General features: G+C 48.0%; 2 protein-coding genes across 2 annotated transcripts in view; both read left to right on the top strand.

The window, feature by feature from the left end:
- Window positions 1-12,652: 12,652 nt before the first annotated feature.
- On the top strand, window positions 12,653-45,345 carry LOC127921965 (uncharacterized). Its single transcript, XM_052505583.1, has 4 exons — window positions 12,653-12,717; window positions 29,599-34,325; window positions 41,089-41,163; window positions 44,913-45,345. Exons 1-3 carry the CDS (start codon window positions 12,653-12,655, stop codon window positions 41,148-41,150), a joined length of 4,854 nt encoding a protein of 1,617 aa, XP_052361543.1. The 3' UTR covers window positions 41,151-41,163; window positions 44,913-45,345.
- Window positions 45,346-53,888: 8,543 nt separating this feature from the next.
- The window catches only part of LOC127921964 (B-cell CLL/lymphoma 9-like protein), a 21,649-nt gene continuing 3,448 nt past the window's right edge, over window positions 53,889-72,089 (top strand). The window contains exons 1-2 of the mRNA XM_052505582.1: window positions 53,889-54,059; window positions 71,642-71,816. Coding sequence (XP_052361542.1) covers window positions 53,921-54,059; window positions 71,642-71,816 — 314 coding nt within the window. The 5' untranslated portion in view covers window positions 53,889-53,920. The remainder of the gene's footprint in view (window positions 54,060-71,641; window positions 71,817-72,089) is intronic.

Genomic DNA, 72,089 nt, shown 5'->3' with positions numbered 1-72,089 from the left:
TTAACAATTTATTATTATTATTATTATTTTAATTTAACCTTTATTTAACCAGGCAAGTCAGTTAAGAACAAATTCTTATTTTCAATGACGGCCTAGGAACAGTGGGTTAACTGGTCTAGGAACAGTGGGTTAACTGGTCTAGGAACAGTGGGTTAACTGGTCTAGGAACAGTGGGTTAACTGGTCTAGGAACAGTGGGTTAACTGGTCTAGGAACAGTGGGTTAACTGGTCTAGGAACAGTGGGTTAACTGGTCTAGGAACAGTGGGTTAACTGGTCTAGGAACAGGGGGTTAACTGGTCTAGGAACAGTGGGGTTAACTGGTCTAGGAACAGTGGGTTAACTGGTCTAGGAACAGTGGGGTTAACTGGTCTAGGAACAGTGGGGTTAACTGGTCTAGGAACAGTGGGTTAACTGGTCTAGGAACAGTGGGTTAACTGGTCTAGGAACAGTGGGTTAACTGGTCTAGGAACAGTGGGTTAACTGGTCTAGGAACAGTGGGTTAACTGGTCTAGGAACAGTGGGTTAACTGGTCTAGGAACAGTGGGTTAACTGGTCTAGGAACAGTGGGTTAACTGGTCTAGGAACAGTGGGTTAACTGGTCTAGGAACAGTGGGTTAACTGGTCTAGGAACAGTGGGTTAACTGGTCTAGGAACAGTGGGTTAACTGGTCTAGGAACAGTGGGTTAACTGGTCTAGGAACAGTGGGTTAACTGGTCTAGGAACAGTGGGTTAACTGGCCTAGGAACAGTGGGTTAACTGGTCTAGGAACAGTGGGTTAACTGGTCTAGGAACAGTGGGTTAACTGGCCTAGGAACAGTGGGTTAACTGGCCTAGGAACAGTGGGTTAACTGGTCTAGGAACAGTGGGTTAACTGGTCTAGGAACAGTGGGTTAACTGGTCTAGGAACAGTGGGTTAACTGGTCTAGGAACAGTGGGTTAACTGGTCTAGGAACAGTGGGTTAACTGGTCTAGGAACAGTGGGTTAACTGGCCTAGGAACAGTGGGTTAGCTGGTCTAGGAACAGTGGGTTAACTGGTCTAGGAACAGTGGGTTAACTGGTCTAGGAACAGTGGGTTAACTGGTCTAGGAACAGTGGGTTAACTGGTCTAGGAACAGTGGGTTAACTGGTCTAGGAACAGTGGGTTAACTGCCTGTTCAGGGGCAGAACGACAGATTTGTACCTTGTCAGCTCGGGGATTCGAACTTGCAACCTTTCGGTTACTAGTCCAACGCTCTAACCACTAGGCTACCCTGCATTGACCAAACTCCTCCACAACGTTTTCCCCAACTTTGCTACCAAATGTATTCATAAACCCTTCTTACATCAGCTGATATCTCAAAGTGCTGTACAGAAACCCAGCCTAAAACCCCAAACATAAAGCAATGCAGGTGTAGAAGCACGGTGGCTAGGAAAAACTCCCTAGAAAGGCCAAAACCTAAGAAGAAACCGAGAGTGGCCAGTCCTCTTCTGGCTGTGCCGGGTAGAGAGGAACCAGGCTATGAGGGGTGGCCAGTCCTCTTCTGGCTGTGCTGGATGGAGATTATAACAGAATATGGCCAAGATGTTCAAATGTTTGTAGATGACCAGCATGGTCACACTTCCTTCCTCTTTCATTATGGCCTCAGTGATATGCATGCGTTTTACCAACCAGATTAACAGTCACAAATGTTATGTCACATGCTTCGTTAAACAACAGGTGTAGACAAATGCTTAATTACAGGTCATTTTCCAACAATGCACATTTAAAGATGTACTGTTAACTACTAACTAGTGTTGACTGGCATAATACAGGTGTAATGTTAACTACTAACTAGTGTTGACTGGCATGGCTAACACAGGTGTAATGTTAACTACTAATTAGTGTTGACTGGCACGGCTAATACAGGTGTAATGTTAACTACTAACTAGTGTTGACTGGCATAATACAGGTGTAATGTTAACTACTAACTAGTGTTGACTGGCATGGCTAACACAGGTGTAATGTTAACTACTAACTAGTGTTGACTGGCACGGCTAATACAGGTGTAATGTTAACTACTAACTAGTGTTGACTGGCATAATACAGGTGTAATGTTAACTACTAACTAGTGTTGACTGGCACGGCTAATACAGGTGTAATGTTAACTACTAACTAGTGTTGACTGGCATAATACAGGTGTAATGTTAACTACTAACTAGTGTTGACTGGCATAATACAGGTGTAATGTTAACTACTAACTAGTGTTGACTGGCATGGCTAATACAGGTGTAATGTTAACTACTAACTAGTGTTGACTGGCATGGCTAATACAGGTGTAATGTTAACTACTAACTAGTGTTGACTGGCATGGCTAATACAGGTGTAATGTTAACTACTAACTAGTGTTGACTGGCATGGCTAATGTTAACTACTAACTAGTAACACAGTTGACTGGCATGGCTAATACAGGTGTAATGTTAACTACTAACTAGTGTTGACTGGCACGGCTAATACAGGTGTAATGTTAACTACTAACTAGTGTTGACTGGCATGGCTAACACAGGTGTAATGTTAACTACTAACTAGTGTTGACTGGCATGGCTAACACAGGTGTAATGTTAACTACTAACTAGTGTTGACTGGCATGGCTAACACAGGTGTAATGTTAACTACTAACTAGTGTTGACTGGCATGGCTAACACAGGTGTAATGTTAACTACTAACTAGTGTTGACTGGCATGGCTAATACAGGTGTAATGTTAACTACTAACTAGTGTTGACTGGCACGGCTAATACAGGTGTAATGTTAACTACTAACTAGTGTTGACTGGCATAATACAGGTGTAATGTTAACTACTAACTAGTGTTGACTGGCATGGCTAATACAGGTGTAATGTTAACTACTAACTAGTGTTGACTGGCATGGCTAATGTTAACTACTAACTAGTGTTGACTGGCATGGCTAATACAGGTGTAATGTTAACTACTAACTAGTGTTGACTGGCATGGCTAATACAGGTGTAATGTTAACTACTAATACAGGTGTAATGTTAACTACTAACTAGTTGACTGGCATAATACAGGTGTAATGTTAACTAACACAGGTGGTAATGTTAACTACTAACTAGTGTTGACTGGCATGTAATGTTAACTACTAACTAGTGTTGACTGGCATAATACAGGTGTAATGTTAACTAACAGTGCACTGGTGTAATGTTAACTACTAACTAGTGTTGACTGGCATGGCTAATACAGGTGTAATGTTAACTACTAACTAGTGTTGACTGGCATAATACAGGTGTAATGTTAACTACTAACTAGTGTTGACTGGCATGGCTAATACAGGTAATGTTAACTAATAACTAGTGTTGACTGGCAATACAGGTGTAACTACTAACTAGTGTTGACTGGCATGGCTAACACAGGTGTAATGTTAACTACTAACTAGTGTTGACTGGCATGGCTAACACAGGTGTAATGTTAACTACTAACTAGTGTTGACTGGCAACACAGGTGTAATGTTAACTACTAACTAGTGTTGACTGGCATGGCTAACACAGGTGTAATATCGTAGTAACATCGGTACTATGTAGTAATAACAAAGTAGTGCTCAGCACTACAGTAAATATGGTGTGATTTGGGACACATCATATGTGGCTAGTCAAGTGCATTGGTGTGCCCCCAGTCTTTGTTGTGACCACTGACCCAGTCAGTTTTGTCCATATTAAGCCTAAAAAAGGAGACGTTAAGTATGGTGTGATAGCAGGCGGCTGCACTGTGAGCCTGTGGTACTGTAGCAGTCTTTCCGTCACTCGGTCTGTGCAGTGCGATATCCGAGACCTATATTTAGCCGAACGTAGCCTGTAACCTGATCTGAATTGTCTTTGAGGGCTATAGAGCAGGCAAAGCAGACCCATCACATCTTTTGGCGTTTTTAAAAATAGCCTCACTAACCCACGCCGTGTCCAACTGAGTTGTCCTCTTGAGGATCCCTATCTAATCTATCGAATTCAATCAAATGTATTTTATGAAGCACCTTTTTTTTTTGTGTGTGCTAGTTGTCACAAAGTGCTTTACAGATACCGGATACCTGAACCATAAAGAGCAAGCAATGCAGAGGCACAGTGGATAGGAAACAATCATTATGCATAAAACACACAGATAATCTGACTGCAGACAAGATACCTATCACAGTAGGAGGATGTTCCTTCTCTTGCTAGAACAAAAGACGTACCTGCTGCGTACCGACGAGCCTGCGGTTTCTACTTGCTCCTCAGTGGCGGACAACTTGACTTAGAGCCAATCGGAGCGCACGAACCTCCACGTGGGGGAGCCGGCAGGAGTGACAACAAAAAAGGAACAAATATTTTGTTCTAGCTATCGAATTACATGCTAACGTTAACTAGCTAGCTAAAAACAAAATGGCTAAGGGCTGACACTGGCAGTAGGGGATTATGGAGAGTAAATTTAATTTAAAAGAAATTGTATTCTTGCTAACTGGCCATCTGGCATGTAGCAACATGGGCGTTCTACAACAATAGCAACATTAGCGCAGCTAGCTAGTTAGCAAACATTGGATACCTACAAAGCAAAATACACAGGGACGAGCATTGCCAAACCAGTCTTAAGAATGCAACGCTACTACCACCTTCTAGTTCGGAGTATTTTGAACTAGACTGACGGCTTCAAAATCTGTGAGGTGTCAACAGAAAAGAGAGACTCTGTTTAGAGGTGCTAAGTACTCTTGGTAAGTAAACGTTTGACAATCCTACTGATGTGTGGAACCCATTAGAAGGAACCTACAGAGAAACCAGGCGTGGCCAGTTCACTGTAAAGGGAAGACAGAAGGAACCGACAGAGAAACCAGGTGTGGCCAGTTCACTGTAAAGGGAAGACAGAAGGAACCGACAGAGAAACCAGGCGTGGCCAGTTCACTGTAAAGGGAAGACAGAAGGAACCTACAGAGAAACCAGGTGTGGCCAGTTCACTGTAAAGGGAAGACAGAAGGAACCGACAGAGAAACCAGGCGTGGCCAGTTCACTGTAAAGGGAACAGGATTAGACAGAAGGAACCTACAGAGAAACCAGGCGTGGCCAGTTCACTGTAAAGGGAAGACAGAAGGAACCGACAGAGAAACCAGGCGTGGCCAGTTCACTGTAAAGGGAAGACAGAAGGAACCGACAGAGAAACCAGGTGTGGCCAGTTCACTGTAAAGGGAAGACAGAAGGAACCGACAGAGAAACCAGGTGTGGCCAGTTCACTGTAAAGGGAAGACAGAAGGAACCGACAGAGAAACCAGGCGTGGCCAGTTCACTGTAAAGGGAAGACAGAAGGAACCGACAGAGAAACCAGGTGTGGCCAGTTCACTGTAAATGGAAGACAGAAGGAACCGACAGAGAAACCAGGTGTGGCCAGTTCACTGTAAAGGGAAGACAGAAGGAACCTACAGAGAAACCAGGCGTGGCCAGTTCACTGTAAAGGGTAGACAGAAGGAACCTACAGAGAAACCAGGTGTGGCCAGTTCACTGTAAAGGGATGAACAGGAGTTTTGTACTGTGAAGTAGCTGCTAGTAGCACGCCGACACAGTCTCCCTCCCTCCAGGCACGGGCAGATTTGTTGTGTGTCCCCAATAATATTTTTTCTCTCGGTGTCTAATTGTTCACTTCTCTTGACTGACTGGTATAACAATAAGGTGGAAACCCTCCGATGCTTTTATGTTTGTGGGACGACCAATCCAATGCTTTTATGTTTGTGGGACGACCAATCCAATGCTTTTAGGTTTGTGGGACGACCAATCCAATGCTTTTATGTTTGTGGGACGACCAATCCAATGCTTTTATGTTTGTGGGACGACCAATCCAATGCTTTTAGGTTTGTGGGACGACCAATCCAATGCTTTTAGGTTTGTGGGACGACCAATCCAATGCTTTTAGGTTTGTGGGACGACCAATCCAATGCTTTTAGGTTTGTGGGACGACCAATCCAATGCTTTTATGTTTGTGGGACGACCAATCCAATGCTTTTATGTTTGTGGGACGACCAATCCAATGCTTTTAGGTTTGTGGGACGACCAATCCAATGCTTTTAGGTTTGTGGGACGACCAATCTAATGCTTTTAGGTTTGTGGGACGACCAATCCAATGCTTTTAGGTTTGTGGGACGACCAATCCAATGCTTTTAGGTTTGTGGGACGACCAATCCAATGCTTTTAGGTTTGTGGGACGACCAATCCAATGCTTTTAGGTTTGTGGGAAGACCAATCCAATGCTTTTAGGTTTGTGGGACGACCAATCCAATGCTTTTAGGTTTGTGGCAATTAGTGAACAAGTGTACACTTCATGAGACAGGAGGGATTATTGGTATGTTGTTGCTGACAAAGTGTTGCTTATCTGGCTTGGTGATCTGAGACTGGCGTTGGGATGAGTTACAAGCAGCACAGTCAAGGTGAAGCTATGAAAGAATAATGTGATATTGAGAAGGCAGAGGGAGACACCACAGTACATGGTTGTAACAGCAGACTTGGATCTATAGGCAAGGCCTTCATCTGCAGTAAACTGGGTTGTTATGAACTCAGAAGGACTTACTGTATGTAAACACATATTAGCCTATCAGGGTAGGCCTCTTTTAGTTTTACTTTAGGAGCACCTATCAGGGTAGGCCTCTTAGCCTGCCCTTCGCATCATTCCACACCATGGTTCTGTATAGGGTTGCAACATTTCCCAGGTTTTCCAGAAATCCTGGCAGGACGATTCCACATTTTCTGCCAATTCCCTCCTGATTCAAGGAAGCTTCCAACTTAGTTATCTGGAAAACCTTGGTCATTTGGGAAAGTTACCTGCATTTTGCAACCCTAGTTCTGTAGGTTACACGCCATCCTATGCCACACCACATTCACAATTTCTCTCCCTCTCTTCTCCCTCTCCTGTCTTCTCCCTCTCTTCTCCCTCTCCTGTCTTCTCCCTCTCCTGTCTTCTCCCTCTCCTCTCTTCTCCCTCTCCTGTCTTCTCCCTCTCCTCTCTTACATTTACATTTACATTTAAGTCATTTAGCAGACGCTCTTATCCAGAGCGACTTACAAATTGGTGCATTCACCTTATGACATCCAGTGGAACAGCCACTTTACAATAGTGCATCTAAATCTTTTAAATCTCTTCTCCCTCTCCTCTCTTCTCCCTCTCCTCTCTTCTCCCTCTCCTCTCTTCTCCCTCTCCTCTCTTCTCCCTCTCCTCTCATCTGCCTCTCCTCTCTTCTCCCTCTCCTCTCATCTGCCTCTTCTCTCTTCTCCCTCTCCTCTCTTCTCCCTCTCCTCTCTTCTGCCTCTTCTCTCTTCTCCCTCTCCTCTCTTCTCCCTCTTCTCTCTTCTCCCTCTTCTCTCTTCTCCCTCTTCTCTCTTCTCTCTCTCTTCTCTTCCCTCTCTTCTCCCTCTCCTGTCTTCTCCCTCTCCTGTCTTCTCCCTCTCCTGTCTTCTCCCTCTCCTGTCTTCTCCCTCTCCTGTCTTCTCCCTCTCCTGTCTTCTCTCTCTCCTGTCTTCTCTCTCTCCTCTCTTCTCCCTCTCCTCTCTTCTCCCTCTCCTCTCTTCCCTCTCATCTGCCTCTTCTCTCTTCTCCCTCTTCTCTCTTCTCCCTCTCCTGTCTTCTCCCTCTCTTCTCCCTCTTCTCTCTTCTCCCTCTTCTCTCTTCTCCCTCTCCTGTCTTCTCCCTCTCTTATCCCTCTTCTCTCTCTTCTCCCTCTCCTCTCTTCCCTCTCTTCTTCTCACTCCTCCTTTTTGGCTTTTGCTAATATGAATAGTTAGTTTAGTTCTTACTCACAGAAGGGCCTCTTTCCCTCTCTCTTTTCTCCATTTCTTCTATTTAGAACGGTCCTCCCTACTGTCTGTACTGTGGCTGCTGTGTGTTATTTTTCCTTCTTGCTCTAGTCTAGTTGGCTCTGTTCCCAGACTGTGTCGGAAGAAATACAACCCAAGACCCTCCCAGCAAACTGAACCCAGAGAGTCGCTTCTCTTCCTGGTCCTGAGAGGAGGGGAAAACCTGGGGGAGAGAGAGACAGAAAGGGAGGGAGGGAGAGAGAGACAGAAAGGGAGGGAGAGAGAGACAGAAAGGGAGGGAGAGAGAGACAGAAAGGGAGGGAGGGGGAGAGAGAGACAGAAAGGGAGGGAGAGAGAGAGAGAGAGGGAAACCTGGGGGAGAGAGAGACAGAAAGGGAGGGAGAGAGAGACAGAAAGGGAGGGAGAGAGACAGAAAGGGAGGGAGAGAGCGAGAGAGAGAGAGAACCTGGGGGAGAGAGGGACAGAAAGGGAGGGAGAGAGAGACAGAAAGGGAGGGAGAGAGAGAGAGAGGGAACCTGGGGGAGAGAGAGACAGAAAGGGAGGGAGGGGGAGAGCGAGACATCCTAAACCGACTCATGAAGTCTTTTTACCTCTCTCTCTCCCCCTCTCTGTCCACCTCTCTGTCCCTCTCTCTCTCCCCCTCTCTGTCCACCTCTCTGTCCCTCTGTCCCCCCCTCTCTCTCTCTCTCCCCCCTCTCTCTGTCCACCTCTCTGTCCCTCTGGCCCCCCTCTCTCTGTCGCTCTCGTATTCTGTTAGTCAGTGCCATAAACCCAAGAAGTAGCCTACTGTACCCCCCACGTGCACACATAGAATAGCCAGCCAAATAGAGAAAGTTGCCAGCCATGATCCCCTGGGCCGAGGTTAAGAATATTTTGCCAAACCAGCTCTATTTTGGAGTCTTCTGGTACATTCTAATGCCTTGATATCATCTGAAATACGCTGCTATTGAGTTCACTGCCCATATTGGACAAATGTGTTGTGTTATATACATTTACATTTACATTTTTTAAAGAAGTTTACTCAAAATCCAGAAACCCCCAAGTGATGCCATACATTTAAAGTAGTTTGGTGGAATTGGCCCTCCTCTCTCTCTGTAGTGCTGTACTGAAACCGAAATGGGTCCCGTGACTCGTGACGTTGCTGGGTGCCTCACTCTGCTCCGTTGTCAAGTGAATTCACCATTCAGAAATCTGTTGAAATGTGGACAAGTGAGTGCTTTTATTGAAAGCGTATGGCCGACCGAGGAAATGTGGACAAATGAGTGCTTTTATTGAAAGCGTATGGCCGACCGAGGAAATGTGGACTTTTCCACCTAAAACATCTGAGTGGATTTTCTCTAATTGATTTAATGTAGCTGCCTGCCACAGCAGTGGAGCTGGGTAAGACCTGCGGATGTGCTCCCTTCGATTATCAATTAAAAACAGATATTTCACCTTTATTTAACCAGGTAGACCAGATCACCTTTATTTAACCAGGTAGACCAGATCACTTTTATTTAACCAGGTAGACCAGATCACCTGTATTTAACCAGGTAGACCAGATCACCTGTATTTAACCAGGTAGACCAGATCACCTTTATTTAACCAGGTAGACCAGATCACCTTTATTTAACCAGGTAGGTGCCAGATCACCTTTATTTAACCAGGTAGACCAGATCACCTTTATTTAACCAGGTAGACCAGATCACCTTTATTTAACCAGGTAGGTGCCAGATCACCTTTATTTAACCAGGTAGACCAGATCACCTTTATTTAACCAGGTAGACCAGATCACCTTTATTGAACCAGGTAGGACAGATCACCTTTATTGAACCAGGTAGACCAGATCACCTTTATTGAACCAGGTAGACCAGATCACCTTTATTGAACCAGGTAGACGCCAGATCACCTTTATTGAACCAGGTAGACCAGATCACCTTTATTTAACCAGGTAGGACAGATCACCTTTATTGAACCAGGTAGACCAAATCACCTTTATTTAACCAGGTAGGCCAGATCACCTTTATTTAACCAGGTAGGTGCCAGATCACCTTTATTTAACCAGGTAGGCCAGATCACCTTTATTGAACCAGGTAGGCCAGATCACCTTTATTTAACCAGGTAGACTCCAGATCACCTTTATTTAACCAGGTAGACCAAATCACCTTTATTTAACCAGGTAGGTCAGATCACCTTTATTTAACCAGGTAGGTCAGATCACCTTTATTTAACCAGGTAGGTCAGATCACCTTTATTGAACCAGGTAGGCCAGATCACCTTTATTTAACCAGGTAGACCAGATCACCTTTATTTAACCAGGTAGATGCCAGATCACCTTTATTTAACCAGGTAGATGCCAGATCACCTTTATTTAACCAGGTAGACCAGATCACCTTTATTTAACCAGGTAGACCTGATCACCTTTATTTAACCAGGTAGACCAGATCACCTTTATTTAACCAGGTAGACCAGATCACCTTTATTTAACCAGGTAGACCTGATCACCTTTACGTAACCAGGTAGGCTAGTTGAAAACAAGTTCTCATTTAAAACTGCGACCTGGCCAAGATAAAGCAAAGCAGTTTGACACCAACAACAACACAGAGTTACACATGGAGTGGGTGGAGGAGACTGGAGTGGGTGGAGGAGACTGGAGTGGGTGGAGGAGACTGGAGTGGTGGAGGAGACTGGAGTGGTGGAGGAGACGAGTGGTGGAGACTGGAGTGGTGGAGGAGACTGGAGTGGTGGAGACTGGAGTAGTGGAGGAGACTGGAGTGGTGGAGGAGACTGGAGGAGACTGGAGTGGTGGAGGGGTGGAGGAGACTGGAGTGGTGGAGGAGACTGAAGTGGGTGGAGGAGACTGGAGGAGACTGGAGGGGTGGAGACTGGAGGGGTGGAGGAGACTGGAGTGGGTGGAGGAGACTGGAGTGGGTGGAGGAGACTGGAGTGGGTGGAGGAGACTGGAGTGGGTGGAGGAGACTGGAGTGGTGGAGACTGGAGTAGTGGAGGAGACTGGAGTAGTGGTGGTGGTGGAGACTGGAGGAGTGGTGGTGGAGACTGTGGTGGTGGAGACTGGAGTGATAGATGTGCAGAAGGTTAAAGGTCTACTTCTGGATGTGGGTAATGAGGCCCCGTTATCTACTTCTGGATGTCGGTATGAGGCCCCGTTATCTACTTCTGGATGTCGGTAATGAGGCCCCGTTATCTACTTCTGGATGTCGGTAATGAGGCCCCGTTATCTACTTCTGGATGTCGGTATGAGGCCCCGTTATCTACTTCTGGATGTCGGTAATGAGGCCCCGTTATCTACTTCTGGATGTCGGTATGAGGCCCCGTTATCTACTTCTGGATGTCGGTAATGAGGCCCCGTTATCTACTTCTGGATGTCGGTAATGAGGCCCCGTTATCTACTTCTGGATGTCGGTATGAGGCCCCGTTATCTACTTCTGGATGTGGGTAATGAGGCCCCGTTATCTACTTCTGGATGTCAGTAATGAGGCCCCGTTATCTACTTCTGGATGTCAGTAATGAGGCCCAGTTATCTACTTCTGGATGTCAGTAATGAGGCCCAGTTATCTACTTCTGGATGTCAGTAATGAGGCCCCGTTATCTACTTCTGGATGTCGGTATGAGGCCCCGTTATCTACTTCTGGATGTCGGTAATGAGGCCCCGTTATCTACTTCTGGATGTTAGTAATGAGGCCCCGTTATCTAATTCTGGATGTCAGTAATGAGGCCCCGTTATCTACTTCTGGATGTCAGTAATGAGGCCCCGTTATCTACTTCTGGATGTCAGTAATGAGGCCCAGTTATCTACTTCTGGATGTGGGTAATGAGGCCCCGTTATCTACTTCTGGATGTCAGTAATGAGGCCCCGTTATCTACTTCTGGATGTGGGTAATGAGGCCCCGTTATCTACTTCTGGATGTGGGTAATGAGGCCCCGTTATCTACTTCTGGATGTCGGTAATGAGGCCCAGTTATCTACTTCTGGATGTCAGTAATGAGGCCCTGTTATCTACTTCTGGATGTCGGTAATGAGGCCCCGTTATCTACTTCTGGATGTCGGTAATGAGGCCCCGTTATCTACTTCTGGATGTCGGTAATGAGGCCCCGTTATCTACTTCTGGATGTGGGTAATGAGGCCCCGTTATCTAATTCTGGATGTCAGTAATGAGGCCCCGTTATCTACTTCTGGATGTCAGTAATGAGGCCCCGTTATCTACTTCTGGATGTTAGTAATGAGGCCCCGTTATCTACTTCTGGATGTCAGTAATGAGGCCCCGTTATCTACTTCTGGATGTCAGTAATGAGACCCCGTTATCTACTTCTGGATGTCGGTAATGAGGCCCCGTTATCTACTTCTGGATGTCGGTAATTTGGCCCCGTTATCTACTTCTGGATGTCGGTAATGAGGCCCCGTTATCTACTTCTGGATGTCAGTAATGAGGCCCCGTTATCTACTTCTGGATGTCAGTAATGAGGCCCCGTTATCTACTTCTGGATGTCGGTAATTTGGCCCCGTTATCTACTTCTGGATGTCAGTAATGAGACCCCGTTATCTACTTCTGGATGTGGGTAATGAGGCCCTGTGGTCTACTTCTGGATGTCAGTAATGAGGCCCCGTTATCTACTTCTGCATGTCGGTAATGAGGCCCTGTGGTCTACTTCTGGATGTCGGTAATGAGGCCCCGTTATCTACTTCTGGATGTCGGTAATGAGGCCCCGTTATCTACTTCTGGATGTTAGTACTGAGGCCCTGTGGTCTACTTCTGGATGTCGGTAATGAGGCCCCGTTATCTACTTCTGGATGTCGGTAATGAGGCCCTGTGGTCTACTTCTGGATGTCGGTAATGAGGCCCCGTTATCTACTTCTGGATGTCGGTAATGAGGCCCTGTGGTCTACTTCTGGATGTGGGTAATGAGGCCCTGTGGTCTACTTCTGGATGTCGGTAATGAGGCCCCGTTATCTACTTCTGGATGTCGGTAATGAGGCCCTGTGGTCTACTTCTGGATGTCGGTAATGAGGCCCCGTTATCTACTTCTGGATGTCAGTAATGAGGCCCCGTTATCTACTTCTGGATGTCAGTAATGAGGCCCCTTTATCTACTTCTGGATGTCGGTAATGAGGCCCCGTTATCTACTTCTGGATGTCGGTAATGAGGCCCCGTTATCTACTTCTGGATGTCGGTAATGAGGCCCTGTGGTCTACTTCTGGATGTCGGTATGAGGCCCCGTTATCTACTTCTGGATGTCAGTAATGAGGCCCCATTATCTACTTCTGGATGTGGGTAATGAGGCCCCGTTATCTACTTCTGGATGTCGGTAATGAGGCCCCGTTATCTACTTCTGGATGTCAGTAATGAGGCCCCGTTATCTATTTCTGGATGTCGGTAATGAGGCCCCGTTATCTACTTCTGGATGTCAGTAATGAGGCCCCGTTATCTACTTCTGGATGTCGGTAATGAGGCCCTGTGGTCTACTTCTGGATGTCAGTAATGAGGCCCCGTTATCTACTTCTGGATGTCGGTATGAGGCCCCGTTATCTACTTCTGGATGTCAGTAATGAGACCCCGTTATCTACTTCTGGATGTGGGTAATGAGACCCCGTTATCTACTTCTGGATGTCGGTAAAGAGGCCCCGTTATCTACTTCTGGATGTGGGTAATGAGACCCCGTTATCTACTTCTGGATGTCGGTAATGAGGCCCCGTTATCTACTTCTGGATGTCGGTAAAGAGGCCCCGTTATCTACTTCTGGATGTCGGTAATGAGGCCCCGTTATCTACTTCTGGATGTCAGTAATGAGGCCCCATTATCTACTTCTGGATGTGGGTAATGAGGCCCCGTTATCTACTTCTGGATGTCGGTAATGAGGCACCGTTATCTACTTCTGGATGTCAGTAATGAGGCCCCATTATCTACTTCTGGATGTCGGTAATGAGGCCCCGTTATCTACTTCTGGATGTCAGTAATGAGGCCCTGTTATCTACTTCTGGATGTGGGTAATGAGGCCCTGTGGTCTACTTCTGGATGTCAGTAATGAGGCCCCGTTATCTACTTCTGGATGTCGGTAATGAGGCCCTGTGGTCTACTTCCCAGGAGTCACATGAACACCTGGATAATATTGTCTCTGCATCAGTGTGTCCAGTATGAAGGAAGTTTATAGGTAGTTTCGCAAGCCCATTCTAATTAGCGTTAGCGCAATGACTGGAAGTCTATGCTAACGTGCTAGCTCTTCCCATAGACTTCCTGTCAATGCGCTAACACTAGTTAGCAACTTCCTTCAAAACGGAACGCAGAAACATAAAAATGGTTAGTTCATCTGAAGAATGGGAAGTAGATAAAGGGGCAAACTATCCTTTTAATGCTGTGGACTCGTCCTTTTGGTGGGAGTGGGGTAAGTTGAGCAGAATAAAGAATGAATCATTTGACCAAATATTTGGGAAGGGGTCATCATTTCATGGAGACCGTGAAGGAAAAAACCACATGGAAAAAGTGGTTAGCAAGTTAGCGAGTGGTTAGCGAGTCCCAAAACACTGGTATTCACCAAGACAAATACATTTATTGTGTTAAGAGGTTTCATGATGCTTGTATCTAAATTAAAGTAGATCATCGCTAACCTCTCGCTAACTTGTGGTCCTTCTGTGGCTCAGTTGGTAGAGCATGGCGCTTGTAACGCCAGGGGAGTGGGTTCGATTCCCGGGACCACCCATACGTAGAATGTATGCACACATGACTGTAAGTCGCTTTGGATAAAAGCGTCAGCTAAATGGCATATATTATTATTATTATTATTATATTATCATTTCAAGATTGTTTTATACATCAGTTCTGACCTCCTATAAGCTTCAATGTGAGGTTATAAACCTGGCATGGAAGTACATCCTTGTAGCTGTATGGACTAATAAAGTCAACATGTTTGCCTTTGGGTACTTTGAGCCAATGGTTGAACCAATAGCAAGTAAGAGCTAATTGAAGTGCTTTCTCACCAGGCATAATGCAAGGCATATGAGGTAACAACAGGGCCTGGCCTATGTTAAGAGAGGCTTAAAATGATTAAAATACCGTTGTCAACATGCTTGTAGCTGTGTGGGCTATAGTCAACATGCTTGTAGCTGTGTGGGCTATAGTCAACGTGCTTGTAGCTGTATGGGCTATAGTCAACATGCTTGTAGCTGTGTGGGCTATAGTCAATATGCTTGTAGCTGTGTGGGCTATAGTCAACGTGCTTGTAGCTGTATGGGCTATAGTCCACATGCTTGTAGCTGTATGGGCTATAGTCAATATGCTTGTAGCTGTGTGGGCTATAGTCAACATGCTTGTAGCTATATGGGCTATAGTCAATATGCTTGTAACTGTGTGGGCTATAGTCAATATGCTTGTAGCTGTGTGGGCTATAGTCAACATGCTTGTAGCTGTGTGGGCTATAGTCAATATGCTTGTAGCTGTATGGGCTATAGTCAACATGCTTGTAGCTGTATGGGCTATAGTCCACATGCTTGTAGCTGTGTGGGCTATAGTCAATATGCTTGTAGCTGTATGGGCTATAGTCAATATGCTTGTAGCTGTATGGGCTATAGTCAACATGCTTGTAGCTGTATGGGCTATAGTCCACATGCTTGTAGCTGTATGGGCTATAGTCAATATGCTTGTAGCTGTGTGGGCTATAGTCAATATGCTTGTAGCTGTGTGGGCTATAGTCAACATGCTTGTAGCTGTATGGGCTATAGTCAACGTGCTTGTAGCTATATGGGCTATAGTCAATATGCTTGTAGCTGTGTGGGCTATAGTCAACATGCTTGTAGCTGTGTGGGCTATAGTCAATATGCTTGTAGCTGTATGGGCTATAGTCAACGTGCTTGTAGCTGTGTGGGCTATAGTCAACGTGCTTGTAGCTGTGTGGGCTATAGTCAACGTGCTTGTAGCTGTGTGGGCTATAGTCAACAATTTACAGGCATCCTGCTGGAGACTAAACAGAGCTACAGAGAGCTGCTGCTGTATGAAGCAGAGAGACAGGCAGAGAGACAGACAGAGAGACAGGCAGAGAGACAGGCAGAGAGAGGCAGGCAGGCAGAGAGAGGCAGGCAGGCAGGCAGAGAGAGGCAGGCAGGCAGGCAGAGAGAGGCAGGCAGGCAGGCAGAGGGGGCAGGCAGGCAGAGAGAGGCAGGCAGGCAGAGAGGGGCAGGCAGGCAGAGAGGGGCAGGCAGGCAGAGAGAGGGGCAGGCAGGCAGAGAGAGAGGCAGGCAGGCAGAGAGAGAGGCAGGCAGGCAGAGAGAGAGAGGCAGGCAGGCAGGCAGGCAGTAAAACCAGGGCTGAGCGGATTTGTCACTTTGCAGAATACACACACATACTGCCTTACGTCAAGTCGAATTGTCTGTGGCTCATGTCTTGAACACAGAGGCTGGTGACCTGCAGTGACCTTTTGTTCTACTGGTAGCATCTTCACACACACACTCCTCCCACGACTACTCACTGCAGAACACACACACACACACTCCTCCCATGACTACACACTGCAGAACACACACACTCCTCCCACGACTACACACTGCAGAACACACAGACTCCTCCCACGACAACACAATGCAGAACACACACACACTCCTCCCACGACAACACACTGCAGAACACACACACACTCCTCCCACGACTACACACTGCAGAACACACAGACTCCTCCCACGACAACACACTGCAGAATACACACAGACTCCTCCCACGACTACACACTGCAGAATACACACAGACTCCTCCCACGACAACACACTGCAGAACACACACAGACTCCTCCCACGACTACACACTGCAGAACACACACAGACTCCTCCCACGACAACACACTGCAGAACACACAGACTTCTCCCACGACTACACACTGCAGAACACACACAGACTCCTCCCACGACAACACACTGCAGAACACACACACACTCCTCCCACGACTACACACTGCAGAACACACAGACTCCTCCCACGACTACACACTGCAGAACACACAGACTCCTCCCACGACAACACACTGCAGAACACACACACACTCCTCCCACGACAACACACTGCAGAACACACACACACTCCTCCCACGACAACACACTGCAGAACACACACAGACTCCTCCCACGACTACACACTGCAGAATACACACAGACTACTCCCACGACAACACACTGCAGAACACACACAGACTCCTCCCACGACTACACACTGCAGAATACACAGACTCCTCCCACGACAACACACTGCAGAACACACACAGACTCCTCCCACGACAACACACTGCAGAACAACAAACAGAAGACCTGTTAGGGAGGAAGAGGCAAAGTACAGAGCCTTCAGAAAGTATTCAGACCCCTTGACTTTTTACGTTACAGCCTTATTCTAAAATGTATGAAAATTATTTTACATTTCTGTGTGCAAATGTATTAAAAATAATTGTTGAAGCACCTTTTGCAGCGATTACAGCCTCGTATCTTCTTGGGTATGATGCTACAAGCTTGGCACACCTGTATTTGGGGAGTTTCTCACAGCACAGTCAGGTGGACTGGGGACAGCAAGGAGTCATCATGTCAGGTCGTCCTGGGGCACGGTCCTTGGGCTCAGGTCCTCCGAGAGAGAGAAAGAAAGAGAGAATTAGAGAGAGCATATGTGGGGTGGCCAGTCCTGTTCTGGCTGTGCCGGGTGGAGATTATAACAGAACATGGCCAAGATGTTCAAATGTTCATAAATGACCAGCATGGTCAAATAATAGTAAGGCAGAACAGTTGAAACTGGAGCAGCAGCATGGCCAGGTGGACTGGGGACAGCAAGGAGTCATCATGTCAGGTAGTCCTGGGGCATGGTCCTAGGGCTCAGGTCCTCCGAGAGAGAGAAAGAAAGAAAGAGAGAATTAGAGAATGCACACTTAGATTCACACAGGACACCGAATAGGACAGGAGAAGTACTCCAGATATAACAAACTGACCCTAGCCCCCCGACACATAAACTACTGCAGCATAAATACTGGAGGCTGAGACAGGAGGGGTCAGGAGACACTGTGGCCCCATCCGAGGACACCCCGGACAGGGCCAAACAGGAAGGATATAACCCCACCCACTTTGCCAAAGCACAGCCCCCACACCACTAGAGGGATATCTTCAACCACCAACTTACCATCCTGAGACAAGGCCGAGTATAGCCCACAAAGATCTCCGCCACGGCACAACCCAAGGGGGGGCGCCAACCCAGACAGGATGACCACAACAGTGAATCAACCCACTCAGGTGACGCACCCCCTCCAGGGACGGCATGAGAGAGCCCCAGTAAGCCAATGACTCAGCCCCTGTAATAGGGTTAGAGGCAGAGAATCCCAGTGACAACATGATGCTGCCACCACCATGCTTCACTGTAGGGATGGTGCCATGTTTCCTCCAGACGTGATGCTTGGCATTCAAGCCAAAGTGTTCAATATTGTTTTCATCAGACCAGAGAATCTTGTTTCTCATGGTCTGAGAGTCTTTAGGTGCCTTTTGGCAAACTTCAAGTGGGCTGTCATGTGCCTTTTACTGAGTAGTGGCTTCTGTCTGGCCACTCTAACGTAAAGGCCTGATTGGTGGAATGCTGCAGAGATGGTTGTCCTTCTGAAAGGTTCTCCCATCTCCACAGAGTCACTCTAGAGCTCTGTCAGAGTGACCATCAGGCTGTTGTTCACCGCCCTGACCAAGACCCTTCTCCCACGATTGCTTAATTTGAGCTCTAGGAAGAGTCTTGGTGGTTCCAAACTTGTTCCATGGAAGAATGGTGGAGGCCACTGTGTTCTTGATGACCTTCAATGCTGCAGCAATGTTTTGGTACCCATCTCCAGATCTGTACCTCGACACAATCCTCAATCCTGTCTCAGAGCTCCACGGACAATAATTTTGACCTCATGGCTTGGTTTTTGCTCTGACATGCACTGTCAACTGTGGGACCTTATATAGACAGGTGTGTGCCTTTCCAAGTCATGTCCAATCAATTGAATTTACCACAGGTGGACTCCAATCAAGTTTTAGAAACATCTCAAGGATGATCAATGGAAACAGGATGCACCTGAGATCAATTTAGAGTCTCATAGCAAAGGGTCTGAATAATTATGTAAATATTTGTTTTTATTTTTAATAGATTTACAAACATTTAATTATGGGTTTTGTGTGTAGATTGAGGCAAAACATAATTTTAGAATAAGACTAAGGTAAGAAAATGTGGATAAAGTCTAGGGGTCTGAAAAATAACATATATTAAGGATGTAACATGTATTAAGGCTATAACATATGTTAATAACATGTATTAAGGCTGTAACATGTATTAATAACATGTATTAAGGCTGTAACATGTATTAATAACATGTATTAAGGCTGTGACATGTATTAATAACATGTATTAAGGCTGTAACATGTATTAATAACATGTATTAAGGCTGTGACATGTATTAATAACATGTATTAAGGCTGTAACATGTATTGATAACATGTATTAAGGCTATAACATATGTTAATAACATGTATTAAGGCTGTGACATGTATTAAGGCTGTAACATGTATTAAGACTGTGACATGTATTAATAACATGTATTAAGGCTGTGACATGTATTAAGGCTGTACCATATGTTAATAACATGTATTAAGGCTGTGACATGTATTATTAATAACATGTATTAAGGCTGTGACATGTATTAAGACTGTAACATGTATTAATAACATGTATTAAGGCTGTGACATGTATTAAGGCTGTGACATGTATTAATAACATGTATTAAGGCTGTGACATGTATTAAGGCTGTGACATGTATTAAGGCTGTGACATGTATTAAGACTGTAACATGTATTAAGGCTGTGACATGTATTAAGGCTGTGACATGTATTAATAACATGTATTAAGACTGTAACATGTATTAATAACATGTATTACGGCTGTGACATGTATTAATAACATGTATTAAGGCTGTGACATGTATTAATAACATGTATTAAGACTGTGACATGTATTAATAACATGTATTAAGACTGTAACATGTATTAAGACTGTAACATGTATTAAGACTGTGACATGTATTAATAACATGTATTACGGCTGTACCATATGTTAATAACATGTATTAAGGCTGTGACATGTATTATTAATAACATGTATTAAGGCTGTGACATGTATTATTAATAACATGTATTAAGGCTGTGACATGTATTAAGACTGTGACATGTATTAAGGCTGTAACATGTATTATTAATAACATGTATTAAAACTGTAACATGTATTAAGACTGTAACATGTATTAAGGCTGTGACATGTATTAAGGCTGTGACATGTATTAATAACATGTATTAAGACTGTAACATGTATTAAGACTGTAACATGTATTAAGACTGTAACATGTATTAAGGCTGTGACATGTATTAAGGCTGTGACATGTATTAAGGCTGTGACATGTATTAATAACATGTATCAAGGCTGTGACATGTATTAATAACATGTATTAAGGCTGTAACATGTATTAAGGCTGTAACATGTATTAAGGCTGTGACATATTAAGGCTGTGACATGTATTAAGGCTGTGATATGTATTAAGGCTGTGACATGTATTAATAACATGTATTAAGGCTGTAACATGTATTAAGGCTGTGACATGTATTAAGGCTGTAACATGTATTAAGGCTGTAACATGTATTAATAACATGTATTAAGGCTGTAACATATGTTAATAACATGTATTAAGGCTGTAACATGTATTAAGGCTGTGACATGTATTAAGGCTGTAACATGTATTAAGGCTGTAACATATGTTAATAACCTATATTAAGGCTGTGACATGTATTAATAACATGTATTAAGACTGTGACATGTATTAAGGCTGTGACATGTATTAAGGCTGTAACATATGTTAATAACCTGTATTAAGGCTGTGACATGTATTAATAACATGTATTAAGGCTGTGACATATGTTAATAACCTGTATTAAGGCTGTGACATGTATTAATAACATGTATTAAGGCTGTAACATGTATTAATAACATGTATTAAGGCTGTGACATGTATTAAGGCTGTAACCTGTATTAAGGCTGTGACATGTATTAATAACATGTATTAAGGCTGTGACATGTATTAAGGCTGTAACATGTATTAATAACATGTATTAAGGCTGTGACATGTATTAATAACATGTATTAAGGCTGTAACATGTATTAAGGCTGTAACATGTATTAAGGCTGTGACATGTATTAAGGCTGTAACATGTATTAATAACCTGTATTAAGGCTGTGACATGTATTAATAACATGTATTAAGGCTGTGACATGTATTAAGGCTGTAACATATGTTAATAACCTGTATTAAGGCTGTGACATGTATTAATGACATGTATTAATAACATGTATTAAGGCTGTGACATGTATTAACCTCTGGTACAAGTGGGACGCTAGCACCTCGACAACAGCCAGTGAAAGTGCAGGGCGCCAAATTCAAAACAACAAAAATCTCATAATTAAAATTCCTCAAGCATACAAGTATTTTAAAGATAAAATTATCGTTAATCCAGCCACAGTGTCTGATTTCAGAAAGGATTTACAGCGAAAGCACCACAAACTATTATGTTAGGTCACCACCAAGCCACAGAAAAACACAGCCATTTTTCCAGCCAAAGAGAGGAGTCACAAAAAACAGAAATAGAGAGAAAATTAATCACTAACCTTTGATGATCTTCATCAGATGACACTCATTTGACTTCATGTTACACAATACATGTATGTTTTGTTTGATAAAGTTCATATTTATATAAAAAAAATCAGTTTACATTGGCGTGTTACGTTCAGTAGTTCTAAAACATGTGGTGATATTGCAGAGACATCAATTTACAGAAATACTCATAATAAACATTGATAAAGATATGACTATTATACATGGAACTTTAGATTAACTTCTCCTTAATGCAACCGCTGTGTCAGATTAAAAAAAAGTTTTGTTACAGCCCGTAGAAACATGCCAAACTAAGTATGGAATCAATCTTTAGGATGTTTTTAATATAAAACTTCCTTAATGTTCCAACCGGACAATTCCTTTGTCTGTACAAATGAAGTGGAACGCAGCTACCTTTCACGTGAGCGCGCCAGACCGAGGCTGTGGCACTCTGCCAGACCCAGGCTGTGGCACTCTGCCAGACCCAGGCTGTGGCACTCTGCCAGACCCAGGCTGTGGCACTCTGCCAGACCCAGGCTGTGGCACTCTGCCAGACCGAGGCTGTGGCACTCTGCCAGACCCAGGCTGTGGCACTCTGCCAGACCCAGGCTGTGGCACTCTGCCAGACCCAGGCTGTGGCACTCTGCCAGACCCAGGCTGTGGCACTCTGCCAGACCACTCACTCAAAGAGCCCTTATGAGCCCGTCCTTTAGAGTAGAATCTTCAAAACAGTTTCTAAATACTGTTGACATCTAGTGGAAGCCTTGGGAAGTGAAACTTAACTAATATCACCCTGTATCTTCAATGGGGGCTGAGTTGAAAAACTACAAACCTCAGATTTCCCACTTCCTGTTTTGGATTTTTTTCTCAGGTTTTTGCCTGCCATATGAGTTCTGTTATACTCACAGACATCATTCAAAAAGTTTTAGAAAATTCCGGGTGTTTTCTATCCAAATGTACTAATTATATGCATATTCTAGCTTTTACGGCTGAGTAGCAGGCAGCTTAATTTGGGCACATTTTTCATCCAAGCCACCCAATACATTGTCAAAATTAGATTGGAGTCTTTTGTTAAGACATATAGCTAGCTAGATGAACAATGGACCATAATCACAACTCATGACGTTACTACCCTGCATGAATCTGCAGGTAGCTAACCAACCAGGTTCTATGGCTATAACTAGTCAAGCAAATGTGTCTGAGATACGAAGAATAAGATCACACACATAATGTTAGCTAGCAACCCAGCCAGCTAACGTTAGCTACCCAGCCAGCCAGCTAACGTTACCCACCCAGCCAGCTAACGTTAGCTACGTTAGCCACCCAGCCAGCTAACGTTAGCTACCAACCCACCCAGCCAGCTAACGTTAGCTACTCCCAGCCAGCTAACGTTAGCCAGCCAGCTAACGTTAGCTACCAACCCAGCCAGCTGGTACCCAGCCAGCTAACGTTAGCTAGCCTAACGTTAGCCACCCAGCCAGCTAACGTTAGCTACCCCAGCCAGCCAGCTAACGTTAGCTACCCAAGCCAGCTAACGTTAGCTAGCTACCCAGCCAGCCAGCTAACGTTGGCTACCCAGCTACCCAGCCAGCTAACGTTGGCTAGCTACCCAGCCAGCTAACGTTAGCTAGCTACCCAGCCAGCTAACGTTAGCCAGCTACCCAGCCAGCTAACGTTAGCTAGCCCAACCAGCCAGCTAACGTTAGCTACCAACCCACCCAGCCAGCTAACGTTAGCTACCCCCACCCAGCCAGCTAACGTTAGCAACCCACCCAGCCAGCTAACGTTAGCTACCCACCAACCCAGCCAGCTAACGTTAGCTGGCTAACAGTACACTTGAAATTAAACCACTTTCTGTCAAAATTAGAAACATGTAATATCTGAGAATCTTAACCAGTATACATCTTGGCCAATCATGGCTAGCGGGAAGGTTGCTCACATTGTCTGTGGCTAAACCAACTAGGCTCATCATTTAACAATTGTATTCATATTTACAGATGGTTATACACATTTGTTATTGAGGCACATGAAAGTTCACATGTTCCAGGAGGCATTTCTGCCAAAAAAACACATTTTGATAAAAAACGATGTTTACATTCAAACAGGTCTCCTGTGAAGTCGTGACTTTGCACCATACACCCAGTTTCCTGAATCGGGTCATATCTGACAGGCTGGTTATTCATCTGTCGTTCCAACACACGTACTGACACCCCAACACACGTACTGACACCCCAACACACGTACTGACACCCCAACACACGTCCTGACACCCCAACACACGTCCTGACACCCCAACACACGTCCTGACACCCAACACACGTCCTGACACCCCAACACACGTCCTGACACCCCAACACACGTCCTGACACCCCAACACACGTCCTGACACCCCAACACACGTCCTGACACCCCAACACGTCCTGACACCCCAACACACGTCCTGACACCCCAACACACGTCCTGACACCCCAACACACGTCCTGACACCCCAACACACGTCCTGACACCCCAACACACGTCCTGACACCCCAACACACGTCCTGACACCCCAACACACGTACTGACACCCCAACACACGTCCTGACACCCCAACACACGTCCTGACACCCCAACACACGTCCTGACACCCCAACACACGTACTGACACCCCAACACACGTACTGACACCCCAACACACGTACTGACACCCACACACACGTACTGACACCCCAACACAAATAATACATACGCCCACCTCAATTACCTCGTACCCCTGCACATTGACTCAGTACTGGTACTTCCTGTATATATCCATGTTATTACCTGGTACTTCCTGTATATATAACCATGTTATTACCTGGTACTTCCTGTATATAGCCATTTATTACCTGGTACCACTGCACATCAACTCAGTACTGGTACTTCCTGTATATAGCCATGTTATTACCTGGTACTTCCTGTATATAGCCATGTTATTACCTAGTACTTCCTGTATATAGCCATGTTATTACCGGGTACTTCCTGTATATAGCCATGTTATTACCTGGTACCACTGCACATCAACTCAGTACTGGTACTTCCTGTATATAGCCATGTTATTACCGGGTACTTCCTGTATATAGCCATGTTATTACCTGGTACTTCCTGTATATAGCCATGTTATTACCTGGTACTTCCTGTATATAACCATGTTATTACCTGGTACTTCCTGTATATAGCCATGTTATTACCTGGTACCACTGCACATCAACTCAGTACTGGTACTTCCTGTATATAGCCATGTTATTACCTGGTACTTCCTGTATATAGCCATGTTATTACCTGGTACCACTGCACATCAACTCAGTACTGGTACTTCCTGTATATAGCCATGTTATTTTTTACTCATTATTGTCGCTATTTCAATGTATTATTTTATATCTATATGTTTAAAGCTGCAATATGTAACTTTGAGCGACCTAATTCACATAGAAATATGGGTCATAGATCTGTCATTCTCATTGAATGCAAGTCTGAGACACATTTGACAGAAGTTTTGAAAGTCCATTTTTTTCTCTCTCTCTCCATGTTTTCGTATCCAAACCGTTTTTCATGTTCTAGTAAAAAGAACAGAAGTTGTGTGTGTGTGTGCCCGACCCTTGGACCGTGCCTCCAGCCATTCAGAGAAGGGAAACGGAATATATCAGCATCAGCAGGGTTCACTGTGTCACAGGGTTCACTGGCAGCCTTGTGTCTGTGGTGTGTGTGTCTGTGGTGTGTGTGTGTGTCTGTGGTGTGTGTCTGTGGTGTGTGTGTGTGTCTCTGTGGTGTGTGTGTCTCTGTGGTGTGTGTGTCTCTGTGGTGTGTGTGTGTGTGTGTGTGTGTGTGTGTGTCTGTGTGTGTGTGTGTGTGTGTGTGTGTCTCTGTTGTGTGTGTGTGTGTGTGTGTCTGTTGTGTGTGTGTGTGTCTCTGTTGTGTGTGTGTGTGTGTCTGTGTGTGTGTGTCTCTGTGGTGTGTGTGTGTGTCTCTGTGGTGTGTGTGTGTGTGTCTCTGTGGTGTGTGTGTGTCTCTGTGGTGTGTGTGTGTGTGTCTCTGTGGTGTGTGTGTGTGTGTGTCTCTGTGGTGTGTGTGTGTGTGTCTCTGTGGTGTGTGTGTGTGTGTCTCTGTGGTGTGTATGTGTCTCTGTGGTGTGTGTGTGTGTATGTGTCTCTGTGGTGTGTGTGTGTCTCTGTGGTGTGTGTGTGTCTCTGTGGTGTGTGTGTGTGTATGTCTCTGTGGTGTGTGTGTCTCTGTGGTGTGTGTGTGTCTCTGTGGTGTGTGTGTGTGTGTCTCTGTGGTGTGTGTGTGTGTGTGTGTGTGTGTGTGTGTGTGTGTGTGTGTGTGTGTGTGTGTGTGTGTGTGTGTGTGTGTGTCTCTGTGGTGTGTGTGTGTGTGTCTCTGTGGTGTGTGTGTGTCTCTGTGGTGTGTGTGTGTCTCTGTGGTGTGTGTGTGTGTGTGTCTGTGGTGTGTGTGTGTTTCTGTGGTGTGTGTGTTTCTGTGGTGTGTGTGTGTCTCTGTGGTGTGTGTGTGTCTCTGTGGTGTGTGTGTCTCTGTGGTGTGTGTGTGTGTCTCTGTGGTGTGTGTGAATGGTTATTTGTTCCATATTATTTACTGCCTAGCTAGTTGGGGAAATGTTGGCGTATGACTCAATATGTTTCCCTAATTAGGTAAATATACTATCTTACTGTGTGAGAGCACAAGAGTCAGAGGGAGAGAGGTGGGCTAATGATAGAGAGAGAGATATTGCTGGAGAGTGTTTATTATCTACTTCACTAGAGAGAGCGAGACATGGCTTTGACTATGTACAGACTTAGTGAGCATAGCCTTGCTATTGAGAAAGGCCGCCTTAGACAGACCTGGCTCTCAAGAGAAGACAGGCTATGTGCTCACTGCCCACAAAATGAGGTGGGAACTGAGCTGCACTTCCTAACCTCCTGCCAAATGTATGACCATATTAGAGATGCATATTTCCCTCAGATTACACAGATCCACAAAGAACACAATTTTGATAAACTCCCATATCTTCTGGGTTAAATACCACAGTGTGCCATCACAGCAACAAGATTTGTGACCTGTTGCCACAAGAAAAGGTCAACCATTTCTGTTAATTTATTTTCCCTTTTGTACTTGAACTATTTGCACATCATTACAACACTGTATATAGACATAATATGACATTTGAAATGTAAAGATATGTTTCCCATGCCAATACAGCCCAATGAATTGAGAGGTGGAGGGAGAGAGCACTGTAGATAGTGGAGTGGAGTGTTTGTGATTAGCAGACTGTGGTTAGCAGACTGTGGTTAGCAGACTGTGCTGTGGAGTGTTTGTGGTTAGCAGACTGTGGAGTGTTTGTGGTTAGCAGACTGTGGTTAGCAGACTGTGGTTAGCAGACTGTGGAGTGTTTGTGGTTAGCAGACTGTGGTTAGCAGACTGTGGTTAGCAGACTGTGGTTAGCAGACTGTGTGGTGGAGTGTTTGTGGTTAGCAGACTGTGGAGTGTTTGTGGTTAGCAGACTGTGGAGTGTTTGTGGTTAGCAGACTGTGGAGTGTTTGTGGTTAGCAGACTGTGGTTAGCAGACTGTGGTTAGCAGACTGTGGTTAGCAGACTGTGGTTAGCAGACTGTGTGGTGGAGTGTTTGTGGTTAGCAGACTGTGGAGTGTTTGTGGTTAGCAGACTGTGGTTAGCAGACTGTGGTTAGCAGACTGTGGTTAGCAGACTGTGTGGTGGAGTGTTTGTGGTTAGCAGACTGTGTGGTGGAGTGTTTGTGGTTAGCAGACTGTGGAGTGTTTGTGGTTAGCAGACTGTGTGGTGGAGTGTTTGTGGTTAGCAGACTGTGGTTAGCAGACTGTGTGGTGGAGTGTTTGTGGTTAGCAGACTGTGGTTAGCAGACTGTGTGGTGGAGTGTTTGTGGTTAGCAGACTGTGGTTAGCAGACTGTGGTTAGCAGACTGTGGTTAGCAGACTGTGGTTAGCAGACTGTGTGGTGGAGTGTTTGTGGTTAGCAGACTGTGGAGTGTTTGTGGTTAGCAGACTGTGGTTAGCAGACTGTGGTTAGCAGACTGTGGTTAGCAGACTGTGGTTAGCAGACTGTGGTTAGCAGACTGTGTGGTGGAGTGTTTGTGGTTAGCAGACTGTGTGGTGGAGTGTTTGTGGTTAGCAGACTGTGGAGTGTTTGTGGTTAGCAGACTGTGTGATGGAGTGTTTGTGGTTAGCAGACTGTGGTTAGCAGACTGTGTGGTGGAGTGTTTGTGGTTAGCAGACTGTGGTTAGCAGACTGTGTGGTGGAGTGTTTGTGGTTAGCAGACTGTGGTTAGCAGACTGTGGTTAGCAGACTGTGTGGTGGAGTGTTTGTGGTTAGCAGACTGTGTGGTGGAGTGTTTGTGGTTAGCAGACTGTGGTTAGCAGACTGTGGTTAGCAGACTGTGGTTAGCAGACTGTGTGGTGGAGTGTTTGTGGTTAGCAGACTGTGTGGTGGAGTGTTTGTGGTTAGCAGACTGTGGTTAGCAGACTGTGGTTAGCAGACTGTGGTTAGCAGACTGTGGTTAGCAGACTGTGCTGTGGAGTGTTTGTGGTTAGCAGACTGTGGTTAGCAGACTGTGGTTAGCAGACTGTGTGGTGGAGTGTTTGTGGTTAGCAGACTGTGTGGTGGAGTGTTTGTGGTTAGCAGACTGTGGTTAGCAGACTGTGGTTAGCAGACTGTGGTTAGCAGACTGTGTGGTGGAGTGTTTGTGGTTAGCAGACTGTGCTGTGGAGTGTTTGTGGTTAGCAGACTGTGGTTAGCAGACTGTGTGGTGGAGTGTTTGTGGTTAGCAGACTGTGGTTAGCAGACTGTGGTTAGCAGACTGTGGTTAGCAGACTGTGTGGTGGAGTGTTTGTGGTTAGCAGACTGTGGTTAGCAGACTGTGGTTAGCAGACTGTGGTTAGCAGACTGTGGTTAGCAGACTGTGTGGTGGAGTGTTTGTGGTTAGCAGACTGTGCTGTGGAGTGTTTGTGGTTAGCAGACTGTGGTTAGCAGACTGTGGTTAGCAGACTGTGGTTAGCAGAGTGCTGTGGAGTGTTTGTGGTCAGCAGACGGTGTGGACTAGAGAACACTGCTGGCCCCTCCCACCAGCCAAACCCCTCTCACTCTCTCCCTTAACCCGCTAAGGTCGATGTCCGCACCCCGTTGAAATCTACTTAGCTAGAAAATCTTCTGTAGTGTCCAAACGGTTTGGCCTCCAAGGTTTTATGACACCTCTATGGAAAGATGAGACTTTCACGAACACGATGGTGTTCTTGGGACTCGTACTCGTCTGAAATCGGTACAGCTGATCTGCCAATTTCTGTCTGTAGCATCGGAACAGTTTGGGCTGCACCATCTGTGGAAAGGTAAAACTCCCACAAACTCGTACGTATCGGTTGTTTTGCTTTAGGACACCCACAGGCCTCACGAGCGGACGATCTGTAGTGAATCTGTTATTCAATGTGTTTCTATGGGCTAATAGCAGTAAGGACTGTCTGTTGGTCAATGTGTTTCTATTGGCTAATAGAAGTAAGGACTGTCTGTTATTTAATGTGTTTCTATGGGCTAATAGCAGTAAGGACTATCTGTTATTCAGTGTGTTTCTATTGGCTAATAGCAGTAAGGACTATCTGTTATTCAATGTGTTTCTATGGGCTAATAGCAGTAAGGACTGTCTGTTATTCAATGTGTTTCTATTGGCTAATAGCAGTAAGGACTGTCTGTTATTCAATGTGTTTCTATGGGCTAATAGCAGTACGGACTATCTGTTATTCAATGTGTTTCTATGGGCTAATAGAAGTTAGGGCAAATACACATTTTCATCAAATAATTGTTTAATATTTTAGTTTGATATTTATTTAGAGCTAACTTTTAATTAGGAGATCAAATGTTTTATCGGAGGTGACAATGCAGAATGTCACCTTTTTATTTGAGGGTATTCTAGTGAAGGGGGTAAAAATCAATACTGTTACATATCACCATTTTATTTTGGAACGATATTATACCGATAATAAATCCAATTATCGATTTTTGTAAAATACATACATATAAAAGTATAAATATAAATATATACAGTGCCTTTGGAAAGTAATTCAGAGCCTTTTTGACTTTTTCCACATTTTGTTACTTATGTGCTTGTAATCGTTAAGGACTGGAGAGTTTTTCAGGAAAGAAAATGCAGTGAAGTTAAACACAGGAAAAATCCTAGAGGCAAACCTGGTTCAGTCTGCTTTCCACAAGACACTGGGAGATGAATTCAGCTTTCAGCAGGACAATAACCTGGTTCAGTCTGCTTTCCACCAGACACTGGGAGATGAATTCAGCTTTCAGCAGGACAATAACCTGGTTCAGTCTGCTTCCCACAAGACACTGGGAGATGAATTCAGCTTTCAGCAGGACAATAACCTGGTTCAGTCTGCTTTCCACAAGACACTGGGAGATGAATTCAGCTTTCAGCAGGACAATAACCTGGTTCAGTCTGCTTTCCACCAGACACTGGGAGATGAATTCAGCTTTCAGCAGGACAATAACCTGGTTCAGTCTGCTTCCCACAAGACACTGGGAGATGAATTCAGCTTTCAGCAGGACAATAACCTGGTTCAGTCTGCTTTCCACCAGACACTGGGAGATGAATTCAGCTTTCAGCAGGACAGTAACCTGGTTCAGTCTGCTTTCCACAAGACACTGGGAGATGAATTCAGCTTTCAGCAGGACAATAACCTGGTTCAGTCTGCTTTCCACAAGACACTGGGAGATGAATTCAGCTTTCAGCAGGACAATAACCTGGTTCAGTCTGCTTTCCACAAGACACTGGGAGATGAATTCAGCTTTCAGCAGGACAATAACCTGGTTCAGTCTGCTTTCCACAAGACACTGGGAGATGAATTCAGCTTTCAGCAGGACAATAACCTGGTTCAGTCTGCTTTCCACAAGACACTGGGAGATGAATTCAGCTTTCAGCAGGACAATAACCTGGTTCAGTCTGCTTTCCACAAGACACTGGGAGATGAATTCAGCTTTCAGCAGGACAATAACCTGGTTCAGTCTGCTTTCCACAAGACACTGGGAGATGAATTCAGCTTTCAGCAGGACAATAACCTGGTTCAGTCTGCTTTCCACAAGACACTGGGAGATGAATTCAGCTTTCAGCAGGACAATAACCTGGTTCAGTCTGCTTTCCACAAGACACTGGGAGATGAATTCAGCTTTCAGCAGGACAATAACCTGGTTCAGTCTGCTTTCCACAAGACACTGGGAGATGAATTCAGCTTTCAGCAGGACAATAACCTGGTTCAGTCTGCTTTCCACAAGACACTGGGAGATGAATTCAGCTTTCAGCAGGACAATAACCTGGTTCAGTCTGCTTTCCACAAGACACTGGGAGATGAATTCAGCTTTCAGCAGGACAATAACCTGGTTCAGTCTGCTTTCCACAAGACACTGGGAGATGAATTCAGCTTTCAGCAGGACAATAACCTGGTTCAGTCTGCTTTCCACAAGACACTGGGAGATGAATTCAGCTTTCAGCAGGACAATAACCTGGTTCAGTCTGCTTTCCACAAGACACTGGGAGATGAATTCAGCTTTCAGCAGGACAATAACCTGGTTCAGTCTGCTTTCCACAAGACACTGGGAGATGAATTCAGCTTTCAGCAGGACAATAACCTGGTTCAGTCTGCTTTCCACAAGACACTGGGAGATGAATTCAGCTTTCAGCAGGACAATAACCTGGTTCAGTCTGCTTTCCACAAGACACTGGGAGATGAATTCAGCTTTCAGCAGGACAATAACCTGGTTCAGTCTGCTTTCCACAAGACACTGGGAGATGAATTCAGCTTTCAGCAGGACAATAACCTGGTTCAGTCTGCTTTCCACAAGACACTGGGAGATGAATTCAGCTTTCAGCAGGACAATAACCTGGTTCAGTCTGCTTTCCACAAGACACTGGGAGATGAATTCACCTTTCAGCAGGACAATAACCTGGTTCAGTCTGCTTTCCACAAGACACTGGGAGATGAATTCAGCTTTCAGCAGGACAATAACCTGGTTCAGTCTGCTTTCCACAAGACACTGGGAGATGAATTCAGCTTTCAGCAGGACAATAACCTGGTTCAGTCTGCTTTCCACAAGACACTGGGAGATGAATTCAGCTTTCAGCAGGACAATAACCTGGTTCAGTCTGCTTTCCACAAGACACTGGGAGATGAATTCAGCTTTCAGCAGGACAATAACCTGGTTCAGTCTGCTTTCCACAAGACACTGGGAGATGAATTCAGCTTTCAGCAGGACAATAACCTGGTTCAGTCTGCTTTCCACAAGACACTGGGAGATGAATTCAGCTTTCAGCAGGACAATAACCTGGTTCAGTCTGCTTTCCACAAGACACTGGGAGATGAATTCAGCTTTCAGCAGGACAATAACCTGGTTCAGTCTGCTTTCCACAAGACACTGGGAGATGAATTCAGCTTTCAGCAGGACAATAACCTGGTTCAGTCTGCTTTCCACAAGACACTGGGAGATGAATTCACCTTTCAGCAGGACAATAACCTGGTTCAGTCTGCTTTCCACAAGACACTGGGAGATGAATTCACCTTTCAGCAGGACAATAACCTGGTTCAGTCTGCTTCCCACAAGACACTGGGAGATGAATTCACCTTTCAGCAGGACAATAACCTGGTTCAGTCTGCTTTCCACAAGACACTGGGAGATGAATTCAGCTTTCAGCAGGACAATAACCTGGTTCAGTCTGCTTTCCACAAGACACTGGGAGATGAATTCAGCTTTCAGCAGGACAATAACCTGGTTCAGTCTGCTTTCCACAAGACACTGGGAGATGAATTCACCTTTCAGCAGGACAATAACCTGGTTCAGTCTGCTTTCCACAAGACACTGGGAGATGAATTCAGCTTTCAGCAGGACAATAACCTGGTTCAGTCTGCTTTCCACAAGACACTGGGAGATGAATTCAGCTTTCAGCAGGACAATAACCTGGTTCAGTCTGCTTTCCACAAGACACTGGGAGATGAATTCAGCTTTCAGCAGGACAATAACCTGGTTCAGTCTGCTTTCCACAAGACACTGGGAGATGAATTCAGCTTTCAGCAGGACAATAACCTGGTTCAGTCTGCTTTCCACAAGACACTGGGAGATGAATTCAGCTTTCAGCAGGACAATAACCTGGTTCAGTCTGCTTTCCACAAGACACTGGGAGATGAATTCAGCTTTCAGCAGGACAATAACCTGGTTCAGTCTGCTTTCCACAAGACACTGGGAGATGAATTCAGCTTTCAGCAGGACAATAACCTGGTTCAGTCTGCTTTCCACAAGACACTGGGAGATGAATTCAGCTTTCAGCAGGACAATAACCTGGTTCAGTCTGCTTTCCACAAGACACTGGGAGATGAATTCAGCTTTCAGCAGGACAATAACCTGGTTCAGTCTGCTTTCCACAAGACACTGGGAGATGAATTCAGCTTTCAGCAGGACAATAACCTGGTTCAGTCTGCTTTCCACAAGACACTGGGAGATGAATTCAGCTTTCAGCAGGACAATAACCTGGTTCAGTCTGCTTTCCACAAGACACTGGGAGATGAATTCAGCTTTCAGCAGGACAATAACCTGGTTCAGTCTGCTTTCCACAAGACACTGGGAGATGAATTCAGCTTTCAGCAGGACAATAACCTGGTTCAGTCTGCTTTCCACAAGACACTGGGAGATGAATTCAGCTTTCAGCAGGACAATAACCTGGTTCAGTCTGCTTTCCACAAGACACTGGGAGATGAATTCAGCTTTCAGCAGGACAATAACCTGGTTCAGTCTGCTTTCCACAAGACACTGGGAGATGAATTCAGCTTTCAGCAGGACAATAACCTGGTTCAGTCTGCTTTCCACAAGACACTGGGAGATGAATTCAGCTTTCAGCAGGACAATAACCTGGTTCAGTCTGCTTTCCACAAGACACTGGGAGATGAATTCAGCTTTCAGCAGGACAATAACCTGGTTCAGTCTGCTTTCCACAAGACACTGGGAGATGAATTCACCTTTCAGCAGGACAATAACCTGGTTCAGTCTGCTTCCCACAAGACACTGGGAGATGAATTCACCTTTCAGCAGGACAATAACCTGGTTCAGTCTGCTTTCCACAAGACACTGGGAGATGAATTCAGCTTTCAGCAGGACAATAACCTGGTTCAGTCTGCTTTCCACAAGACACTGGGAGATGAATTCAGCTTTCAGCAGGACAATAACCTGGTTCAGTCTGCTTTCCACAAGACACTGGGAGATGAATTCACCTTTCAGCAGGACAATAACCTGGTTCAGTCTGCTTTCCACAAGACACTGGGAGATGAATTCAGCTTTCAGCAGGACAATAACCTGGTTCAGTCTGCTTTCCACAAGACACTGGGAGATGAATTCAGCTTTCAGCAGGACAATAACCTGGTTCAGTCTGCTTTCCACAAGACACTGGGAGATGAATTCAGCTTTCAGCAGGACAATAACCTGGTTCAGTCTGCTTTCCACAAGACACTGGGAGATGAATTCAGCTTTCAGCAGGACAATAACCTGGTTCAGTCTGCTTTCCACAAGACACTGGGAGATGAATTCAGCTTTCAGCAGGACAATAACCTGGTTCAGTCTGCTTTCCACAAGACACTGGGAGATGAATTCAGCTTTCAGCAGGACAATAACCTGGTTCAGTCTGCTTTCCACAAGACACTGGGAGATGAATTCAGCTTTCAGCAGGACAATAACCTGGTTCAGTCTGCTTTCCACAAGACACTGGGAGATGAATTCAGCTTTCAGCAGGACAATAACCTAAAACACAAGGCCAAATCTACACTGGAGTTGCTTACCAAGAAGGCAGTGAATGTTCCGAGTTAGTTTTGTCTTAAATCTACTTTATAGTTTTCTAGCAATTAGGTCTGACCCCATTTAGTCAACTTGTCGATTGTTTTGTCGCCCGAGATGTTTTTCGTTAAGCGGTCGCAAATATATATATATTTTTTTCCATGTCTGATTGGCTCCTGTCTCAGTGGACAGTCCAATAAGAAGGGGAGTATGGCAAAGATACACAAGGCGGGTCCCTCTCCAGAATGCGCTCTCCCGCCAATTCGTGCCCATTCTTTGTTGCATAACTTCATTGTGTGAATTGTTTTGTCCTTTGATAGATAGATAGATAGATAGAATCTATCTATCTATCTATCTATCTATCTATCTATCTATCTATCTATCTATCTATCTATCTATCTATCTATCTATCTATCTATCTATCTATCTATCTATCTATCTATCTATCTATCTATCTATAAACTCAGAAAAAAAGAAAAGTCCCCTTTTCAGGACGGTGTCTTTCAAAGATAATTCATAAACATCTAAATAACTTCACAGATCTTCATTGTAAAGGGTCTAAACACTGTTTCCCATGCTTGTTCAATGAACCATCAACAATTAATGAACATGCACCTGTGGAACGGTCGTTAAGACACTAACAGCTTACAGACGGTAGGCAAATAAGGTCACAGTTATGAAAGCTTAGGACACTAAAGAGGCCTTTCTACTGACTTTGACAAACACCAAAAGAACGATGCCCAGGGTCCCTGCTCATCTGCGTGAATGTGCCTTAGGCATGCTGCAAGGAGGCATGAGGACTGCAGATGTGGCCAGGGCAATAAATTACAATGTCCGTACGGTGAGACACAGGATGGCAACAACAACTGCCCGAGTTACACCAGGAACGCACAATCCCTCCATCAGTGCTCAGACTGTCCGCAATAGGCTGAGAGAGGCTGGACTGAGGGCTTGTAGGTCTGTTGTAAGGCAGGGTCTCACCAGATATCATTGGTAACAACGTCGCCTATGGGAACAAACCCACCGTCGCTGGATCAGACAGGACTGGCAAAAAGTGCTCTTCACTGACGAGTTGCGGTTTTGTCTCACCAGGGGTGATGGTCGGACTCGCGTTTATCGTCAAACGTCATCGGACTGAGTTTGTTGTCATTGCAGGCAATCTCAACGCTGCGTTACAGGGAAGACATCCGAATCAAATCAAATTTTATTGTTGACCAATTGACTGGTCGAAAGAACAGAAGACCCGCTGGTCGGCCAATGTGTTTTTTAGTTGTGGATAGAAGACCCGCTGGTCGGCCAATGTGTTTTTTAGTTGTGGACAGAAGACCCGCTGGTCGGCCAATGTGTTTTTTAGTTGTGGACAGAAGACCCGCTGGTCGGCCAATGTGTTTTTTAGTTGTGGACAGAAGACCCGCTGGTCGGCCAATGTGTTTTTTAGTTGTGGACAGAAGACCCGCTGGTCGGCCAATGTGTTTTTAGTTGTGGACAGAAGACCCGCTGGTCGGCCAATGTGTTTTTTAGTTGTGGACAGAAGACCCGCTGGTCGGCCAATGTGTTTTTAGTTGTGGACAGAAGACCCGCTGGTCGGCCAATGTGTTTTTAGTTGTGGACAGAAGACCCGCTGGTCGGCCAATGTGTTTTTAGTTGTGGACAGAAGACCCGCTGGTCGGCCAATGTGTTTTTTAGTTGTGGACAGAAGACCCGCTGGTCGGCCAATGTGTTTTTAGTTGTGGACAGAAGACCCGCTGGTCGGCCAATGTGTTTTTTAGTTGTGGACAGAAGACCCGCTGGTCGGCCAATGTGTTTTTTAGTTGTGGACAGAAGACCCGCTGGTCGGCCAATGTGTTTTTTAGTTGTGGACAGAAGACCCGCTGGTCGGCCAATGTGTTTTTAGTTGTGGATAGAAGACCCGCTGGTCGGCCAATGTGTTTTTAGTTGTGGACAGAAGACCCGCTGGTCGGCCAATGTGTTTTTTAGTTGTGGACAGAAGACCCGCTGGTCGGCCAATGTGTTTTTTAGTTGTGGACAGAAGACCCGCTGGTCGGCCAATGTGTTTTTAGTTGTGGACAGAAGACCCGCTGGTCGGCCAATGTGTTTTTTAGTTGTGGACAGAAGACCCGCTGGTCGGCCAATGTGTTTTTTAGTTGTGGACAGAAGACCCGCTGGTCGGCCAATGTGTTTTTTAGTTGTGGACAGAAGACCCGCTGGTCGGCCAATGTGTTTTTTAGTTGTGGACAGAAGACCCGCTGGTCGGCCAATGTGTTTTTTAGTTGTGGATAGAAGACCCGCTGGTCGGCCAATGTGTTTTTAGTTGTGGACAGAAGACCCGCTGGTCGGCCAATGTGTTTTTTTAGTTGTGGATAGAAGACCCGCTGGTCGGCCAATGTGTTTTTTAGTTGTGGACAGAAGACCCGCTGGTCGGCCAATGTGTTTTTAGTTGTGGATAGAAGACCCGCTGGTCGGCCAATGTGTTTTTAGTTGTGGACAGAAGACCCGCTGGTCGGCCAATGTGTTTTTAGTTGTGGACAGAAGACCCGCTGGTCGGCCAATGTGTTTTTAGTTGTGGACAGAAGACCCGCTGGTCGGCCAATGTGTTTTTAGTTGTGGACAGAAGACCCGCTGGTCGGCCAATGTGTTTTTTAGTTGTGGACAGAAGACCCGCTGGTCGGCCAATGTGTTTTTAGTTGTGGACAGAAGACCCGCTGGTCGGCCAATGTGTTTTTAGTTGTGGACAGAAGACCCGCTGGTCGGCCAATGTGTTTTTAGTTGTGGACAGAAGACCCGCTGGTCGGCCAATGTGTTTTTTAGTTGTGGACAGAAGACCCGCTGGTCGGCCAATGTGTTTTTTAGTTGTGGACAGAAGACCCGCTGGTCGGCCAATGTGTTTTTAGTTGTGGACAGAAGACCCGCTGGTCGGCCAATGTGTTTTTAGTTGTGGACAGAAGACCCGCTGGTCGGCCAATGTGTTTTTTAGTTGTGGACAGAAGACCCGCTGGTCGGCCAATGTGTTTTTTAGTTGTGGACAGAAGACCCGCTGGTCGGCCAATGTGTTTTTTAGTTGTGGACAGAAGACCCGCTGGTCGGCCAATGTGTTTTTTAGTTGTGGATAGAAGACCCGCTGGTCGGCCAATGTGTTTTTTAGTTGTGGACAGAAGACCCGCTGGTCGGCCAATGTGTTTTTTAGTTGTGGACAGAAGACCCGCTGGTCGGCCAATGTGTTTTTTAGTTGTGGACAGAAGACCCGCTGGTCGGCCAATGTGTTTTTTAGTTGTGGACAGAAGACCCGCTGGTCGGCCAATGTGTTTTTTAGTTGTGGACAGAAGACCCGCTGGTCGGCCAATGTGTTTTTAGTTGTGGACAGAAGACCCGCTGGTCGGCCAATGTGTTTTTAGTTGTGGACAGAAGACCCGCTGGTCGGCCAATGTGTTTTTAGTTGTGGACAGAAGACCCGCTGGTCGGCCAATGTGTTTTTAGTTGTGGATAGAAGACCCGCTGGTCGGCCAATGTGTTTTTTAGTTGTGGACAGAAGACCCGCTGGTCGGCCAATGTGTTTTTAGTTGTGGATAGAAGACCCGCTGGTCGGCCAATGTGTTTTTTAGTTGTGGATAGAAGACCCGCTGGTCGGCCAATGTGTTTTTAGTTGTGGACAGAAGACCCGCTGGTCGGCCAATGTGTTTTTTAGTTGTGGACAGAAGACCCGCTGGTCGGCCAATGTGTTTTTTAGTTGTGGACAGAAGACCCGCTGGTCGGCCAATGTGTTTTTTAGTTGTGGACAGAAGACCCGCTGGTCGGCCAATGTGTTTTTTAGTTGTGGACAGAAGACCCGCTGGTCGGCCAATGTGTTTTTTAGTTGTGGACAGAAGACCCGCTGGTCGGCCAATGTGTTTTTTAGTTGTGGACAGAAGACCCGCTGGTCGGCCAATGTGTTTTTTAGTTGTGGACAGAAGACCCGCTGGTCGGCCAATGTGTTTTTTAGTTGTGGACAGAAGACCCGCTGGTCGGCCAATGTGTTTTTAGTTGTGGACAGAAGACCCGCTGGTCGGCCAATGTGTTTTTTAGTTGTGGACAGAAGACCCGCTGGTCGGCCAATGTGTTTTTAGTTGTGGACAGAAGACCCGCTGGTCGGCCAATGTGTTTTTAGTTGTGGACAGAAGACCCGCTGGTCGGCCAATGTGTTTTTTAGTTGTGGACAGAAGACCCGCTGGTCGGCCAATGTGTTTTTAGTTGTGGACAGAAGACCCGCTGGTCGGCCAATGTGTTTTTTAGTTGTGGACAGAAGACCCGCTGGTCGGCCAATGTGTTTTTAGTTGTGGACAGAAGACCCGCTGGTCGGCCAATGTGTTTTTAGTTGTGGACAGAAGACCCGCTGGTCGGCCAATGTGTTTTTAGTTGTGGACAGAAGACCCGCTGGTCGGCCAATGTGTTTTTAGTTGTGGACAGAAGACCCGCTGGTCGGCCAATGTGTTTTTAGTTGTGGACAGAAGACCCGCTGGTCGGCCAATGTGTTTTTTAGTTGTGGACAGAAGACCCGCTGGTCGGCCAATGTGTTTTTAGTTGTGGACAGAAGACCCGCTGGTCGGCCAATGTGTTTTTTAGTTGTGGACAGAAGACCCGCTGGTCGGCCAATGTGTTTTTTAGTTGTGGACAGAAGACCCGCTGGTCGGCCAATGTGTTTTTTAGTTGTGGACAGAAGACCCGCTGGTCGGCCAATGTGTTTTTTAGTTGTGGATAGAAGACCCGCTGGTCGGCCAATGTGTTTTTTAGTTGTGGACAGAAGACCCGCTGGTCGGCCAATGTGTTTTTTAGTTGTGGACAGAAGACCCGCTGGTCGGCCAATGTGTTTTTTAGTTGTGGATAGAAGACCCGCTGGTCGGCCAATGTGTTTTTTAGTTGTGGACAGAAGACCCGCTGGTCGGCCAATGTGTTTTTTAGTTGTGGATAGAAGACCCGCTGGTCGGCCAATGTGTTTTTTAGTTGTGGATAGAAGACCCGCTGGTCGGCCAATGTGTTTTTTAGTTGTGGATAGAAGACCCGCTGGTCGGCCAATGTGTTTTTTAGTTGTGGATAGAAGACCCGCTGGTCGGCCAATGTGTTTTTTAGTTGTGGACAGAAGACCCGCTGGTCGGCCAATGTGTTTTTTAGTTGTGGACAGAAGACCCGCTGGTCGGCCAATGTGTTTTTTAGTTGTGGACAGAAGACCCGCTGGTCGGCCAATGTGTTTTTTAGTTGTGGACAGAAGACCCGCTGGTCGGCCAATGTGTTTTTAGTTGTGGACAGAAGACCCGCTGGTCGGCCAATGTGTTTTTAGTTGTGGACAGAAGACCCGCTGGTCGGCCAATGTGTTTTTAGTTGTGGACAGAAGACCCGCTGGTCGGCCAATGTGTTTTTATTTGTGGACAGAAGACCCGCTGGTCGGCCAATGTGTTTTTAGTTGTGGATAGAAGACCCGCTGGTCGGCCAATGTGTTTTTTAGTTGTGGACAGAAGACCCGCTGGTCGGCCAATGTGTTTTTAGTTGTGGATAGAAGACCCGCTGGTCGGCCAATGTGTTTTTTAGTTGTGGATAGAAGACCCGCTGGTCGGCCAATGTGTTTTTTAGTTGTGGATAGAAGACCCGCTGGTCGGCCAATGTGTTTTTTAGTTGTGGATAGAAGACCCGCTGGTCGGCCAATGTGTTTTTTAGTTGTGGACAGAAGACCCGCTGGTCGGCCAATGTGTTTTTTAGTTGTGGACAGAAGACCCGCTGGTCGGCCAATGTGTTTTTAGTTGTGGATAGAAGACCCGCTGGTCGGCCAATGTGTTTTTTAGTTGTGGACAGAAGACCCGCTGGTCGGCCAATGTGTTTTTAGTTGTGGACAGAAGACCCGCTGGTCGGCCAATGTGTTTTTAGTTGTGGATAGAAGACCCGCTGGTCGGCCAATGTGTTTTTTAGTTGTGGATAGAAGACCCGCTGGTCGGCCAATGTGTTTTTTAGTTGTGGACAGAAGACCCGCTGGTCGGCCAATGTGTTTTTTAGTTGTGGACAGAAGACCCGCTGGTCGGCCAATGTGTTTTTAGTTGTGGACAGAAGACCCGCTGGTCGGCCAATGTGTTTTTTAGTTGTGGATAGAAGACCCGCTGGTCGGCCAATGTGTTTTTAGTTGTGGACAGAAGACCCGCTGGTCGGCCAATGTGTTTTTAGTTGTGGACAGAAGACCCGCTGGTCGGCCAATGTGTTTTTAGTTGTGGACAGAAGACCCGCTGGTCGGCCAATGTGTTTTTAGTTGTGGACAGAAGACCCGCTGGTCGGCCAATGTGTTTTTTAGTTGTGGACAGAAGACCCGCTGGTCGGCCAATGTGTTTTTTAGTTGTGGACAGAAGACCCGCTGGTCGGCCAATGTGTTTTTTAGTTGTGGACCGGTCCTACTAGTAATGATCAACAGCCAATAAGACGCGAAACATTTTCTAAAGAATAACGTGTTGCACCAATCAACACGTGGAAAGCTCTTCGAGAATTACCCTGAAAGAAAACGCAGCTGTGATCGCTGCCAAACGGCTATTCTACGAAGTATTGATTCAGGGGGGGGTGTGAAACTTCATTTTCAATAATTGTGCCCACATTTCTTAACATGTTTTCAAAATTGTGTGATGGAAAAACTAGATTTGTACGCCCCAGATCTTTCTAGCAAAACAAACCACTTTCAATATGAAACGCAAATGATTTGAATCAAAAACCTTGGTCATGGTGTGACTTTTGAAGACGCAGATTTTGCTAACGCTAACGTGACCTCTGACCTCCCCTCTCCCCTCCAGGTTATTCTGCGGTCAGTGAAGAGTCAAGGAGCAGCAGCAATATGCCCCAGTGTGTCAGCTGAGACATGGACTGAGGTGAGTGACCTGAACCCAGCCATGGTCATACATGTTGGTCATACCAATTTGAAGTTCAAGACGAGCGGTAAGAGGATGTAACGATTCACAGATACGCGCATCAGTCCCCCGGTTCAAATGTTTAAGATGTGAGTGTATTGGTCCTCTGAACCCCAAAAGGATCCAAATGTCGCGTCTGTCAAAAAAAAAAAATATTTCAAATGTTACAAATCGCCGGTTCACTAAAATGTTTTGCTGAAATTACCTCTCATCTTGTGAGAACTGCATCATTCAGTGTCGAACTGAACTGTTGCCAGTCATTGATCTACACGTTTACTGCCCCCAGGTGGTGAAGGTAGGAAACAACACCTCCACTTTCTAAACACTGGGGCCCCACAAGGGTGTGTGCTCAGCCCCCTCCCTGTACTCCCTGTTCACCCATATCTGCGTAGCCACATATACCTCCAACTCAATCATCAAGTTTGCAGACGACACAACAACGACATAGACCTCATTGCCAAAATGACTAGACAGCCTACGGGGAGGAGGTGAGGGCCCTGGGGGAGTGGTGTAAGGAAAATAACTTCTCCCTCAATGTCAACAAAACGAAGGAGATGATCGTGGACTTCAGGAGACAGGGAGGTGCTCCCTCTGCTATCCACGTCGACGGGACTGCAGTGGAGACGGTGAAAAGCTTCGAAGTTCCTCTGCGTCCACATCACCGACGATCTGAATGGTCCACCCACACCGACGATCTGAATTGTCCACCCACACCGACGATCTGAATGGTCCACCCACACCGACGATCTGAATTGTCCACCCACACCGACGATCTGAATTGTCCACCCACACCGACGATCTGAATTGTCCACCCACACCGACGATCTGAATTGTCCACCCACACCGACGATCTGAATTGTCCACCCACACCGACGATCTGAATTGTCCACCCACACCGACGATCTGAATTGTCCACCCACACCGACGATCTGAATGGTCCACCCACACAGACCATCTGGATTGGTCCACCCACACAGACCATCTGGATTGGTCCACCCACACAGACCATCTGGATTGGTCCACCCACACAGACCATCTGGATTGGTCCACCCACACAGACCATCTGGATTGGTCCACCCACACAGACCATCTGGATTGGTCCACCCACACAGACCATCTGGATTGGTCCACCCACACAGACCATCTGGATTGGTCCACCCACACAGACCATCTGGATTGGTCCACCCACACAGACCATCTGGATTGGTCCACCCACACAGACCATCTGGATTGGTCCACCCACACAGACCATCTGGATTGGTCCACCCACACAGACCATCTGGATTGGTCCACCCACACAGACCATCTGGATTGGTCCACCCACACAGACCATCTGGATTGGTCCACCCACACAGACCATCTGGATTGGTCCACCCACACAGACCATCTGGATTGGTCCACCCACACAGACCATCTGGATTGGTCCACCCACACAGACCATCTGGATTGGTCCACCCACACAGACGATCTGAATTGGTCCACCCACACAGACGATCTGAATTGGTCCACCCACACAGACGATCTCAATGGTCCACCAACACAGACGATCTCAATGGCCACCCACACAGATGGTGTGGTGTAGAAGTCGCAGTAGCGCCTCCTCAACCCCAGGAGGCTGAAGAAATGTGGATTGGTCCCTAAGACCCGCACAAACTTATACAGATGCACAATCGAGAGCATTCTGCCAGTCTGCATCGCCGTCTGGTACGGCAACTGCTCCGCCCACAACCGTAAGGCTCTCCAGAGGGTAGTGAGGTCTGCACAACGCATCACCGGGGGCAAACTACCTGCCCTCCAGGACACCTACACCACCCGATGTCACAGGAAGGCTAAAAAGATCATCAAGGACAACAACCACCCGAGCCACTGCCTGTTCACCCCGCTATCATCCAGAAGGCGAGGTCAGTACAGGTGCATCAAAGTAGCGACCGAGAGACTGAAAAACAGCTACTATCTCAAGGCCATCAGACTGTTAAACAGCCAACACCGTACACCTGGCGACCTGGTCACCTGGCGACCTGGTCACCTGGCGACCTGGTCACCTGGCGACCTGGTCAGCTGGCGACCTGGTCACCTGGCGACCTGGTCAGCATGCACTGCGCCCGGCCCTCCACAGGTGTCGCTAGTGCACGATGAGACAAGGGATATGCCCTGCCGGCCAAACCCTCCCTACCCCGGACGACGCTGGGCCAATTGTGTGCCGCCACATGGGCCTCCCGGTCGCGGCCGACTGCGACAGAGCCCGGGCTCCAACCCAGAATCTCTGGTGGCACAGCTAGCACTGCGATGCAGTACCTTAGACCACTGTGCCACCCGGGAGGCCCAGCTCGTCCTAATATTTATGTATTTCTTAACTCCATTCTTTTACTTTTAGGTTTGTGTGTATTTTTGTGAATTGTTAGATATTACTGCACTGTTACGAGCCTGTTAGTTCCCGGGCCTGTTAGTTCCCGGGCCTGTTAGTTCCCGAGCCTGTTAGTTCCCGAGCCTGTTAGTTCCCGAGCCTGTTAGTTCTGAGCCTGTTAGTTCCCGAGCCTGTTAGTTCCCGAGCCTGTTAGTTCCCGAGCCTGTTAGTTCCCGAGCCTGTTAGTTCCCGAGCCTGTTAGTTCCCGAGCCTGTTAGTTCCCGAGCCTGTTAGTTCCCGAGCCTGTTAGTTCCCGAGCCTGTTAGTTCCCGAGCCTGTTAGTTCTGAGCCTGTTAGTTCTGAGCCTGTTAGTTCTGAGCCTGTTAGTTCTGAGCCTGTTAGTTCTGAGCCTGTTAGTTCTGAGCCTGTTAGTTCCCGAGCCTGTTAGTTCTGAGCCTGTTAGTTCCCGAGCCTGTTAGTTCCCTAGCCTGTTAGTTCCCGAGCCTGTTAGTTCTGAGCCTGTTAGTTCCCGAGCCTGTTAGTTCCCGAGCCTGTTAGTTCCCGAGCCTGTTAGTTCCCGAGCCTGTTAGTTCCCGAGCCTGTTAGTTCTGAGCCTGTTAGTTCCCGAGCCTGTTAGTTCCCGAGCCTGTTAGTTCCCGAGCCTGTTAGTTCTGAGCCTGTTAGTTCCCGAGCCTGTTAGTTCTGAGCCTGTTAGTTCTGAGCCTGTTAGTTCCCGAGCCTGTTAGTTCCCGAGCCTGTTAGTTCCCGAGCCTGTTAGTTCCCGAGCCTGTTAGTTCCCGAGCCTGTTAGTTCCCGAGCCTGTTAGTTCCCGAGCCTGTTAGTTCCCGAGCCTGTTAGTTCCCGAGCCTGTTAGTTCCCGAGCCTGTTAGTTCCCGAGCCTGTTAGTTCCCGAGCCTGTTGGTTCCCGAGCCTGTTGGTTCCCGAGCCTGTTGGTTCCCGAGCCTGTTGGTTCCCGAGCCTGTTGGTTCCCGAGCCTGTTGGTTCCCGAGCCTGTTGGTTCCCGAGCCTGTTGGTTCCCGAGCCTGTTGGTTCCCGAGCCTGTTGGTTCCCGAGCCTGTTGGTTCCCGAGCCTGTTGGTTCCCGAGCCTGTTGGTTCCCGAGCCTGTTGGTTCCCGAGCCTGTTGGTTCCCGAGCCTGTTGGTTCCCGAGCCTGTTGGTTCCCGAGCCTGTTGGTTCCCGAGCTTGTTGGTTCTGAGCCTGTTAGTTCTGAGCCTGTTAGTTCCCGAGCCTGTTAGTTCCCGAGCCTGTTAGTTCCCGAGCCTGTTAGTTCTCGAGCATGTTGTTTCTGAGCCTGTTAGTTCTGAGCCTGTTAGTTCTGAGTCTGTTTTCTCCTCCGTCTCACCAGCTGTGTAGACAAGCAGCAGTGTGACTTCCTCAAACAGACGGACGGACACCACATCGTCTGTACTCCTACCCCAGACCCACCCCAGCCGTTCAAATGCACCCCGACAATAAGCTGACCAATCATGGCAAGCAAGTGAGCAGCGACAGCCAATCCCAGCTCTCCAATGTGACCCAGCAGCAGGAGGGGGCCAATAAGGGCCTGGGGGCGGGCAACCCTGGCCTGAAGACTGTCAGCCAATCGGTGAGTGGCGTTGGGGGGATGATGAAGACGAAGAGAGAGAGAAGTGTGTCCATGGACTCTGGGGAACAGAGAGACACTATCACCCCTATGCAGGAGCCTGACGCCAAAGGTAGGGTATTACCACACACACACACACACACACACACACACACACACACACACACACACACACACACACACACACACACGTACATACTAACGTCACATTGCGGCTGTAGGCTACCATCGGAAGGCAGAGGAAATTCTGACGCCTGACAGAAAGGTCAGGGCATTTCAGTGTGAGGGAAAACAAGTTATATAGTGACACACACACACACACACAATACATACACACGCACAAAATCGCACACACATCCCACACGAAACACATGCACACGTTTCCTGCTGTGGGTGGTGTAGGTAGCTAATCTGGTATTTCTGGTGCAGATTTGACCAGAGAGAGACACAGGAAGTCTAACAGAACAGTGGTCTCTGTAGGGCTGTCATCTGTCTTTACTAGCAGTAAACTGTTTCCAGAACAGTGGTCTAGGGGCCTGTCATCCGTCTTTACTAGCAGTAAACTGTTTCCAGAACAGTGGTCAAGGGGCCTGTCATCTGTCTTTACTAGCAGTAAACTGTTTCCAGAACAGTGGTCTCTGTAGGGCTGTCATCTGTCTTTACTAGCAGTAAACTGTTTCCACAACAGTGGTCTCTGTAGGCCTGTCATCTGTCTTTACTAGCAGTAAACTGTTTCCAGAACAGTGGTCTAGGGGCCTGTCATCTGTCTTTACTAGCAGTAAACTGTTTCCAGAACAGTGGTCTCTGTAGGGCTGTCATCTGTCTTTACTAGCAGTAAACTGTTTCCAGAACAGTGGTCTAGGGGCCTGTCATCTGTCTTTACTAGCAGTAAACTGTTTCCAGAACAGTGGTCTCTGTAGGGCTGTCATCTGTCTTTACTAGCAGTAAACTGTTTCCAGAACAGTGGTCTAGGGGCCTGTCATCTGTCTTTACTAGCAGTAAACTGTTTCCAGAACAGTGGTCTAGGGGCCTGTCATCTGTCTTTACTAGCAGTAAACTGTTTCCAGAACAGTGGTCAAGGGGCCTGTCATCTGTCTTTACTAGCAGTAAACTGTTTCCAGAACAGTGGTCTCTGTAGGGCTGTCATCTGTCTTTACTAGCAGTAAACTGTTTCCAGAACAGTGGTCTCTGTAGGCCTGTCATCTGTCTTTACTAGCAGTAAACTGTTTCCAGAACAGTGGTCTAGGGGCCTGTCATCTGTCTTTACTAGCAGTAAACTGTTTCCAGAACAGTGGTCTAGGGGCCTGTCATCTGTCTTTACTAGCAGTAAACTGTTTCCAGAACAGTGGTCAAGGGGCCTGTCATCTGTCTTTACTAGCAGTAAACTGTTTCCAGAACAGTGGTCTCTGTAGGGCTGTCATCTGTCTTTACTAGCAGTAAACTGTTTCCAGAACAGTGGTCTCTGTAGGGCTGTCATCTGTCTTTACTAGCAGTAAACTGTTTCCAGAACAGTGGTCTAGGGGCCTGTCATCTGTCTTACTAGCAGTAAACTGTTTCCAGAACAGTGGTCAAGGGGCCTGTCATCTGTCTTTACTAGCAGTAAACTGTTTCCAGAACAGTGGTCTCTGTAGGGCTGTCATCTGTCTTTACTAGCAGTAAACTGTTTCCAGAACAGTGGTCTCTGTAGGGCTGTCATCTGTCTTTACTAGCAGTAAACTGTTTCCAGAACAGTGGTCTCTGTAGGGCTGTCATCTGTCTTTACTAGCAGTAAACTGTTTCCAGAACAGTGGTCTCTGTAGGGCTGTCATCTGTCTTTACTAGCAGTAAACTGTTTCCAGAACAGTGGTCTAGGGGCCTGTCATCTGTCTTTACTAGCAGTAAACTGTTTCCAGAACAGTGGTCTCTGTAGGGCTGTCATCTGTCTTTACTAGCAGTAAACTGTTTCCAGAACAGTGGTCTAGGGGCCTGTCATCTGTCTTTACTAGCAGTAAACTGTTTCCAGAACAGTGGTCTCTGTAGGGCTGTCATCTGTCTTTACTAGCAGTAAACTGTTTCCAGAACAGTGGTCTCTGTAGGGGTGTCATCTGTCTTTACTAGCAGTAAACTGTTTCCAGAACAGTGGTCTAGGGGCCTGTCATCTGTCTTTACTAGCAGTAAACTGTTTCCAGAACAGTGGTCTCTGTAGGGCTGTCATCTGTCTTTACTAGCAGTAAACTGTTTCCAGAACAGTGGTCTAGGGGCCTGTCATCTGTCTTTACTAGCAGTAAACTGTTTCCAGAACAGTGGTCTCTGTAGGGCTGTCATCTGTCTTTACTAGCAGTAAACTGTTTCCAGAACAGTGGTCTCTGTAGGGCTGTCATCTGTCTTTACTAGCAGTAAACTGTTTCCAGAACAGTGGTCTAGGGGCCTGTCATCTGTCTTTACTAGCAGTAAACTGTTTCCAGAACAGTGGTCTCTGTAGGGCTGTCATCTGTCTTTACTAGTAGTAAACTGTTTCCAGAACAGTGGTCTCTGTAGGGCTGTCATCTGTCTTTTAGCAGCAAGGCTAGAACTGGTTGTGGATTTGCATGTCTTTGTCCATGCTGTGACTATTTGCATTTGTTTGCCTGTCTATTATTATTTAGTGTGTGTGTGTGTGTGTGTGTGTGTGTGTGTGTGTGTGTGTGTGTGTGTGTGTGTGTGTGTGTGTGTGTGTGTGTGTGTGTGTGTGTGTGTGTGTGTGTGTGTGTGTGTGTGTGTGTGTGTGTGTGTGTGTGTGTGTGTGTGTGTGTGTGTGTGTGTGTGTGTGTCTGCTGATTTGGGGGAGATTGACAGGCAGTAATATGAATTTGTGAAACTGAGTCATCTGGGCTTCCCGTCACACACACAATGCAAGGTTCCTTGATATACTGGGAGAGGGGGGTGTGGTTACATCAAAAAATAACTGATGTTTGGTGCAAAATGAGGGATGGTTTATAGAGATAGGTGAGGTTCCACTGAGAGCAGCTGAGGGATGGTTTATAGAGATAGGTGAGGTGGACTGAGCAGCTGAGGGATGGTTTATAGAGATAGGTGAGGTGGACTGAGCAGCTGAGGAATGGTTTATAGAGATAGGTGAGGTGCACTGAGAGCAGCTGAGGGACGGTTTAGGTGAGGTGCACTGAGAGCAGCTGAGGAATGGTTTATAGAGATAGGTGAGGTGGACTGAGAGCAGCTGAGGGATGGTTTATAGAGATAGGTGAGGTTCCACTGAGAGCAGCTGAGGGATGGTTTATAGAGATAGGTGAGGTGGACTGAGAGCAGCTGAGGGAGGGTTTATAGAGATAGGTGAGGTGGACTGAGCAGCTGAGGGAAGGTTTATAGAGATAGGTGAAGTGGACTGAGCAGCTGAGGGATGGTTTATAGAGATAGGTGAGGTGGATGGTTTATAGAGATAGGTGAGGTTCCACTGAGAGCAGCTGAGGGATGGTTTATAGAGATAGGTGAGGTGGACTGAGAGCAGCTGAGGGATGGTTTATAGAGATAGGTGAGGTTCCACTGAGAGCAGCTGAGGGATGCTTTATAGAGATAGGTGAGGTTCCACTGAGAGCAGCTGGGGGGTGGTTTATAGAGATAGGTGAGGTTCCACTGAGAGAAGCTGGGGGATGGTTTATAGAGATAGGTGAGGTGGACTGAGAGCAGCTGAGGGATGGTTTATAGAGATAGGTGAAGTGGACTGAGAGCAGCTGATGGTAGATGGTAGTAGATGGTAGTAGGTGGTAGTAGATGGTAGTAGATGGTAGTAGGTGGTAGTAGATGGTAGTAGATGGTAGTAGGTGGTAGTAGGTGGTAGTAGGTGGTAGTAGATGGTAGTAGGTGGTAGTAGATTGTAGTAGGTGGTAGTAGATGGTAGTAGATGGTAGTAGGTGGTAGTAGGTGGTAGTAGATGGTGGTAGTAGATGGTGGTAGTAGGTGGTAGTAGGTGGTAGTAGGTGGTAGTAGATGGTAGTAGGTGGTAGATGGTGGTAGTAGGTGGTAGTAGATGGTAGTAGGTGGTAGTAGGTGGTAGTAGATGGTAGTAGGTGGTAGTAGGTGGTAGTAGATGGTAGTAGGTGGTAGTAGATGGTAGTAGATGGTAGTAGATGGTAGAAGGTGGTAGTAGATGGTAGTAGGTGGTAGTAGGTGGTAGTAGGTGGTAGTAGATGGTAGTAGATGGTAGTAGGTGGTAGTAGGTGGTAGTAGGTGGTAGTAGATGGTAGTAGGTGGTAGTAGGTGGTAGTAGGTGGTAGTAGGTGGTAGTAGGTGGTAGTAGATGGTAGTAGATTGTAGTAGGTGGTAGTAGATGGTAGTAGGTGGTAGTAGGTGGTAGTAGATGGTAGTAGATGGTAGTAGGTGGTAGTAGGTGGTAGTAGATGGTAGTAGATGGTAGTAGATGGTAGTAGGTGGTAGTAGATGGTAGTAGATGGTAGTAGGTGGTAGTAGATGGTAGTAGGTGGTAGTAGATGGTAGTAGGTGGTAGTAGATGGTAGTAGGTGGTAGTAGATGGTAGTAGGTGGTAGTAGATGGTAGTAGAAGGTGGTAGTAGGTGGTAGTAGATGGTAGTAGGTGGTAGTAGATGGTAGTAGGTGGTAGTAGATGGTAGTAGAAGGTGGTAGTAGGTGGTAGTAGATGGTAGTAGGTGGTAGTAGATGGTAGTAGATGGTAGTAGGTGGTAGTAGATGGTAGAAGGTGGTAGAAGGTGGTAGTAGGTGGTAGTAGATGGTAGTAGATGGTAGTAGAAGATGGTAGTAGGTGGTAGTAGATAGTAGTAGATGGTAGTAGGTGGTAGTAGATGGTAGTAGATGGTAGTAGATGGTAGTAGGTGGTAGTAGATGGTAGTAGATGGTAGTAGATGGTAGTAGATGGTAGTAGGTGGTAGTAGATGGTAGTAGATGGTAGTAGGTGGTAGTAGGTGGTAGTAGATGGTAGAAGATGGTAGTAGGTGGTAGTAGATGGTAGTAGATGGTAGTAGGTGGTAGTAGGTGGTAGTAGATGGTAGTAGGTGGTAGTAGATGGTAGTAGATGGTAGTAGGTGGTAGTAGGTGGTAGTAGATGGTAGTAGATGGTAGTAGGTGGTAGTAGGTGGTAGTAGATGGTAGTAGATGGTAGTAGATGGTAGAAGATGGTAGTAGGTGGTAGTAGGCGGTAGTAGATGGTAGTAGATGGTAGTAGACGGTAGTAGGCGGTAGTAGATGGTAGTAGAGTAGGTGGTAGTAGATGGTAGTAGGTGGTAGTAGGTGGTAGTAGATGGTAGTAGATGGTAGTAGATGGTAGTAGATGGTAGTAGACGGTAGTAGATGGTAGTAGAGTAGGTGGTAGTAGATGGTAGTAGGTGGTAGTAGATGGTAGTAGGTGGTAGTAGATGGTAGTAGATGGTAGTAGACGGTAGTAGACGGTAGTAGACGGTAGTAGACGGTAGTAGGCGGTAGTAGATGGTAGTAGGTGGTAGTAGACGGTAGTAGGCGGTAGTAGATGGTAGTAGGTGGTAGTAGACGGTAGTAGGCGGTAGTAGATGGTAGTAGATGGTAGTAGACGGTAGTAGGCGGTAGTAGATGGTAGTAGAGTAGGTGGTAGTAGATGGTAGTAGGTGGTAGTAGATGGTAGTAGGTGGTAGTAGGTGGTAGTAGATGGTAGTAGACGGTAGTAGATGGTAGTAGGTGGTAGTAGACGGTAGTAGGCGGTAGTAGATGGTAGTAGATGGTAGTAGGTGGTAGTAGGTGGTAGTAGGTGGTAGTAGGTGGTAGTAGACGGTAGTAGACGGTAGTAGACGGTAGTAGACGGTAGTAGGCGGTAGTAGATGGTAGTAGATGGTAGTAGATGGTAGTAGATGGTAGTAGACGGTAGTAGAGTAGGTGGTAGTAGATGGTAGTAGGTGGTAGTAGATGGTAGTAGGTGGTAGTAGGTGGTAGTAGGTGGTAGTAGGTGGTAGTAGATGGTAGTAGGTGGTAGTAGATGGTAGTAGGTGGTAGTAGGTGGTAGTAGATGGTAGTAGGTGGTAGTAGATGGTAGTAGGTGGTAGTAGGTGGTAGTAGATGGTAGTAGGTGGTAGTAGGTGGTAGTAGGTTGTAGTAGGTGGTAGTAGATGGTAGTAGATGGTAGTAGATGGTAGTAGGTGTTAGTAGATGGTGGTAGTAGATGGTAGTAGGTGGTAGTAGGTGGTAGTAGGTGGTAGTAGATGGTAGTAGGTGTTAGTAGATGGTGGTAGTAGATGGTAGTAGGTGGTAGTAGGTGGTAGTAGATGGTAGTAGGTGGTAGTAGATGGTAGTAGATGGTAGTAGGTGGTAGTAGATGGTAGTAGGTGGTAGTAGATGGTAGTAGATGGTAGTAGGTGGTAGTAGGTGGTAGTAGGTGGTAGTAGATGGTAGTAGGTGGTAGTAGATGGTAGTAGATCGTAGTAGGTGCCAGGCCCACCAGTTTGAGTCAAGAACTGTAACACTGCTGTGTTTTTCACGCTCAACAGTTTTCCCTATGAAGAATGGTCCACCACCCAGTCAGAGAGAGAGTGAGAATGATTGGGCAGGTCCTTTGAAGGGAAACGTCCGGTTCTCTCTCTGATCTAATTTCCCTCTAGCTAAATAAACAGAAACACATTCAAATGAAATGCAAGTCATCTCCCCTCCCCCCCCCTCCTCTCGTCCTCCCCACTAATCTACCCCCCTCCTCTCCCCTCCTCAACTCACACCTGAAGAGGACCAATGATTAAACAGAATGTAAACCAGCTAACACACACACACACACACACACACACACACACACACACACACACACACACACACACTGCCACCTGACCGTTTATGTAAACCAATGACTGTCTGCTGGGAGCAAAAGTGAATGCATAGGTCAGGCTGAGTCCCTGCTGCTAGGCGGGCCAGGCTGAGTCCCTGCTGCTGGGCGGGTCAGGCTGAGTCCCTGCTGCTGGGCGGGTCAGGCTGAGTCCCTGCTGCTGGGCGGGTCAGGCTGAGTCCCTGCTGCTGGGCGGGTCAGGCTGAGTCCCTGCTGCTGGGCGGGTCAGGCTGAGTCCCTGCTGCTGGGCGGGTCAGGCTGAGTCCCTGCTGCTGGGCGGGTCAGGCTGAGTCCCTGCTGCTGGGCGGGTCAGGCTGAGTCCCTGCTGCTGGGCGGGTCAGGCTGAGTCCCTGCTGCTGGGCGGGTCAGGCTGAGTCCCTGCTGCTGGGCGGGTCAGGCTGAGTCCCTGCTGCTGGGCGGGTCAGGCTGAGTCCCTGCTGCTGGGCGGGTCAGGCTGAGTCCCTGCTGCTGGGCGGGTCAGGCTGAGTCCCTGCTGCTGGGCGGGTCAGGCTGAGTCCCTGCTGCTGGGCGGGTCAGGCTGAGTCCCTGAGATGGTGTACACTAGTTTGAGGCCATTGCAGGAGATGATGTAGACTAGTTTGAGGCCATTGCAGGAGATGATGTAGACTAGTTTGAGGCCATTGCAGGAGATGATGTAGACTAGTTTGAGGCCATTGCAGGAGATGATGTAGACTAGTTTGAGGCCATTGCAGGAGATGATGTAGACTAGTTTGAGGCCATTGCAGGAGATGATGTAGACTAGTTTGAGGCCATTGCAGGAGATGATGTAGACTAGTTTGAGGCCATTGCAGGAGATGATGTAGACTAGTTTGAGGCCATTGCAGGAGATGATGTAGACTAGTTTGAGGCCATTGCAGGAGATGATGTAGACTAGTTTGAGGCCATTGCAGGAGATGATGTAGACTAGTTTGAGGCCATTGCAGGAGATGATGTAGACTAGTTTGAGGCCATTGCAGGAGATGATGTAGACTAGTTTGAGGCCATTGCAGGAGATGATGTAGACTAGTTTGAGGCCATTGCAGGAGATGATGTAGACTAGTTTGAGGCCATTGCAGGAGATGATGTAGACTAGTTTGAGGCCATTGCAGGAGATGATGTAGACTAGTTTGAGGCCATTGCAGGAGATGATGTAGACTAGTTTGAGGCCATTGCAGGAGATGATGTAGACTAGTTTGAGGCCATTGCAGGAGATGATGTAGACTAGTTTGAGGCCATTGCAGGAGATGATGTAGACTAGTTTGAGGCCATTGCAGGAGATGATGTAGACTAGTTTGAGGCCATTGCAGGAGATGATGTAGACTAGTTTGAGGCCATTGCAGGAGATGATGTAGACTAGTTTGAGGCCATTGCAGGAGATGATGTAGACTAGTTTGAGGCCATAGAAGGAGATAATGTACCCTAGTTTGATGCCATAGCAGGAGATAGTGTACACTAGTCAAAGTGAGGACACATACATGGCAGTCTCCCCTTTCTCTCACTACACACACTGTCTCCCAACATTATTTGATAGTATGAGGCTAGGACCTATCCCTCCCTCCCTCCCTCCCTCCCTCCCTCCCTCCCTCCCTCCCTCCCTCCCTCCCTCCCTCCCTCCCTCCCTCCCTCTCTCCCTCTCTCCCTCTCTCCCTCTCTCCCTCTCTCCCTCTCTCCCTCTCTCCCTCTCTCCCTCCCACCCTCCCTCCCACCCTCCTTCCCACCCTCCTTCTCTCCTTCCTCCTCTGTCCCTCCCTCCTTCCCACCCTCCCTTCTCTCCTTCCTCCTCTGTCCCTCCCTCCCTCCCTCCCTCCCTCCCTCCCTCCCTCCCTCCCACCCTCCCTTCTCTCCTTCCTCCCTCCCTCCCTCCCTCCCTCCCTCCCTCCCTCCCGCTGACCTGTCCTCTCATGATGGATGCTGTGTAGTAATTAAGGCCTGTTATAGTTACACATCCAAAATGTGTGTGTGTGTGTTGTCCCCTCCCAGTAGAAGGAGTGATGCGCAGTAAACGGCGATGTGTGTTGGAGAAGAAACAGCCTTACAGTGGAGATGAGTGGTGCTCTGGCCCCGACACTGAAGAGGAGGAGGACAAGCCACACCCTGCTACACACCCTGCTACACACCCTGCTACACACCGTGAGTACACTGCACCCCTCACGGGACACTGTGAGTAGACTGCACCCCTCACGGGACACTGTGAGTAGACTGCACCCCTCACGGGACACTGTGAGTAGACTGCACCCCTCACGGGACACTGTGTAGACTGCACCCCTCATGGGACACTGTGAGTAGACTGCACCCCTCACGGGACACTGTGAGTAGACTCCACCCCTCATGGGACACTGTGAGTAGACTGCACCCCTCACGGGACACTGTGAGTAGACTGCACCCCTCACGGGACACTGTGAGTACACTGCACCCCTCACGGGACACTGTGAGTAGACTGCACCCCTCACGGGACACTGTGAGTAGACTGCACCCCTCACGGGACACTGTGTAGACTGCACCCCTCATGGGACACTGTGAGTAGACTGCACCCCTCACGGGACACTGTGAGTAGACTGCACCCCTCATGGGACACTGTGAGTAGACTGCACCCCTCACGGGACACTGTGAGTAGACTGCACCCCTCATGGGACACTGTGAGTAGACTGCACCCCTCACGGGACACTGTGTAGACTGCACCCCTCACGGGACACTGTGAGTAGACTGCACCCCTCATGGGACACTGTGAGTAGACTGCACCCCTCACGGGACACTGTGTAGACTGCACCCCTCACGGGACACTGTGAGTAGACTGCACCCCTCATGGGACACTGTGAGTAGACTGCACCCCTCACGGGACACTGTGTAGACTGCACCCCTCACGGGACACTGTGAGTAGACTGCACCCCTCATGGGACACTGTGAGTAGACTGCACCCCTCACGGGACACTGTGAGTAGACTGCACCCCTCACGGGACACTGTGTAGACTGCACCCCTCACGGGACACTGTGAGTAGACTGCACCCCTCAAGGGACACTGTGTAGACTGCACCCCTCACGGGACACTGTGAGTAGACTGCACCCCTCACGGGACACTGTGAGTAGACTGCACCCCTCACGGGACACTGTGAGTAGACTGCACCCCTCACGGGACACTGTGAGTAGACTGCACCCCTCACGGGACACTGTGTAGACTGCACCCCTCACGGGACACGGTGAGTAGACTGCACCCCTCACGGGACAAATCAAATCAAATGTATTTATATAGCCCTTCGTACATCAGCTGATATCTCAAAGTGCTGTACAGAAACCCAGCCTAAAACCCCAAACAGCAAACAATGCAGGTGTAAAAGCACGGTGGCTAGGAAAAACTCCCTAGAAAGGCCAAAACCTAGGAAGAAACCTAGAGAGGAACCGGGCTATGTGGGGTGGCCAGTCCTCTTCTGGCTGTGCCGGGTGGAGATTATAACAGAACATGGCCAAGATGTTCAAATGTTCATAAATGACCAGCATGGTCGAATAATAATAAGGCAGAACAGTTGAAACTGGAGCAGCAGCACAGTCAGGTGGACTGAGGACAGCAAGGAGTCATCATGTCAGGTCATCCTGGGGCACGGTCCTAGGGCTCAGGTCCTCCGAGAGAGAGAAAGAAAGAGAGAATTAGAGAGAGCATATGTGGGGTGGCCAGTCCTCTTCTGGCTGTGCCGGGTGGAGATTATAACAGAACGTAGCCAAGATGTTCAAATGTTCATAAATGACCAGCATGGTTGAATAATAGTAAGGCAGAACAGTTGAAACTGGAGCAGCAGCATGGCCAGGTGGACTGGGGACAGCAAGGAGTCATCATGTCAGGTAGTCCTAGGGCTCAGGTCCTCCGAGAGAGAGAAAGAAAGAGAGAAGGAGAGAATTAGAGAACGCACACTTAGATTCACACAGGACACCGAATAGGACAGGAGAAGTACTCCAGATATAACAAACTGACCCTAGCCCCCCGACACATAAACTACTGCAGTATAAATACTGGAGGCTGAGACAGGAGGGGTCAGGAGACACTGTGGCCCCATCCGAGGACACCCCCGGACAGGGCCAAACAGGAAGGATATAACCCCACCCACTTTGCCAAAGCACAGCCCCCACACCACTAGAGGGATATCTGTGTAGACTGCACCCCTCACGGGACACTGTGAGTAGACTGCACCCCTCACGGGACACTGTGAGTAGACTGCACCCCTCACGGGACACTGTGAGTAGACTGCACCCCTCACGGGACACTGTGATTAGACTGCACCCCTCACGGGACACTGTGAGTAGACTGCACCCCCCACGGGACACTGTGAGTAGACTGCACCCCTCACGGGACACTGTGAGTAGACTGCACCCCTCACGGGACACTGTGAGTAGACTGCACCCCTCACGGGACACTGTGAGTAGACTGCACCCCTCACGGGACACTGTGAGTAGACTGCACCCCTCACGGGACACTGTGAGTAGACTGCACCCCTCACGGGACACTGTGTGGACTGCACCCCTCAGGGGACACTGTGTGGACTGCACCCCTCACAGGACAGTGTGGACTGCACCCCTCAGGGGACACTGTGTGGACTGCACCCCTCACAGGACACTGTGTGGACTGCACCCCTCACGGGACACTGTGTCGACTGCACCCCTCACGGGACACTGTGAGTAGACCCAGATTAAGCATACTAATGGATTTAATGGGTGTCCAGTAATCTGTCTTTGTGACAGAATTGCTGTCCATAAACACCCCCCCTAGGCCCTACTGAAACCCACCTACTGAAACCCCTCATAGGCCCTACTGAAACCCCCCCTAGGCCCTACTGAAACCCCTCCTAGGCCCTACTGAAACCCACCTACTGAAACCCCCTAGGCCCTACTGAAACCCACCTACTGAAACCCTTCCTAGGCCCTACTGAAACCCACCTACTGCAACCCCTCCTAGGCCTTACTGAAACCCACCTACTGAAACCCTCCTAGGCCCTACTGAAACCCACCTACTGAAACCCCCCTCGGCCCTACTGAAACCCCCTAGGCCCTACTGAAACCCACCTACTGAAACCCCCTAGGCCCTACTGAAACCCACCTACTGAAACCCACCTACTGAAACCCCCTAGGCCCTACTGAAACCCACCTACTGAAACCCCCCTCGGCCCTACTGAAACCCACCTACTGAAACCCTCCTAGGCCCCACTGAAACCCACCTACTGAAACCCCTCTAGGCCCTACTGAAACCCACCTACTGAAACCCCTCCTAGGCCCTACTGAAACCCCTCCTAGGCCCTACTGAAACCCACCTACTGAAACCCCCTCTAGGCCCTACTGAAACCCACCTACTGAAACCCCTCCTAGGCCCTACTGAAACCCCTCCTAGGCCCTACTGAAACCCACCTACTGAAACCCCCTCGGCCCTATTGAAACCCACACACTGAAACCACCCTGGGCCCTATTGAACCCCCCCCCGGACCCTACTGAACAGCCCCCCTGGACCCTGCTGAACCCCCATAGGCCCATATCCTACTGAGACCCCCTAGCCCCTACTGAACCCCCATAGGCCCATATCCTACTGAACCCCCTAGCCCCTACTGAACCCCCTAGCCCTACTGAACCCCCCCTAGCCCCTACTGAACCCCCTAGCCCCTACTAATCCCCCCTAGCCCCTACTAACCCCCTAGCCCCTACTAAACCCCCCTAGCCCCTACTGAACCCCCTAGCCCCTACTCAACCCCCCAGCCCCTACTGAACCCCCTAGGCCCTACTGAACCCCCCAGCCCCTACTGAATCCCCTAGCCCCTACTGAACCCCCCATAGGCCCTACTCAACCCCCAGCCCCTACTCAACCCCCCAGCCCCTACTGAACCCCCAGCCCCTACTCAACCCCCAGCCCCTACTGAACCCCCTAGGCCCTACTCAACTCCCCAGCCCCTACTGAACCCCCATAGGCCCATATCCTACTGAACCCCCATAGGCCCTACTCAACCCCCTAGCCCCTACTGAACCCCCTAGCCCCTACTGAACCCCCTAGCCCCTACTGAACCCCCTAGCCCCTACTGAACCCCCTAGCCCCTACTGAACCCCCTAGCCCCTACTGAACCCCCTAGCCCCTACTGAACCCCCCCTAGCCCCTACTATAAACCCTCCTAGCCCCTACTGAACCCCCTAGCCCCTACTATAAACCCCCTAGCCCCTACTGAACCCCCTAGCCCCTACTAAACCCCCTAGCCCCTACTGAACCCCCTAGCCCCTGCTAAACCCCTCCTAGCCCCTACTGAACACCCCTTAGCCCCTACTGAACCCCCAGCCCCTACTGAACCCCTAGCCCCTACTGAACCCCCCATAGGCCCTACTGAACCCCCAGCCCCTACTCAACCCCCAGCCCCTACTGAACCCCCCATAGGCCCTACTGAACCCCCAGCCCCTACTGAACCCCCATAGGCCCATATCCTACTGAACTCCCCGAGCCCCTACTGAACCCCCTAACCCCTACTAAACCCCCATAGGCCCTACTGAACCCCCTAACCCCTACTAAACCCCCATAGGCCCTACTGAACCCCCTAACCCCTACTAAACCCCCCATAGGCCCTACTGAACCCCCCCTAGGCACAAACCCTACAGTTTTTCTACCGTATCAATGGCAAATATCAGTCTGTAACTTTTCATGGGGTTTGGCGCCATCTAGTGTTTGAACAACATAATGAACTCACTGATCCAGTCTGTGTGGGGAGAGGTTGACGGGGAGGGGTTGACGGGGAGGGGTTGACTGGGAGGGGTTGACTGGGAGGGGTTGACTGGGAGGGGTTGACTGGGAGGGGTTGACTGGGAGGGGTTGACTGGGAGGGGTTGACTGGGAGGGGTTGACGGGGAGGGGTTGACGGGGAGGGGTTGACTGGGAGGGGTTGACTGGGAGAGGTTGACGGGGAGGGGTTGACGGGGAGGGGTTGACGGGGAGGGGTTGACGGGGAGGGGTTGACGGGGAGGGGTTGACGGGGAGAGCGACTTACAGGCTTAACGTTTAGCAGACGCTCTTATCCAGAGTTACAGGCTTAACGTTTAGCAGACGCTCTTATCCAGAGCGACTTACAGGCTTAACGTTTAGCAGACGCTCTTATCCAGAGTTACAGGCTTAACGTTTAGCAGACGCTCTTATCCAGAGCGACTTACAGGCTTAACGTTTAGCAGACGCTCTTATCCAGAGCGACTTACAGGCTTAACGTTTAGCAGACGCTCTTATCCAGAGCGACTTACAGGCTTAACGTTTAGCAGACGCTCTTATCCAGAGCGACTTACAGGCTTAACGTTTAGCAGACGGTCTTATCCAGAGCGACTTACAGGCTTAACGTTTAGCAGACGCTCTTATCCAGAGTTACAGGCTTAACGTTTAGCAGACGCTCTTATCCAGAGCGACTTACAGGCTTAACGTTTAGCAGACGCTCTTATCCAGAGCGACTTACAGGCTTAACGTTTAGCAGACGCTCTTATCCAGAGTTACAGGCTTAACGTTTAGCAGACGCTCTTATCCAGAGCGACTTACAGGCTTAACGTTTAGCAGACGCTCTTATCCAGAGCGACTTACAGGCTTAACGTTTAGCAGACGCTCTTATCCAGAGCGACTTACAGGCTTAACGTTTAGCAGACGCTCTTATCCAGAGCGACTTACAGGCTTAACGTTTAGCAGACGGTCTTATCCAGAGCGACTTACAGGCTTAACGTTTAGCAGACGCTCTTATCCAGAGTTACAGGCTTAACGTTTAGCAGACGCTCTTATCCAGAGCGACTTACAGGCTTAACGTTTAGCAGACGCTCTTATCCAGAGCGACTTACAGGCTTAACGTTTAGCAGACGCTCTTATCCAGAGTTACAGGCTTAACGTTTAGCAGACGCTCTTATCCAGAGCGACTTACAGGCTTAACGTTTAGCAGACGCTCTTATCCAGAGCGACTTACAGGCTTAACGTTTAGCAGACGCTCTTATCCAGAGCGACTTACAGGCTTAACGTTTAGCAGACGCTCTTATCCAGAGCGACTTACAGGCTTAACGTTTAGCAGACGCTCTTATCCAGAGCGACTTACAGGCTTAACGTTTAGCAGACGCTCTTATCCAGAGCGACTTACAGGCTTAACGTTTAGCAGACGCTCTTATCCAGAGCGACTTACAGGCTTAACGTTTAGCAGACGCTCTTATCCAGAGCGACTTACAGGCTTAACGTTTAGCAGACGCTCTTATCCAGAGCGACTTACAGGCTTAACGTTTAGCAGACGCTCTTATCCAGAGTTACAGGCTTAACGTTTAGCAGACGCTCTTATCCAGAGCGACTTACAGGCTTAACGTTTAGCAGACGCTCTTATCCAGAGTTACAGGCTTAACGTTTAGCAGACGCTCTTATCCAGAGCGACTTACAGGCTTAACGTTTAGCAGACGCTCTTATCCAGAGCGACTTACAGGCTTAACGTTTAGCAGACGCTCTTATCCAGAGCGACTTACAGGCTTAACGTTTAGCAGACGCTCTTATCCAGAGCGACTTACAGGCTTAACGTTTAGCAGACGCTCTTATCCAGAGCGACTTACAGGCTTACAGTCTTAAGGCTTTGTTTAACGTTAGGACCTTCGTAGGGACATTGTTACATCTCTGTTTCCCAAAACCATTAATGAAGTTAATCATGATTAAACGACAGCCCCAGACCACTCGGTAGAGTAGCTAAGTATCAGTCAGTTTGCACTTAAAAAAAAAAGAAATGTACATTTTATTTCACCTCTTTTTAACCAGGTTGGCTAGTTGAGAACAAGTTCTCATTTACAACTGCGACCTGGCCAAGATAAAGCAAAGCAGTGCGACACAAAACAACATCACAGAGTTACACATAGAATAAACAAACATACAGTCAATAATACAGTAGAACAAGTCTATATACAGTGTGTGGAAATGAGGAAGGATAAGGGAGGTAAGGCAATAAATAGGCCATGGTGGTGAAGTAATTACAATGTAGCAATTAAACACTGGAATGGTAGATGTGCAGAAGATGAATGTGCAAGTAGAGATACTGGGGTGCAAAGGAGCAAAAAAAAATAATATATATATAAAATAAATAGCAATATGAGGATGAGGTTGTTGGATCGGTTATTTACAGATGGTTTATGTACAGGTGCAATTATCTATAAGCTGCTCTGATAGCTGATGCTTAAAGTTAGTGAGGGAGATATGAGTCTCCAGCTTCAGTGATTGGGGTGGGCTGATACAGGGACAGGGAGAGAGACTGTGCTGATACAGGGAGAGAGACTGGGCTGGGACAGGGACAGGGAGAGAGACTGGGCTGATACAGGGAGAGAGACTGGGCTGATACAGGGAGAGAGACTGGGCTGATACAGGGAGAGACTGGGCTGATACAGGGAGAGACTGGGCTGATACAGGGAGAGAGACTGGGCTGGGACAGGGACAGGGAGAGAGACTGGGCTGATACAGGGAGAGAGACTGGGCTGATACAGGGAGAGAGACTGGGCTCATACAGGGAGAGAGACTGGGCTCATACAGGGAGAGAGACTGGGCTGATACAGGGAGAGAGACTGGGCTGATACAGGGAGAGAGACTGGGCTGATACAGGGAGAGAGACTGGGCTGATACAGGGAGAGAGACTGGGCTGATACAGGGAGAGAGACTGGGCTGATACAGGGAGAGAGACTGGGCTGATACAGGGAGAGAGACTGGGCTGATACAGGGAGAGAGAATGGGCTGATACAGGGAGAGAGAATGGGCTGATACAGGGACAGGGAGAGAGACTGGGCTGATACAGGGACAGGGAGAGAGACTGGGCTGATACAGGGACAGGGAGAGAGACTGGGCTGATACAGGGACAGGGGGAGAGACTGGGCTGATACAGGGACAGGGGGAGAGACTGGGCTGATACAGGGAGAGAGACTGGGCTGATACAGGGAGAGAGACTGGGCTGATACAGGGAGAGAGACTGGGCTGATACAGGGAGAGAGACTGGGCTGATACAGGGAGAGAGACTGGGCTGATACAGGGAGAGAGAATGGGCTGATACAGGGAGAGAGAATGGGCTGATACAGGGAGAGAGAATGGGCTGATACAGGGAGAGAGACTGGGCTGATACAGGGAGAGAGACTGGGCTGATACAGGGAGAGAGACTGGGCTGATACAGGGAGAGAGACTGGGCTGATACAGGGAGAGAGACTGGGCTGATACAGGGAGAGAGACTGGGCTGATACAGGGAAAGGGAGAGAGACTGGGCTGATACAGGCTGCAGGCGACTTGGGGCGGCAGGTAGCCTAGTGGTTAGAGCGTTGGACTAGTAACCGGAAGGTTGCAAGATCGAATCCACGAGCTGACAACGTAAAAATCTGTCGTTCTGCCCCTCAACAAGGCAGTTAACCCACTGTTCCTAGGCCCACTGTTCCTAGACCAGTTAACCCATTGTTCCCAGGCCCACTGTTCCCAGGCCCACTGTTCCCAGGCCCACTGTTCCCAGGCCCACTGTTCCCAGGCCCACTGTTCCAAGGCCCACTGTTCCAAGGCCCACTGTTCCAAGGCCCACTGTTCCTAGGCCCACTGTTCCTAGGCCCACTGTTCCTAGACCAGTTAACCCATTGTTCCTAGGCCCACTGTTCCCAGGCCCACTGTTCCCAGGCCCACTGTTCCCAGGCCCACTGTTCCCTGGCCCACTGTTCCCAGGCCCACTGTTCCTAGACCAGTTAACCCATTGTTCCTAGGCCCACTGTTCCTAGGCCCACTGTTCCTAGGCCCACTGTTCCCAGGCCCACTGTTCCCAGGCCCACTGTTCCCTGGCCCACTGTTCCCAGGCCCACTGTTCCCAGGCCCACTGTTCCCAGGCCCACTGTTCCCAGGCCCACTGTTCCCAGGCCCACTGTTCCTAGACCCACTGTTCCTAGGCCCACTGTTCCCAGGCCCACTGTTCCCAGGCCCACTGTTCCCAGGCCCACTGTTCCCAGGCCCACTGTTCCTAGGCCCACTGTTCCCAGGCCCACTGTTCCTAGACCCACTGTTCCTATGCCCACTGTTCCCAGGCCTACTGTTCCTAGGCCCACTGTTCCCAGGCCCACTGTTCCCAGGCCCACTGTTCCCAGGCCCACTGTTCCCAGGCCCACTGTTCCCAGGCCCACTGTTCCTAGGCCCACTGTTCCCAGGCCCGCTGTTCCCAGACCCACTGTTCCTAGACCCACTGTTCCCAGACCCACTGTTCCTAGGCCCACTGTTCCTAGGCCCACTGTTCCCAGGCCCACTGTTCCTAGGCCCACTGTTCCTAGGCCCACTGTTCCCAGGCCCACTGTTCCCAGGCCCACTGTTCCTAGGCCCACTGTTCCCAGGCCCACTGTTCCCAGGCCCACTGTTCCTAGGCCCACTGTTCCCAGGCCCACTGTTCCCAGGCCCACTGTTCCCAGGCCCACTGTTCCCAGGCCCACTGTTCCCAGGCCCACTGTTCCTAGACCCACTGTTCCCAGGCCCACTGTTCCTAGGCCCACTGTTCCTAGGCCCACTGTTCCCAGGCCCACTGTTCCCAGGCCCACTGTTCCTAGGCCCACTGTTCCCAGGCCCACTGTTCCTAGACCCACTGTTCCCAGGCCCACTGTTCCTAGGCCCACTGTTCCCAGGCCCACTGTTCCCAGACCCACTGTTCCTAGACCCACTGTTCCTAGGCCCACTGTTCCTAGGCCCACTGTTCCCAGGCCCACTGTTCCCAGGCCCACTGTTCCCAGGCCCACTGTTCCTAGACCCACTGTTCCCAGGCCCACTGTTCCTAGGCCCACTGTTCCCAGGCCCACTGTTCCCTGGCCCACTGTTCCCTGGCCCACTGTTCCCAGGCCCACTGTTCCCAGGCCCACTGTTCCCAGGCCCACTGTTCCCTGGCCCACTGTTCCCAGGCCCACTGTTCCCTGGCCCACTGTTCCCTGGCCCACTGTTCTCTGGCCCACTGTTCCTAGGCCCACTGTTCCCTGGCCCACTGTTCCTAGGCCAGTTAACCCACTGTTCCTAGGCCCACTGTTCCTAGGCCCACTGTTCCCAGGCCCACTGTTCCCAGGCCCACTGTTCCCAGGCCCACTGTTCCCAGGCCCACTGTTCCTAGACCCACTGTTCCCAGGCCCACTGTTCCTAGGCCAGTTAACCCACTGTTCCCAGGCCCACTGTTCCCAGGCCCACTGTTCCCAGACCCACTGTTCCTAGGCCAGTTAACCCACTGTTCCCAGGCCCACTGTTCCCAGGCCCACTGTTCCCAGGCCCACTGTTCCCAGACCCACTGTTCCCAGGCCCACTGTTCCCTGGCCCACTGTTCCCAGGCCCACTGTTCCTAGAACAGTTAACCCATTGTTCCCAGGCCCACTGTTCCCAGGCCCACTGTTCCCAGGCCCACTGTTCCCAGACCCACTGTTCCTAGGCCAGTTAACCCACTGTTCCCAGGCCCACTGTTCCCAGGCCCACTGTTCCACTGTTCCCAGGCCCACTGTTCCCAGGCCCACTGTTCCCAGGCCCACTGTTCCTAGGCCCACTGTTCCCAGGTCCACTGTTCCCAGGCCCACTGTTCCCAGGCCCACTGTTCCTAGGTCCACTGTTCCCAGGCCCACTGTTCCCAGGCCCACTGTTCCCAGGCCCACTGTTCCCAGGCCCACTGTTCCCAGGCCCACTGTTCCCAGGCCCACTGTTCCCAGGCCCACTGTTCCCAGGCCCACTGTTCCCAGACCCACTGTTCCCTGGCCCACTGTTCCTAGGCCCACTGTTCCTAGACCAGTTAACCCATTGTTCCTAGGCCCACTGTTCCCAGGCCCACTGTTCCCAGGCCCACTGTTCCCAGGCCCACTGTTCCCAGACCCACTGTTCCTAGGCCAGTTAACCCACTGTTCCCAGGCCCACTGTTCCCAGGCCCACTGTTCCCAGGCCCACTGTTCCCAGGCCCACTGTTCCCAGGCCCACTGTTCCCAGGCCCACTGTTCCCAGGCCCACTGTTCCTAGACCCACTGTTCCCAGGCCCACTGTTCCCAGGCCCACTGTTCCTAGGCCCACTGTTCCTAGGCCCACTGTTCCCAGGCCCACTGTTCCCAGGCCCACTGTTCCCAGGCCCACTGTTCCTAGGCCCACTGTTCCCAGGCCCACTGTTCCCAGGCCCACTGTTCCTAGACCCACTGTTCCCAGGCCCACTGTTCCTAGGCCCACTGTTCCTAGGCCCACTGTTCCCAGGCCCACTGTTCCCAGACCCACTGTTCCTAGACCCACTGTTCCTAGGCCCACTGTTCCTAGGCCCACTGTTCCCAGGCCCACTGTTCCCAGGCCCACTGTTCCCAGGCCCACTGTTCCTAGACCCACTGTTCCCAGGCCCACTGTTCCCAGGCCCACTGTTCCCTGGCCCACTGTTCCCTGGCCCACTGTTCCCAGGCCCACTGTTCCCAGGCCCACTGTTCCCAGGCCCACTGTTCCCTGGCCCACTGTTCCCAGGCCCACTGTTCCCTGGCCCACTGTTCCCTGGCCCACTGTTCTCTGGCCCACTGTTCCTAGGCCCACTGTTCCCTGGCCCACTGTTCCTAGGCCAGTTAACCCACTGTTCCTAGGCCCACTGTTCCCAGGCCCACTGTTCCCAGGCCCACTGTTCCCAGGCCCACTGTTCCTAGACCCACTGTTCCCAGGCCCACTGTTCCTAGGCCAGTTAACCCACTGTTCCCAGGCCCACTGTTCCCAGGCCCACTGACGCAAACCTGACAGAGGTCAAAGGATATGTGCAGGAGAGTTCTTTAAGGTTCGTGACAGACCTCACCTATTGGTGTATTGCTGCCACCTACTGTATGGGTAGTGAATACATTTTAAATATCTCTATCTATCTATTTATCTATTAATTAATGTTGGGAAAGGTGGGGAATACAAACTTCATATACAATAGAAAAATAAAATAAATCCTCCCAAATCCTTCAGTGATAATGCAAATCCCGACGTGGAAGAGTTGTTTGTTACCGAATTAAAAGACACAAAGGATGATCTCAGAGCATGAAGTTGTATAGAGATCTCTAGTGCACGAAAGCCTGTATTACATGGACAGCACCATTTAAAGACATTGGTATCTCTACACATCTCTACGGCTCAGAGGCACCTGTAATTAAAGGAGCAGTTCGTTTAAAAGTGTGAGATTTTTTTTGTTGTGCCTTTTCTACAATGTCGTTAGATGCTTTTTTTCCCCCTTCCGCGAAGATCTCCACTAAACACACAATCAAGACTTTTATTTGTCTTTCTGTGACCGCCAATAACTTCAGAATGAATGTGACACTGACTACAAATACAAAGTTGCATTATATATAATTCTTTACACAATACGCCATCTTTACGCAATACGCCATCTTTACGCAATACGCCATCTTTACACAATACGCCATCTTTACGCAATACGCCATCTTTACACAATACGCCATCTTTACGCAATACGCCATCTTTACGCAATACGCCATCTTTACACAATACGGCATCTTTACACAATACATATTTACGCAATACGCCATCTTTACACAATACATCTTTACGCAATACGCCATCTTTACACAATACGCCATCTTTACACAATACATCTTTACGCAATACGCCATCTTTACGCAATACGCCATCTTTACGCATTACGCCATCTTTACACAATACGCCATCTTTTACACAATACGCCATCTTTACACAATACATCTTTACGCAATACGCCATCTTTACACAATACGCCATCTTTACACAGTACGCCATCTTTACGCAATACGCCATCTTTACACAATACATATTTACGCAATACGCCATCTTTACACAATACATCTTTACGCAATACGCCATCTTTACACAATACGCCATCTTTACGCAGTACGCCATCTTTACGCAGTACGCCATCTTTACGCAATACGCCATCTTTACGCAATACGCCATCTTTACGCAATACGCCATCTTTACGCAATACGCCATCTTTACACAATACATCTTTACGCAATACGCCATCTTTACACAATACATCTTTACGCAATACGCCATCTTTACGCAATACGCCATCTTTACGCAATACGCCATCTTTACGCAATACGCCATCTTTACACAATACATCTTTACGCAATACGCCATCTTTACGCAATACGCCATCTTTACACAATACATCTTTACATAATACGCCATCTTTACGCAATACATATTTACGGAATACATAATTAATTACATGACAAGAGAAGGATATAAAGATACTCCAATGAAAACCCAGATGACTGTATTCAAATATAAATTCATTACAGGCTACACAGACCTATATATTGGAATTATATTTTAGTCAATTTTATTTTATTCCAAATTGAGTTTAGTTGAACTATTTGTACGCTACTGTCTGTAATTTTTACGTCAATATATTTAATGATGTGTAACGTGCTCAATGATGTGCCAAATTTAGATTTAAATGCATTATTTTAGGGTAAGCATTAGACTAAGCCATGCAGTGCATTATTTTAGGGTAAGCATTAGATTAAGCCATGCAGTGCATTATTTTAGGGTAAGCATTAGATTAAGCCATGCAGTGCATTATTTTAGGGTAAGCATTAGACTAAGCCATGCAGTGCATTATTTTAGGGTAAGCATTAGACTAAGCCATGCAGTGCATTATTTTAGGGTAAGCATTAGATTAAGCCATGCAGTGCATTATTTTAGGGTAAGCATTAGACTAAGCCATGCAGTGCATTATTTTAGGGTAAGCATTAGATTAAGCCATGCAGTGCATTATTTTAGGGTAAGCATTAGACTAAGCCATGCAGTGCATTATTTTAGGGTAAGCATTAGACTAAGCCATGCAGTGCATTATTTTAGGGTAAGCATTAGACTAAGCCATGCAGTGCAATATTTTAGGGTAAGCATTAGACTAAGCCATGCAGTGCATTTAGAAAGCATTCAACCCCCTTGACCTTTTCCCCAATAATGACAAAGCAAAAACAGGTTTTAAGAAATTTTAGGAAATGTATTAAAAAATAAAAACAGATTCCTTATTTACATAATAATAATAATAATAATAATAATAATAATAATAATAATAATAAACAGAAATATCACATTTACATAAGTATTCAGACTCTTTGCTATGAGACTCTAAATTGAGCTCAGGTGCATCCTGTTTCCATTGATCATCCTTGAGATGTTTCTACAACTTGATTGGACATGATTTGGAAAGGCACACACCTGTCTATATAAAAGGTACCACAGTTGACAGTGCATGTCAGCATGCAGTGTTAAAGTGCCCTTCATCGTTCTTAAATGGAAGAAGTTTGGAACGACCTAGACTCCTCCTAGAGCTGGCAGCCCGCCCAAACTGAGAAATCGGGAGGAGACGGGCCTAGGTCAGGGAGGTGACCAAGAACCTGCCTATCACGTCTGTAGCCATGAACTTTAACAGCTTCTACCCCCAAGACCTAAAACTCCTTAACATCTAGGCAAATGGCTACCCAGAATATTTTCACCTCAGCTCTCCACACCACTGCCCCTCTCTGTTGTCATCTATGCATAGTCACTTTAATAACTCTACCTACATGTACATACTACCTCAACTAACCGGTGCCCCTGCACATTGACTCTGTACCGGTACCCCCTGTATATAGCCTACACATTGACTCTGTACCGGTACCCCCTGTATATAGCCTCCACATTAACTCTGTACCGGTACCCCCTGTATATAGCCTCCACATTGACTCTGTACCGGTACCCCCTGTATATAGTCTCCACATTGACTCTGTACCGGTACCCCCTGTATATAGCCTCCACATTGACTCTGTACCGGTACCCCCTGTATATAGCCTCCACATTGACTCTGTACCGGTACCCCCTGTATATAGCCTCCACATTGACTCTGTACCGGTACCCCCTGTATATAGCCTCCACATTAACTCTGTTCCGGTACTCCCTGTATATAGTCTCCACATTGACTCTGTACCGGTACCCCTGTATATAGCCTCCACATTGACTCTGTACCGGTACCCCCTGTATATAGCCTCCCACATTGACTCTGTACCGGTACCCCCTGTATATAGCCTCCACATTGACTCTGTACCGGTACCCCCTGTATATAGCCTCCACATTGACTCTGTGCCGGTACCCCTGTATATAGCCTCCACATTGACTCTGTACCGGTACCCCCTGTATATAGCCTCCACATTGACTCTGTACCGGTACCCCTGTATATAGCCTCCACATTGACTCTGTACCGGTACCCCCTGTATATTGCCTCCACATTGACTCTGTGCCGGTACCCCCTGTATATCGCCTCCACATTGACTCTGTACCGGTATCTCCTGTATATAGCCCCCACATTGACTCTGTATCGGTACCCCCTTTATATAGCCTCCACATTGACTCTGTGCCGGTACCCCCTGTATATAGCCCCACATTGACTCTGTATCGGTACCCCCTTTATATAGCCTCCACATTGACTCTGTACCGGTACCCCCTGTATATAGCCTCCACATTGACTCTGTGCCGGTACCCCCTGTATATAGCCCCCACATTGACTCTGTATCGGTACCCCCTTTATATAGCCTCCACATTGACTCTGTACCGGTACCCCCTGTATATAGCCTCCCCATTGACTCTGTACCGGTACCCCCTGTATATAGCCTCCACATTGACTCTGTACCGGTACCCCCTGTATATAGCCTCCACATTGACTCTGTACTGGTACCCCCTGTATATATTGTTATTTTAGTGCTGCTCTTTAATTACTTGTTACTTTAAAAAAAAATCCATATTTTTTAAAAACTGCATTGTTGGTTAGGGGCTCGTAAGTAAGTAAGCATTTCACTGTCTACACCTGTTGTATTCAGCATTTCACTGTCTACACCTGTTGTATTCAGCATTTCACTGTAAGGTCTACTACACCTGTTGTATTCAGCATTTCACTGTAAGGTCTACCTACACCTGTTGTATTCAGCATTTCACTGTAAGGTCTACTACACCTGTTGTATTCAGCATTTCACTGTAAGGTCTACCTACACCTGTTGTATTCAGCATTTCACTGTAAGGTCTACCTACACCTGTTGTATTCAGCATTTCACTGTAAGGTCTACACCAACACATGACAACACAGCATGGTAGCATCGCAACATGACAACATCATGGTAGCAACACAAAACAGGGTACAACCATTATTGGGCACAGACAACATGACAACTGTCCAGTGAGTGTTTGTTGCAGCTCGTTCCAGTCAGCGAACTGAAAAGACGAGCGACACAGGCGTGTGTGTGCTTTGGGGACCTTTAACAGAATGTGACTGGTGTTGTATGTGGAGGGTGAGGGCTGCAGTAGATATTTTTTTTAATTTGACCTTTATTTAACTAGACCATATTTTTTTACAGCTTTATTTATTTATTATATTCTAAACTGGCAAGTCAGTTTAGAACAGATTCTTATTTTCAATGACGGCCTGGTCAGGGGCAGAATGACAGATTTGTACCTTGCCAGCTCGGGGATTTGAACTTGCAACCTTTCGGTTACTAGTCCAGCGCTCTAACCACTGGGCTACCCTGCCGCCCCAGATAGGGGGGAGTTTACAGAGGAGTACAGAGTGCAGTGATGTGTCCTATAAGGAGCATTTGTGGCAAATCTGATGGCCGAATGGTAAAGAACATTTAGCAGCTCAAGAGCACCCTGACCTGCCAATCTATAAAGTACATCTCTGTAATCTAGCATGGGGAGGAGGGTCATCTGAATCAGGGTTAGTTTGGCAGCTGGGGTGAAACAGATTACGATAGAGGAAACTAAGTCTAGATTTTTTAAAAAACAAGTCTAGATTTAACTTTAGCCTGCAGCTTTGATATGTGCTGAGAGAAGGACAGTGTACCATCTAGCCATACTCCCAAGTACTTGTATGAGGTGACTACCTCAAGCTCTAAACCCTCAGGAGGTAGTAATCACACCTGTGGGGAGAGAGGGACATTCTTCTTACCAAACCACATGACCTTTGTTTTGGAGGTGTTCAGAACAGGGTTAAGGGTAGGGAAAGCTATTGACCAGGACTCACCCTATATAGTGCCCTACTATTGACCAGGGCCCACCCTATATAGTGCCCTACTATTGACCAGGGCCCACCCTATATAGTGCCCTACTATTGACCAGGGCCCACCCTATATAGTGCCCTACTATTGACCAGGGCCCACCCTATATAGTGCCCTACTATTGACCAGGGCCCACCCTATATAGTGCCCTACTATTGACCAGGGCCCACCCTATATAGTGCCCTACTATTGACCAGGGCCCACCCTATATAGTGCCCTACTATTGACCAGGGCCCACCCTATATAGTGCCCTACTATTGACCAGGGCCCACCCTATATAGTGCCCTACTATTGACCAGGGCCCACCCTATATAGTGCCCTACTATTGACCAGGGCCCACCCTATATAGTGCCCTACTATTGACCAGGGCCCACCCTATATAGTGCCCTACTATTGACCAGGGCCCACCCTATATAGTGCCCTACTATTGACCAGGGCCCACCCTATATAGTGCCCTACTATTGACCAGGGCCCACCCTATATAGTGCCCTACTATTGACCAGGACTCACCCTATATAGTGCCCTACTATTGACCAGGGCCCACCCTATATAGTGCCCTACTATTGACCAGGGCCCACCCTATGCCCTACTGTATATAGTGTCCTATGGGCCATTTGGGACACACTCTATAATCCTGCCTTTGCCTCTTCTCTCTGTGATGTCATCAGGGCCTCTCCAGGGTCTCTCCGGCCCATCCTCCAAAGCTGGGCCAGTGCCCCTCCCCCCTGACCCAGCTCTGACCCCTGGGATGGGGCGTGGTCTGGGACCAGGAGGTCAAAGGTCAGAGATGCCTCGCCCCGCTCAGCAGGTGGTCTATGTCTTCACTACCAGCCTGGCCAACAGGTGAGACATGCACACACATTATGAACACACACATGTGCACACACACACACCTCACATGGTGAGATAAAAGGCTCTTCACACAAAAAATGCTGAGCAGAAAAGTGCACGAATTGACCAGACCATTTTTGTGGTCTGGTCATGTTTATTTTGTACTAAAATGACTATAACAACAGGTGAAGTAGTACCCCCAAACCCAGGTGGAGTAGTACGCCCAAACCCAGATGGAGTAGTACGCCCAAACCCAGGTGGAGTAGTACCCCCAAACCCAGGTGG

This window comes from Oncorhynchus keta, unplaced genomic scaffold, assembly GCF_023373465.1.
Source record: "Oncorhynchus keta strain PuntledgeMale-10-30-2019 unplaced genomic scaffold, Oket_V2 Un_contig_24196_pilon_pilon, whole genome shotgun sequence".
Taxonomy (NCBI): Eukaryota; Metazoa; Chordata; class Actinopteri; order Salmoniformes; family Salmonidae; genus Oncorhynchus; species Oncorhynchus keta.
The sequence above is the reverse complement of the archived record's forward strand: the minus strand, read 5'-3'. Positions and strand labels throughout refer to the sequence as shown.

Coding starts and splice junctions, on each gene's coding strand:
- LOC127921965 (XM_052505583.1), top strand. CDS start 12,653: ATGAGGCCCTGTGGTCTACTTCTGGATGTGGGTAATGAGGCCCTGTGG. Junction 12,718..29,598: donor TGGTCTACTTCTGGATGTCG/GTAATGAGGCCC, acceptor GTAATCGTTAAG/GACTGGAGAGTTTTTCAGGA. Junction 34,326..41,088: donor GAAGGCAGTGAATGTTCCGA/GTTAGTTTTGTC, acceptor TCTCCCCTCCAG/GTTATTCTGCGGTCAGTGAA.